Source organism: Setaria viridis, chromosome 8 (genome assembly GCF_005286985.2).
Source record: "Setaria viridis chromosome 8, Setaria_viridis_v4.0, whole genome shotgun sequence".
In the NCBI taxonomy this organism is placed as follows: Eukaryota; Viridiplantae; Streptophyta; class Magnoliopsida; order Poales; family Poaceae; genus Setaria; species Setaria viridis.
The window spans coordinates 20338180-20410268 of NC_048270.2; the positions used below are offsets into that span (position 1 = coordinate 20338180).

The following is a 72089-nucleotide window of genomic DNA, read 5'->3' on the forward strand; positions in this document are numbered from 1 at the left end:
AATCGACATAATGCTATGGTAACAGCACTAGGAATAGATCTAATCGGCAATATATAAAATAGATGAATTTAATAGCAGAATGTAAAGAAAGCCGAAACCACCGATTCCTAGCTGGATAACTGGTGATAAAACTAGAAAGACAGGTAAAACCTATGATTCTAGTAAATATCGATAACTAGTAAATAAATCTAAACGAAACAACAGCGATACGCCCGAAGTTAAAGCTTAGAATTTACTCGGTAAACGGAACTTACAAGATCGGCCGGAGATCAAGTTGATGCAGCCCTGCCAACCCGTACGAACTCGTGAAAAGAGAAAGTATTTGGCGAAGTCGCCTGCTTGAAAGTAAGTACGAGTAAAAAGTAGTTGGTTGTATTGATTTGTTTATGATTACAGATTTACAAAGGTAGCTATTTATAGCCCCGTATAGATGACTCCTTAACTGACTAGAATTCTATCCCTAATTCAAATAGAAAACGAATATTTACAAGCACGATTCGTGCTAGGTTGGTTATTATACGCTTCATGGGCTGATCTCCCCCTTATCCTTCTATTCCTTTCCAAGCCCATACAGGCCCAATTAACCCAACCTCGTAATCGGCCGATTCCTTATCGGCAAGAAGCAACCGATTGGGAACCCGGCACGTTCGATCCGAAGCGAGGCAGAAGTCATCGGCCGATCTTGTACTGTAGCACCATTCGGCCGATTCCCAACTGTGTTTTTCCAATTCCCTCTCTTCTTGGCGCCGATTTTACTAGTGAAGAAATCCGGCGTCAACACATGCCCCCCAGTTTCGGAGTAAAACATAGTCTTTTACTTCGAAATTCTTTACAACCTTTCCTCCGAAACGGCCACAATGAAAATATCCTTCCGTTTCGCGGTCTTCCAGCTGATGATTGCAATCTTTTCGAAACGGGCGCCCACGACAACCACTACTCCTGAAAAACTCAAAACGCCGACGCGGTAAAAATTCCATTTTTACCCCTCTTCAGGCGCCCTTTAAATAGCGGTTCACCCCGCACTTCATCTTCAAGCTCACGTCTTTCTTCCTCAGCGCGCGCGCCCTCTTCTTTCCTTAGCACCTTTCCCTTGTCGCCGAAGCTTCCTAGCACCATCCTCCTGTTGCTTCTTCTCCTCCCCTCCAATGGCGGCTCCTTCTGGCAGCTCTCGAGCGCGCGATGCTCCGGAAGTAGCACCTCCGGTGGTAGTGGCGACAGCAGTTGCTCCATCGACAGAAGAAGGAGCTTCATCGGAGATCCCAATGGCGATCCCCATCGCGGCCTCATCCTCCGCAGCTGCACCGGCGACCACGCCGACCACACGGAACTTCATCCCAGAGGTTATTACCGAATCCTTTTTCTATCGGCAATGCATTTACTTTAGATCTGTTTCTTACTTTTTTACACCCCCCTTTCCTTTTTAAGCGGTTAGGCATCGCATTACTATCCATCTTACGGGAAATCCCGGCCTTATTTGCCTCGGACCCATGGGGAATCCAGATCCAATAGAATTCATCAATCTAGAAACCCACAGAATCCCCTTCAAACATTCCACCATGGACCTGGATCACTGGTTGGGCACCTTTAGGTCTTGGCCGAATGAAACCCCAGGTTGGAGGGAGTGGTACCAACGGATAGCCGAGTCGAAGAGGGTCTCATGGGACGAGCTTAAAATCGGCCAGTGTATCAACCTGTCTTTATCCCAGATGGAGAGAAATGAACCGCTGGTAATAGCAGCTTCTTACTTTTGGTCTGATGCCCTCAACGCTTTCTTATTTGGGCATGGACCTATGACCCTCACACTGGCCGATGTGGTTCTGTTGACCGGCCTTGACATTTCCTCCCCGGACACACCTTTCCGCCTCTTAGCCGCAACGTCACATCGGCTGGACACAAGAGGAATCGGCGGGTGGAAAGGATTCATCAGATGCAATAAAAGAAATGGGTCTGTTGAGAATAGGGAGCACACGGCTTTCTTAATGATGTGGTTAGAAAAACACTTCTTTTGTGGAAGAGCAGCCGGCCCATCAACCAACACCCACGCTTTAGCCGAAGCACTATCCAGAGGGACCCCTGTTCCCCTTGGGAAACACTTGCTAGGGGCGGCGTACCACATGCTCCATCAAATCGGCATCAAACTATCCAAGGGAGAGCCGATTGGAAACCCAGGTGGTCCCTGGTGGTTCATCAACTTATGGCTGAATCTTTATATGAACCAGATCACTAAGCAGAATGTGGGTCACATGATGTTCCCTAACATTGAATCGGCAGAAGACCCTACTGCTCGTCGCCGATGCATGTCTTTTGGCGAAGCGGCGTCGGCCTTTCCAGGTTGCTCGTATTCTGCTACAAAAGTGGCCGAGTACTTCCGATGCTTCTACAACGGCTTCAATGAAGACGCCACCATCTGGTTTCCTTATCAGCGGGATGACCCAATCTTCGAACTCCCAACCTGCTTTGACTCAACCACTGGCCGATTCGACGAAGAACTCACCAATGAGTTAATCAAGCCAGGAATTCTGCCAGCCAACTTCTTCTCGGGGAAAGATGCCCCCTCGTACGAGTTCTACAACCCCTCTGTTACAGCACGTCAGTTCGGCATGGGTCAGCTGCCGATTCAGGTGTATTTTGCTGGCAGAGTCAAGTTCAGAGATGACCTCAAAACAGGCCTGGACTACAGTCGGGTACGAGACCGGATCCCGGACTCCAACACTATTGATCTGAACAACTGGATAGTAGCCCCCTTTGTTGTCCAGCCATTCAAACTTTGGTGGGCCGAATGGAAACAATTCCTCTTCTGTAATTCGGCATTGGCATATTGCAACCTCCTGGATCCAGCCAACATCGACCCGAATGCCGAGGTATTTTCCTTAGCTGATTTTTACTCCTTTTTTCGACGCGACTGAACACTAATATTTTACTATTTCTTCAGGCTGAGAATAGTACTCCTCCAACACATAGCCGAAGTGGTCGGCTAATAGAGGGTCATCATCCATACACCTCCTACCCTCTCATCGGCTATGACGCTCCATCCGTGGATGTGATTGCTGGCCGATCAAAACAAACTCAGAAGAGTGTCGCCAAGAAGACCAGCCGCCGAGTCCGAGCTCGTATAGAATCGGCGGGTCCTCCCATGCTCATATCGGCAGAGACTTCGGCTGCACTACCCCCTCAGGCCACCAGAGACATCGACACTCAAGTCGCCGCACAAGCTGGGGCAGCCGCCGCGTCATTGTTGTTGGAGGCCGTTCAGGTAAACTTATATTTTAATCCTCCCGATTGTTGTTTTGATATTAATCCTTCTTATCTTAGACTGCACAGAGTACTCCCGTGCACACACAACAATCGGCAGCAACTCAATCGGCCATCGACGCGCCCCCGCTTCCATCCGTTGGGGTACCACAACATTTCGCTGATTCCCCTCGTATTTGCACAATATGCTTACTCAACCTTCTGACACAGGTCATCGGTACGCCAAGCGCTCCTCAACCACTGGTTTTATCTCAGGGAGCTGGTCCAAGCACCGCGCCGATCATCGTGGAGTCTTCCTCTTCTGATGAACCTATGGTACAGGTCCCTGAGCAGGGCACAATGGCTTCCCAAGCGCAACTTGAAGAGATTCGCTTCAAAGTGGTAAGACATCTTTTAGCTTTATTTGACCGATTCGCTATCACCATCAGCCGATTTATCTTTTCTTCCTTATTATTTCCAGGAACAGGACACTCCTGACAACAACCTTCTCTCTTTCGCGGTTGCCCTTTCTGACGACGAGGAAGTCGCTTCCCGCCAAGTCGCCTTGAGTTCCATCCCTGACGACGTTCGAGCCAAACTTACTAGTATCCGATCCCTTCTTCAAGGGGACATCGGCCGATTAGTAGACGATGCCTCACCGATTCGGCAGCTTTTCGGTGACATCAGCGGACGAGTACCAGAAGAGGCGGAGGAAGCCTTGGCGCCGGCTGCATTCATCGAGTCCATGAGGATCCCAGTCTTCAGAGCCCTTCGTCACATGGCCGATCGCGCCAAGCTGGCCAAGACTCGTGAAGAGGAGGACGCGTTCAAACATCAAGCTCAAGAGGTGCACCAGCGTATCCATTTTCTGGAGGACTCCCGCCCAGGGATCGTCGGTGAGATAGACCGCCTCAAACGCCGGAGGGCAGAGCTTGCCAAGGAAATGGAACAAGTGACCAAGGCAATCAGTGCCGAAGAGAAAAGGCTCCAAGAACTCCCTTCTGTCATTGCCGATTTGAAACAGGAGAGGCAGCACTTGGCCCATGAGGCCCTAAAACTCCACCGCAGCGCATCAGAAGTCCCTGGATCGGCGAATGAAGACCAACGGGTCCTGGACTCTGTCGATCAGATCCGGCGTCGGGCGATCGCGGCTATCGATACCCTTCTGGGTAATCTGTAAAGGCACTGACTATTTGTACGAACCTTTAATAACTGCTTTGACCGTCCTTCGCGACACCTCCTTTATTTATTGCCTTTCCTATTTTCGACGGGACGCATCCTTACCAGATTTCCACGCCTCTTTTTCTTATAAGTACTGGCCTAGGCACTTCCTTCCGAGAGCACCAGCTTGGCTTCGGTTTTATTCTCTCACCCTTCTCATCGGCGCGACCTTCTGTCATGTCTTCGTCGGCTTCCTCCTCCTCTGTCAACCAGGTGAAACCTTGGCCTTGATTCCCCTTTCTCTTTTTAGCTCTTGGGAAGAGGATGCCCCTTTTTAATCTTTCTTTGTTTCAGCCTTGGTGTCTTAGCCCCGAGCTTGAACGCGCCATTGAGCTCATACATTCTGATGACCCATTGTCGTCAGAGGATAAGGACCTGATCAGGGCTCATCGTGACAAACTTCAAGAACACGTCACTACGGAGGCCCGTCTGGTCTTGGACTTCCTGGAGAGCAACGGTCGCCGGTGACCTCCAACTGACAGGAGTCATCCGCTTCCCCCGCGAGTTGCCCTTGAAGACATGGCAGCAGAGACGTCACGTCCGGCGGTGGACCGGAGCCACCCTCTCCCCCGTCAAGTTGAAGCGGAGGCTTCCATGAAGGAAATAGAAGAAGAGTACCTCCGTCTTATGATAGAGTTGGGTTGGACTGAGAAGGAATGTAAGAAAAAGGCTGGTGAGGCTTCAGAGATGGACGAAGAGTACATCCGCCGTATGATAGAATTAGGCCGGGCTGAGAGGGAGCGCAAAAAGAAGAATAATTAGTTATTGTATATTTTTGTTCTAAGGGCGACTTGTATCTTGTCGGCCGTGTAATCCATTGTCCGTACCGAATGAATACATCGGCCGATTTGGACGATTATGTGTTTGAACCGTTTTGTATCGGCTGTGTGCGATTGTATTACGGTCAATCCCTTATGCTCCGACCCATATACTAGGGTAGTATCTTTTTAAGTACCTTCCATTCAGAGCCCTAGTAAATTCTTCTCCCTCGATTGTTTCCAAAATATAAGCATTTCCTGGAGCACATCTGCCGATTTTATACGGCCCTTCCCATGTAGGGGACCACTTTCCGAACTTAGGATCTTTCGACCCAATCGGTAATACTAGCTTCCAAACCAAGTCCCCAGGGGAAAATTGTTTAACTCTGACCTTCTTATCATACCACCTGGCTACTTTCTTTTTGTTTTCCTCAATGCTTATTAAAGCTCTCAATCGCTGGCCAGCCAAGTCATCGAGTTCCCTCTTCATGAGCGATGAGTATTCATCGGCCGTTAACTGGTCCTGGAGCGAAATGCGCCTCGATCCCGCCCTGGATTCCCATGGTAGTACTGCATCGTGACCGTACACCAACTGATAAGGAGATAACTTGGTGGCCCCATGACAAGCCATCCTGTACGCCCATAAGGCCTCAGTCAAACATAGATGCCACTTCTTTGGCTGCTCTTCGATTTTCCTTTTGATTAACTTAATTATCCCTTTGTTGGATGATTCGGCCTGACCATTGGCTTGGGCGTAATACGGAGAAGAATTCAACAATTTGATCCCCATATCGGTTGTAAATTCCTCGAATTCCCCCGATGTGAACATTGTTCCTTGATCGGTCGTTATAGTCTGGGGGATGCCGAATCGGTAGACGATATGATCCCTTACGAAGTCGGCCATGATAGCTGATGTCACGGCTCTTAACAGAATTGCTTCCACCCATTTGGTAAAGTAATCAGTAGCCACCAGAATAAATTTGTGCCCTTTGCTTGATGGTGGGTAAATTTGGCCGATAAGGTCTATTCCCCATCCCCTGAACGGCCATGGCTTGATAATGGGATTCATGGCCGATGCGGGTGCACGTTGGACATTCCCAAACTTCTGACAATCCTAGCATCCCTTATAATATTTGAAACAGTCTTCGAGGATCGTTGGCCAGTAGTACCCATTATTCCTGATCATCCACTTCATCTTATGGGCCGACTGGTGTGCTCCACATACCCCTTCATGGATTTCTCCCATTAGAGTCTTGGCCTCCTCTGTTCCCAGGCATTTGAGTAGGACATCATCGATCGTTCGGTAGAACAGGTCGTCTTCGAGCAGTACGTATTTAGTAGCATGAAAACGTACTCGTCGTTCCACCTTTTTAGACGGATCTTTCAGGTAGTCGGCAATTTCTTTCTGCCAGTCATCGGCCGTGAGTTCTAGAGCCATAGCGCCTAGAATTGGCCGATATCCAGATGCATGCTGGGCGAGCTTGTTGGCACCCTCGTTGTGGTCCCTTGGGATGTGCTCGATTACTGCCGATCTAAATTCTTTTAAGAGCTGTAAGCAATCTTCGTAATAAATTCTTAATACGTCGTCCTTGCATTCGGACCTTTCGGTTAATTGATCCACAATAAGCATGGAATCCCCGAAGACTTCAACAGAATCGGCCTTGACTCCTCTTAATAGTTGTAGGCCCTTCAATACAGCTCGGTACTCCGCTTGATTGTTAGTAGCGGTGGCTTCTATCGGCAGAGAAAAATCATAGCTTGCCCCCCGAGGCGATATGAGAACGATGCTGATTCCTGATCCGACCCCACATGACGACCCATCAAAATATAAAGTCCAAGGTGCCGGCTCTACGAGGGTAATCTCCGGTCCGCAGTGTTGGGCGACGAAATCGGCGATGACCTGGCCCTTGACGGCTTTTGCCGATTCATACCGCAGGTCAAACTCTGACAAAGCTAAGATCCATTTGCCGATTCGTCCTTTCAAGATCGGTAGTGATAGCATGTATTTTACTACGTCGTCTTTGCATACGACCACGCATTTTGCCGACAGTAAATAGTGCCTGAGTTTGGTGCATGAGAACTAAAGACATAGGCACAACCGCTCCACTGGAGGATATCTTGTTTCAGCGTCCAGAAGTCTTCTACTGACATAATAAATTACCCGTTCCTTGCCTTCGAACACCTGGACTAGAGCCGACCCAATAGCCTTTTCATCGGCCGACAAGTATAATTTAAATGGCTTACCAGTCTGAGGAGGAACCAATACCGGTGGTGAAACCAAGTACTGCTTGATATCTTCCAATGCTTTGCGTTGCTCCCCCCCCCCCCCATATGAACTCCTGTTCAGGCTTCAACTTCAACAGTGGCGTGAACGCCTGAATCCGCCCGGATAGATTAGATATGAATCTCCTGATGAAATTCACCTTGCCGATTAAAGACTGCAACTCAGTTTTATTCTGCGGGGCCACGACTTTGTTTATAGCCGCTATGGTTTTCCGATTGATTTCTATTCCTCGTTCATGCACTATGAATCCTAAGAACTGTCCGGTGGATACGCCGAAAGCACATTTATTGGGGTTCATCTTAAGCCCATGTTTCTTGGTGCACTCTAGCACTCTTCGCAAATCGGCTAGATGCTCTTCATGTCCTTTGGACTTGACTACGACGTCGTCGATGAAGATTTCTAACAAAATGCCGATAAGTTTGTGAAATATGTAGTTCATGGCTCTCTGATACGTGGCGCCGACGTTCTTCAAGCCAAAAGTCATCACCACCCACTCGAATAGACCAAGGTGGCCCAGGCATCTGAAGGCCATTTTGGATATATCCTCTTCGACCATAAGTATCTGATTGTATCCACGGCAGTGTCGATCAGCACATCGGCCGTTGGCATGGGGTAACCATCCATCGGTGTGGCCTGATTAAGATTCCTGAAATCAACTCAAACATGTAGCTTTCCGTTCTTCTTGTACACTGGTACAATGTTGGAGATCCACTTGGCATAACGGCATTGCCAAATAAATTTTGCTTCGATTAGCCGAGTTATTTCAGCTTTTATGTCTGGTAGAATCTTAGGATTGCAGCGCCGTGCAGGCTGTTGGTACGGCCGATACCCTGGTTTTATGGGTAGCCGATGTTCAACAATAGATCGATCTAAACCGGGCATCTCATGATACTCCCAAGCAAAACAATCCTTAAATTCTCTTAACAAATTTGTCAATTTACATTTGTATTCTGGGTCTAAATTTGCACTAATATAAGTCGGCCTTGGTTTGGTACCATCGCCCAAGTCTATCATTTCTAGTGAATCGGCCGATGTGAACCCGTGCCCTAGCTTCCCATCTTCTCGGGCGAACTGATCCATCTATTCTGATTCTTCGGAGCCGACTGCTCGGATCGGCTGCAGGCCAAAATCGGTGACCTTCAGGAAATTGGTCTCCCATACTCTGCCGGATATGCACCTGACGGTTTCGCAGCTCCACTGCTGCGTGTCGGCTGCCGCGATGCTGTATGCGGAATCGGCGTTGACTACCTCGATGTTGTCGCTGACCCATTGTACAAGACATTGATGCATTGTTGGTGGGATGCAGCAATTTGCGTGTATCCAGTCCCGGCCGAGTAGCATGTTGTAGGATCCCTTGCCATTAATAATAAAGAAGGTGGTAGGAAGGGTCTTACTGCCGATGGTGAGGTCGACGCAGAGAGCGCCGCGAGCGTTTGACACGTCGCCTTCGAAGTCTTTGAGCATCATGTCTATCTTGGTCAAGTCATCATCGCTCTTCGCAAGCTTCCGGAGCATGGCATATGGCATGATATTGACCGCAGCTCCTCCATCTACCATTAATTTGGTGAGGGGGCGACCGTTGACATGCCCTTTGAGGAACAAAGCTTTCAGGTGTTGTCGTTTGTCATCCTCGGGCTTCTTGAACGTGGCCATCATTGGCTCCAAAGCCAACTGTGTCATCTGCTCTTCTACCACCGACATATCCTGTCGATCGGCCGGAGTCATGAATTCCATCGGCAGTATGAAAACCATGCCAATATCGGCTACCGATTCATCACCTGTCGATTCGTCGTCCCCTTTATCGTTTCTTTTGGGGCGCCATACCCGAGGCCTCCCTTCCTTCCTGTCCGTTGTGCTCTGTTGTTCTTTTTCCTGCTGTTCCCATTGGCGGAGACGTTGGATCCTTCGTTTTTGAGATTTGGTCAATCCGTCGGGACACCATCTGGGGTTTATTTGTTTGCCCCCTGACTTGGCGCGTTCCCACTCCGGTTCGCGCCCTAAAGGGTTCTCGTCTGTCACCCGAGCGTCGGCCATCTCTTCAAGCCGACTTTGAACGTTGGCCCTATTTTCTGACCGGTCATATCGATCAGTCCTGCCCCCCTGCCTGTCATAGCGTCTATCTTCCAACCGATCATATCGGTCACTTCTGCCTCCCAGCCGATCACGCACGGGAGGGCGCTGGTCATCTTGGTTGCGCCAATTCCTGCTGATCGGTTTTGGCCTTCCGTCTCTGGAGCGAGACCTGTTGAACGGTCGATTGCCACGATATGGACCGTTGCATTCTGGGCAATTAACGGCCGAAGGTAGCCTGAGGTTGTTTTCCCAACAGTGGATGAAGAACGGGCACCTCCAGTGATCTTCGTGCCGTCGCATCGCTTCTTCCCGGGATCTTGAGCGTTCATGCTGGCGCTGGTATTTCTGGAGCAGGAACTGGGAAGTAATGCGTGGCTCTTCCGATTCGCCATCGTCGTCCTCCATCCGCCGCTTCCCCTTGACATCTTCAGGCGTAGCTTGATTTCTGGGGTCGATGGCGCCACTCTTTTTAGCCGATTCGGACGTCAGCACCTTTGTTTGGAGTGAATTCTTCCCCGTATCAACCATGTTGGTGGGAAAGGGGTGCTGGTCGATCTTCATTGGTTTGGCCGATTTTGTCGACACTTCAAATTTAAGTCTGCCTTGCTCAATGGCTGACTGTATCTGCTGCCTGAAGATTTTGCACTCATTAGTATCATGGGATGTGGCGTTGTGCCACTTGCAATATTTCATCTTTTTTAGTTGTTCAGTAGAAGGTATTGTATGATAGGCAAGAGCTTGATCTGCCCTTCCTGGAGGAGAAGGTCAAAGATTTTATCGACCTTTGTCGTGTCAAAACCGAACGCCTCTGGCTCCTTTTTGCCAACCGGGCATGATATTGGCTTCTTTCCCTTGACCCATTCCGCAAGCCCGACCTCAACATCTTCCTCGTCCTCCATCTCTTCCAGGAATACCACTTTCTTCTGGAAATTCCTCCGTGGATCGAAAGAACGTACCTCCTGTCCAGACAATCGGTGGATGATTTGGCTTAAACTCTCGAACTCCTGTGAGGTGTATTTTTCTTTGATGTGGGGCAGGAGGCCTTGAAAAGCTATATCGGCCAGCTGCGCGTTGTTTAGAGCCAGGGAATAGCACTTGTTCCTAATTTCCCGAAACCTCTGTACATATGAGGATATCGGCTCGTCGCTTCTCTGCCTGAGGCTGGTCAAATCGGACAGCTTCATCTCATGCACCCCGGCGTAGAAGTATTTGTGGAACTGTCTTTCTAAATCGGCCCACGTGATAATCGAGTTTGGCGGCAATGTCGTGAACCACTGAAAGGCCGAACCAGACAAAGATGACGAGAACAACCGCACCCATAGAGCATCCTGCGTAGCTGCCTCTCCGCATTGGATGATGAATCTATTCACGTGCTCCACGGTTGAAGTATCATCCATCCCCGAGAACTTGGTGAAGTCAGGAACTTTATACCGATGGGGAAACGGCAGTAGGTCATATGTAGACGGGTATGGTGTCCTATAGGTGTAAGTTTGTACCTTCGGCTTTAAACCGAATTGTTCCTGAATCACTTCCGCAATACGTGCCGACCAATCTGGCTGTTGCTGGTGAACCGTTGGCTGACGTATTGGCACGTGCTGGTATACCGGAGGTGGAATAGCCTGATGCTGAGTGAAAGCAGGTGGCATCTGAGTGAAAGCCGGCTGTGAATTGAAAATCGGCTGTTTGAATGAGCCACTTGTTTCATCATACAGTATGAGCTCTGCTGTTTTATTCATCTCTGGTGCGACAGGCTGGTATGGTGGCACGGTCGGCCGAGTGGCCGCCTGGAAAGATGCCTGGAATGGTGGGCTTCCTTGACTAGCCGATTGATTTTGACCGGCCGTGACTGATGGCGCCCCCCAAGGTGATGGGCTAACCGGAGGGAACGGCGCAGAGGACAGTTGGATGGAGTTATACCCCATAGGAACTGAGCATGAGGAAGCACCTGAACCCCTGATAGAAAATTGGATCAGCTGAGAAACCGAATTCAAATAACTCTGGTTTGGTGGAATCGGCTGAGTATATGCCGGTCCCCTGTATCCCTGAGGTATCCCACCAGCGAAAGAGTTGACAATGGCGTTGTACACCGTATTTGAAAGTACCGGGGACTGATCAATGAAGGCGTGATAAACGGACTGTTGGACCATATTGGCCATCTTGTCTGAGTCCTCAGAGATTGTGATCTGGCGAGGAGCTGGAAACGGAGTCTTCTTGATAGTCTCCCCGCTTCTGGAGCGACTGAAAGACTGAAGGCAAGCTTTCTGGAACAGTGTCGTATGCTTATCTAGTTCTTCCTTCTGGTCATCCTTTAGATCTACTTCCGTCACCTCGATGACGTTATCTTCGGAGACTTCGGCAGCTTTCGACATGGCGGCGGTTGTATTGGTCCCACCGGGCATGCCAAAAGTGTGTTGGCGCTAGAAATCGGTCAACCGAATCCCCAGCGTCTGACACACGACCCGGGAGAATCTGCTTAACTCCTGTTCGGGTGATTGCCCTGGTGTGGTTCACGTGGCGTGCCAGCCAATCTGACCTGTTGATTGGCAAGGAAGAGTACGTGTCAGGTCCAAAAATCACGATCGGCTAAGTTCCCAATCTCGAGAGAGCTTATCAGCGAATCGGCCGATTTGCCGTAATAAAGAAATCGGCTATAAGGCAGCCGATCACTGTAGCCTTGTAGACAGAAAACTACTAGAGTAATCGACACAATGCTATGGTAACAACACTAGGAATAGATCTAATCGGCAATATATAAAATAGATGAATTTAATAGCAGAATGTAAAGAAAGCCGAAACCACCGATTCCTAGCTGGATAACTGGTGATAAAACTAGAAAGACAGGTAAAACCTATGATTCTAGTAAATATCGATAACTAGTGAATAAATCTAAACGAAACAACAGCGATACGCCCGAAGTTAAAGCTTAGAATTTACTCAGTAAACGGAACTTACAAGATCGGCCGGAGATCAAGTTGATGTAGCCCTGCCAACCCGTACGAACTCGTGAAAAGAGAAAGTATTTGGCGAAGTCGCCTGCTTGAAAGTAAGTACGAGGAAAAAGTAGTTGGTTGTATTGATTTGTTTATGATTACAGATTTACAAAGGTAGCTATTTATAGCCCCGTATAGATGACTCCTTAACTGACTAGAATTCTATCCCTAATTCAAATAGAAAACGAATATTTACAAGCACGATTCGTGCTAGGTTGGTTATTATACGCTTCATGGGCTGATCTCCCCCTTATCCTTCTATCCCTTTCCAAGCCCATACAGGCCCAATTAACCCAACCTCCTAATCGGTCGATTCCTTATCGGCAAGAGGCAACAGATTGGGAACCCAGCACGTTCGATCTGAAGCGAGGCAGAAGTCATCGGCCGATCTCGTACTGTAGCACCATTCGGCCGATTCCCAACTGTGTTTTTCCAATTCCCTCTCTTCTTGGCGCCGATTTTACTAGTGACGAAATCCGGCGTCAACACAAGTATAATATTAGAAGACATTTGTGGGTGGTTTGATGCCATATGATTATTACGTGGGACCCACATATGGAAATAATAAAATTCACCGCTTAACTTCTGCTGTATCCAATCATTCGATTTCCCCCGTACTCATCATCATCCAGCCAATCATTGCCTCTTCGTCCATCGGTGCCACCCGCATCTTGCCCCATCTTCGCCGTCGTCCAGGCACTGCGCATCTTGCCATCCTCGCCGTCGCTCAGCAAGCGCTCGTCCTTCCCTTGCCTAACCTCATTTCCGCTTTGAGGCCACAGCACCTCCGGCCGCTATGAGTAGAAGTGTGTCCTCCTCTTCCTCTCGTTTCCATCCACCTCCCTTCTATAATCCACTCCAAATCATTCCAATCAAGTGCAAAATCGAGCCCCCAATTGCTAGATGTGGAGGCCTTAGGGGGATGGACGTCATTGAGAGAGGGGTGTGAGGTCCCAACCTCTGCCCCTATTTGCGTTGCCTACCGACTGCCTCTGTGCCCCCCTGTCGCCATGCCCTCACTGCCACATGGCTCTACTTGGTTGACTGCAAAGAGGCACTCGGCTCCTTGTTTCCTTTCCCCTTCCTCCTATCTTCTTCACCCCTTAGGTCCAGGTGGCGGATAGGGTGTGTAGTCAGAGGGAGCAGTTGCCCGCTAGGGCGAGCGGTAGTAGTGTCTGGTGAGCGTGGGGAGGGTTGGCCACGCGAGCGACGGAGCACCAACAAGTGTGTTGTGTGGGCGGGACAAAAGAACAGGAGGAAAGGTTGGACGTTGAGTCAATTGCAGTAAAGTTTGGCCACTTTTTTGCAAAATCATCAAGAACTATTCCATTGATTGCGGGTTGATTACGAAAAAAGCTGAGGGATTTTTTTGCAAAATAACCACGATGGTTGGAAGAAACAACCGCACTTTAATATTAGATGGAGATTGCCCGTAGCAACGCACGGGCACGATCCTAATTCATTATCAAAGTTACAATCAGAATACATAACATATCTGAAAAGGACAGAACATTGGATAGCCAGATATTAGAACTCCTAAATGGTTAGACCTCCTAAGCACAAACATGAGTATCTAGGTTTGTCGAACGCCTTATAAAAACAATCTTTATCTTTACTTATTAATAAAGTGAGTAACGCTTCTGCCAGTTTGTTTGGTACATCAACTTAAATGATTAAGAATACTGTACAAAACCGGAGGTAAACACCCGCGTCCCTAATACTAAACCGTTGAAACTAGAAAAAAAAAGGAAAAAAAGGCAGGTCAAACCCACAACCTTTGGCCTCCCCATGAAAGCACGCTAGCACTTAGGCTACGGCTTGCTTGTGATTTAGAAGCACCATTCACATTCTTTTAACCAATCTAAACAGTTATCCAACAAGTCTGTACATATGGCTAGTTGTTTAGCAGCAGTAAAAATATTCCTAGCTTGCAAAAAAATATATGGGTGAATACATAACGTCAATTAATTTTAAATTATAGTTATCTATTTAGTTTTCAAACTTATACTCCCTCCATCCCAAATTATAAGTCGCTTTGACTTTTTTCATACATTCACTTTGCTATGTATATAGATATAACAATATGTCTAGATGCATAGCAAAGTGGATGTACCAAAAAAGTCAAAGGGACTTATAATTTGGGATGGAGGAAGTACCATTTATCGGCTTGAATATGTATGGGGAGCTAGTCCAACAGTACTGGAGTGGAAAAGCTACACATGATTAGAAATGTTACACACTGAGCAATGGTGGTGCGAGTGTAACATCCGTAGAAATCACCAACTAAAATCACCCGTTAAAAATTATTTTCAAAATCCTTTTACCGCTGAGCTCCCGAAATTCCAAAACCTTCCCGGCGATTTCGCCATCCCGGCACCCAAGCCGACAGCTATCATTTTATCCGTACCCGAAAATTTCGCAACGTGCCGTCATCAGACGCCGCGCGCGTGCTCCGACCGCGTGCCGCGAACGCCGCCGGTCTCCCTCTTTTCTTTCTCTTTTTCCCCTCCCCTTTTCTTTTTCTTGTTCCTTCTTCCCTTCTTCTTCTCCTTCTTTCTTCTTCCTCCTCCCTCCTCGCTCCTCATCCTTTCTTCCTCCCGGTTCCTGGCGCCACTCCTCCTGGCCGGCCCCAATGCCATTACTCCCCAGCACCCACCTCCTCTTGGCGCCACACCGCCGGCCGCCTTGGACCCGCACCCGGGCCACGTGCCGCCGCCCCGGCGCCGACCCCTCGCCCGCCGGCCCCTCCGCCCGGCGCGCCGCCGCCGGCCCCCTACCACTCCTCCAGTGCCGCCCGCCGCACGCCACCATTGCCGTGCCCCCCCCCCCCGAGACGCCCTCCCCCGGAACCTGAGCCCCTACCGCCGGCCCAGCCTACCTGGCCCCCACCTCCATGCCACACGCCGCCGGCCACCCGGTCCCTTACCGCCGGCCGCCCCTCGCCGGCCTATAAAAAGGGCCGCCCGCCCAGCTTCCCTTGCCACTCCACCACCACCCCAGCTCGCCACCGCCGCCCGCCTCCCACCGCCGCCTGTGCGCCACCACCTCCCGCCGCCGCCCGTGCTACTCCACCCGAACGCTGCCGCCAACCAACCACCGCCGGCCGCCCCTTCCCCACCTTCAAATTCGCATGGTAATGGGAAAAATGGAGCCCCCTCCCTTTCTTCCGCTGCCCCGGTCCTCGGCTCGCCGCCGGCCAGGACCGGCCGGCCTGCCGCCGCCGGTCAACCCCCATCTCCCTCTCCCTCTCCAAGTTCTTGGAGAAGGAGATAGGATTTCCTATATTCCCGATTTGACCTCCAAGTTTTCACAAATTACACATAGGTCCTTCCACCACTCTCATAACCCTTTTTGCGGATAAGCCCCTCCACCTCCAGAAATATTTACAAATAGGTCCTTAGTTTATCGCAAATCAGTCTTAAACTTCCTTTTTAAGCCCCTAATCCATGTTTAACTCGTCATTTCATGCGCCAAACTTCCTCCAATTAATCCCAGATTTTACATGTCATCCTCCAGAATACTTCCGCCGATCCATATCCAAATTTCCCAAAAATATTCCTTCTACCTATTCTCCGTTCGTGTTTTCTGTTCGGAGCTCAACGGATAAAAACCGATTTTCTTTTATTTATTTGTGTGTCCGTTTGTGTGTGCCGTAGATCGCGGATTAATCGAGGAGGAGCCCGAGGAGGAGTTTGACCGCGAGCCCGAGCCCAAGGACCAGCAGCACGAGCCGGAACTCCCGGAAGGCTTTGAAGACGGCAAGTCCAATCTCACCCTTTGATGCATACTTAATACCTAGTTTTTCAAACATAACCTATTGGCCTGTTTTATGAAATGCATTTTGTTTTATCGCAAGACATGGTTGGATAGCCACCCCTTGATTGTTATGAACTTTCCTTGTTGTCCTATGTTTATCTCTAAATATGACTCGCTCTGTTTGGATGATAATTACTGCTAGAATGCTTAGGAAACTACTACTCAACTTCAGTCATTATTACAATGGTTTATTTGGAGACTAAATGCGTGTGTGTGTGCAAAATGGGAAAATGGTTCTCTTGGTCCAAAGGCAAGGGATGTGTAGATGAGATGGATGGGTGTTTCTTGTGTGAAATGCCAGGATGTTGTGCTCGTACCTTAGTGGTTGAGCAATGCCGGGAGATGTCCATCTTATCATGGTTAAGGACCGAGTTGATGTGTCATCTTGCCTAATTCAACCATCGTGCAACCACTCGACTGTTGTATGGGCAATGGCTTAGCATAAATCCCACTAGCTGAACTGTTATTCTTCAGGGGTGCTGGTGAGCAACGGGAGTTCATGGAAAAGGAGTAAGATCTTGGTGACTTAGGTCCCGGTTACAGTCTCGTGGATGAGCCGTGAACCCCTTGGGTGCTTCCGTGAGGACTAGCCAGTCTTAGCTAAGGTGGGTAATAGCTTTGTTAGGATCCGCACTGGCACTAAGGTGATCGTGCTGTGGTACCCTACTTGTGGGAAAAGTGTACATCCTCTGCAGAGTTAAAACCTATCCAGGTAGCCGTGTCCACGGCATTGGACGAGTTACGGCTTGGTCACATAACTAGCACTTGGGAATGGATGGTCACGTGTGTGTCTGTGTGTGTGTTGGATTTTGGAAGTGTCCGGCAGTTGTGCCGTGAGCTATGGCGGATGGGGAGTCTGATAGCAATAAAACTTGGATCCTTTGTATAGGATCAACCCCACTCAATGTTTCGGTTACTAAAGAAAAGCTCTACAACAACTCATTTGAAAACGAGCCCATGCATGTGTTGGAAATTTACCTTTACCGCAAATGAACCCTAGCCTATCCTTGATATATCACATCCTGTGCATATACTTGCTTGTATTCCCCCCCCCCCCCCCCGTGGATGGGGTTGTACTTGTTGAGTACGTTCGTATTCACCCTTGCTTTGTTGCTACAGAGGAAGACCTGGATTTCATCGCCGAGGACTTTGAGTAGAGGTTGTGTCCGCACCCAACGCTGCTTGTGGTGTTGGTCTTTCCAAGATGCTGCTGCTGCCGTGTAGTCCCGAGTATTGTCTTTTGGCAGTCGCTTGGCTAGCCGCTTTTATTTATTTACTTATTATCGCTGCGTGACTTTCACGCCCACTCCCTCGAGAGTTGTACGGTAACTGAATTATCTATTGAATAAATGTGTTATCAGCCTCCTGGGATTGATATTTGTATCACATTTAGTCTCTACTTAAGTGGGGACGCTTCAGGTGATATCAGAGCCGTCGTTGGCTGTAGGACGCGACCTTAGGACCGGACTAGCCCTTTTGACCAAAATAAAAGACTTACAAAATTTCTGTCTACCTCTGCTCTATTACAAAACTAATTTGTGCCCCTGTTCTTTTCCAGATGGTCGAGGAAGGTTGGGTCAACAGCCACTGCCTGGAGGAGCCCGGTTTTTCCAGATTGTTGTTCGCCTGCATGGACCGCCTCGGAATCTATGAGCGTCCGGAGTACACCAGCAGGGAGTACAAGGATCGCGGAACCCCTCGATCTGAGATGATTATCTACATCGGGCGGAGTAGCCGCTACCCCGACATCCAGCCTTGGAATGTAACTACCACCGGCTTCCGACACAAGGATACTTATCAAGTGGCAGCCCGGAAGGCCCTCCGTTTCCTATGCTAGATCTACGAGAGGCACATCGGCCGCACTCCGATGAGGTTCTACTTGCCTGTCAAGAAGAACCGCCCAGTTTGGCTAGCCCGGGTGAGGACCTTGGAAAGACGTGGACAGCGCAAGGATGACTCCACCGTACTCCACATGGCTGCCTATCTTCTCACCTTGGATGAACTCTACGACGAGCAGGCTGCTAAGTTGAAGCAGCAGACTCATAGGGCCGAGGACGCAGTGGTTATGGTGAGGAGGCTTCAAGTAAAGTTAGCCGCCGCTGCGCAGCCGCCTAAAGCAATGAGGCCGTTGCCGTTGAGGCCCTCAAGGAGGCTGAGGACCGGCACTCCAAGGAACTGAAGGATGCCCACCTCACCATTCGTGCTAGAAGGAGGATGGTGGCCATCGAGGACGAAGAGGCCCCGATCCTTGAAGGAATTCCCATCGCCCTAGGATCCGGCAAGCGGAAGAGCCTGGATGCCACCCCAGCACCACCGCCTTCGGAAAGGAACTCCGAGGTGTCTGATGGAGAGGCGCCAGAACCCTGTCCAGCGGGCGGGACTCTAAAGGATGAAGTGCTAGCCCTCCTCATCCCGTTAGAAGACCACTCAGTCCAGGGAGAAGACTCGCCCCGCGAGTAGTATGCCCAGCTCAGAGTTGCCCAAGGGAATGAAGCCGTCATGGTTCGCAGTTTAGAGTTGTACCTCCTGCAGTTGTGTTGTTGTAACCGGTCGTGTAGTACATGTTTTGGCCTTACCCCAGCAGTGTTGTACCCCCCCCCCCCCCGTGGCAAAATAAATAAAATCGCGTGTGTTTGTTGTTTGTTAGTCTATGTGCTTGTCGACAGGAGGTGGATTCTGTCTCTTCGAAAATACGAAATAAAAACCTTAAAGATCACTAAAACCTAAATCCTACTCTCATAAAGTCTCACCCAATCTGCAGATGCCGCCCAAGCGTGCTACCAGGACCTCCCCAAGTCAGGACCATGCCACCCCTAGTACCGAGAGGCAGCCAGAAAGGCAAGAACTGCCTCCGGCAGTGCTTCCTGAGGAGCAGAAAGTGAGTCAGCCAGAAGAAAGGGGAGAAAGCCAAGTGGGAGCACAGCAGCCCTCGCCCCCACCAGTCATTGATCTATTTCAAGTGATGAACAACCAGACCCTTCTGCTGGAAGCTCTGGCCAACGCCGTCACCCGCCAGAGGCCCCGCGGGCAGAACATGAATGAGAAGTTGACAGACTTCCTCCGGACCAAGCCACCCACTTTTGGCGGGTCCATCAACCCTCTAGACACAGATGACTGGCTGCACGTCATCCAGAGGAAGCTGGAACCATTTGGTTGCGAGGGCAGGGACAAAGTCCTCTTGGCTGCCCACCAGCTCACTGGAACTGCCCTAGCTTGGTGGGAGAACTACTGCTCTGCCGCCCAAGATGCCTCCACTATCACCTGGGATGAGTTCATGACAGAATTCCGTCGCTACCATATTCCCGTAGCCACCATGAAGCGTAAGGTGGATGAGTTCCGTGAACTCCGCCAAGGCAACAGATCTGTGGAAGAGTACACCTTCCAGTTCATGGAGCTGGCCCGTTATGCTCCAGAGGAGGTGGACAAGGATGAGAAGAAGCAGGACATCTTCAAGAAAGGCTTGAACGCGGAACTGAGGACCCTGCTCACTCCCCAGATCTACCCCGACTTCAACACCTTGATGAACATGGCCATCTTGACTGAGAGGGCTAAGGCAAAAGAACGGAGGGACAACAAGCGTCGGTTCCTGGAGAGCAAGACGCACCAGCAGGACCGATTCTAGAAGCCAAGGAGCTTCGGTCACCCCCTGCCCAGATCTCAAACTCCCATGCATTACCGGACCCAGTCCCAAGCACCCGGTTCACACCAGACTGCTGCCCCATTCAAGAGCCAGAACCCGACCAAGGCCCCACAGAGCAGTGCCAGCCAAGTCACTGGCAACAGTAGGGCATGCTTCAATTGCCGAGAATCCGGGCATTTCATCACCAATTGCCCCTATGCTAACAAGCCAGCAGCATCAGCCTTCTCCAACTCGGTAGCTGGGCCCAGGGCAGCATTGTCAGGAGCCAACCGTGTGCCAGTCCGCAGCAACAACAACCCTAACAACAACAACAGCCAGCAGATGAGGCCACCCCAGCAATCATTTGGACGAGCCCGCGTAAACCACATCAGCGCGCAAGAGGCTCGCAAAGCTCAGGGCGTGGTACTTGGTGAGTTTTTAGTCAGCTCAGTCTTGGCAACAATACTTTTTGACTCTGGAGCATCACATTCCTTCATATCCTCAAGTTTTGTGGAAGAACATAATATACCCACAGTACTACTAAAGTTACCCCTACTAACCCGGACTCCTAGAGCTGACATTCGGTGTCAACTAGGTTGTTCCCGGGTAAGGATTAATTTAAGTGGGGTAGAATTTCTAGCGGATCTAGTAGTACTTAAGTCTAAGGGGATAGATGTGATTCTTGGAATGGACTGGTTGAGTCTGCATGACGGTCATATAGGGTGTGCTGATAAGGTAGTGCACCTGACCAATCGGGATGGTGTACAAGTGACCTGTCACACTCGAGGGAGTGGCCCAGACCCCATGGTGTTTAGCATGGAGACCAAGACCATAGAGGAAGTCCCGGTAGTAAGTGAATACCCAGATGTCTTTCCTGAGGAACTACCTGGTGTTGGAGGTATGCTCTAGAGGCAATCATAGAGATGATGATATTCCATTTGTATCCATGATTTGTATATTGTGTTCACTGAATATCCATTAAAGGCTACTTGAATTGATTTGCAATTATGTGAATTGTATGTGAAACTCTTTACTTGTATGGTTATTCTAAAGTTGTCCCTAGTCGGAGTTCATGTGAGGACACACATGAATATTAGACTAGCACATGTATTAGTTGATGACTATGTTTCACAAGTCATGGACATGGAGATGTTGAACTAATAATGTGGACACATGTGGAGACATGTGTTAGGACTGACCCAACACGAGAAGTAGTTCTCTCTTTAAACAACATATACGCTTTGTCCTTAGACTTGAGATTGTCGCATGTATTCTAGATGTGGATCGACCTACTTAGGGGCTATCAAACGCTACGCCGTAACAGGGTAGTTATAAAGGTAGCTTTCGGGTTTGTCAAGAAGCATGCTATGAGACATGGTCAATCAAGATGGGATTTGCCCCTCTCTGATTGAGAGTGATATCTCTGGACCCCTCGAGTGATCGGATCCGAAAATGCATGGCCATGCTACGTACGGTTAAGAGTTAACCTACAAAGGGATTCCGAATCACAGGATCGAGAAAGAGCGGTCGGCTTGAAGCAAGACCAAATATCGTGAGGCAAAGGGAATAGCATGTATATTATGTTGTGATGGTTCGTCTGATATGATCTTCGTGTGCGTATAGGAGTTGGCACGTCTTGCTAGAGGCCGCTACCGACTATTGGGCCGAGTAGGAGTACTCGGGCCATGTCTATACGTATCCGAACCCATAGGGTCACACACTTAAGGGGCTGGGAGCCCAATTCGGATCTGATCCGAGTTGGATTAGGTTTAGGAGTACTAATGGGCCTCGGATCCAGAGGCCCATCAGAAACCTCTATAAATAGAGGGGTGGGGGCGCCCTAGGGTTTACACCTTTTGGCGAAACACATCTGCCGCACCTCCCACGCCCTCGCCTGTTGCAACTCGCGGATCTAGCAGTCCGGCTTGTGACGCTTCCTCCCTGCACGTGTGGATACCTTGGAGGTGTTGCGCCTGCAGCACTTGGACGAGCCATCGACGAGCCGCCGACGAGCCGCGACGAGCCGACGACGAGCCGCGGCACCGGAGGCGATCTTGCTGCACGTGGGAGCTGCTGGACGTGACGTGATCGACTACGTATGACTACGTTGATCGACTACGTACGACTACGTGATCGTCTTGACTGCATCGACGCATATCTACATCTTCCGCACCAGTAGTGCGTCGAGTGGTAATCCCGTGATCCTTATACGGCAGTTCTTCCTGGTTATACGCGGTAGAAATTTTGATTTGCGCTAGCGTAGCCTACCTCGTATCCCAACACCTGGAATGCCCCCAGGTAGGGACATAGAGTTTGTAATTGACCTTGTCCCCGGAACCTTTCCTATAGCCAAGAGACCCTATAGGATGGCAGCCTCAGAGTTGGCCGAACTGAAGAAACAGTTGGGAGAATTGCAGCAGAGTGGCTTTATCAGGCCTAGCTCATCCCCGTGGGGAGCCCCCGTGCTTTTTGTCAAGAAGAAAGACGGGAGCATGAGGATGTGCGTGGATTACCGCGCACCGAATGAGGTCACCATTAAGAACAAGTACCCACTCCCCAGAATAGATGACCTATTCGACCAGCTGAAAGGAGCCAAATATTTCTCCAAGATAGGTCTAAGGTCAGGGTACCATCAGCTCAACATCAAGGAGAGCGACATCCCGAAGACGGCCTTTGTCACCCGTTATGGTCAATTTGAGTTCACCGTGATGTCTTTTGGATTGACCAATGCACTTTCTTATTTCATGAACCTCATAAACAAGGTGTTTATGGATGAGTTAGATAAGTTTATTGTAGTCTTTATTGACGACATACTTATTTACTCCAAGAGTGTTCAGGAACATGAACAACATATACGGGTAGTGTTAGAGAAATTGAGAGCCCACCGACTCTATGCTAAATTCAGCAAGTGCGAATTTTGGCTTGAGAAAGTGACATTTCTTGGTCATATCCTGACCGCAGAAGGAGTCGCGGTTGATCCAGAGAAAGTTGAAGCTGTCTCCAACTAGCAACAACCCACCAATGTTAGCGAGATCAAAAGCTTTCTGGGTTTAGCTGGGTATTACCGGAGATTTATTGAGGGATTTTTCAAGATAGCCCGGCCCATGACAGAGCTGCTCAGGAAGGATAAGAAGTTCAGCTGGACCGAGTCATGCGAGCGGAGCTTCCAAGAACTAAAGAAGAGGTTGACGATAGCCCCAGTATTGACCTTATCTGACATCCAGCGAGACTTCGTCATTTATTGTGATGCATCCCGACAAGGATTAGGATGTGTCCTCATGCAAGATGGGAAGGTTGTGGCATATGCTTCCTGCCAACTCAAGCCCTATGGGCAGAACTACCCAACCCATGACTTAGAGTTTGCAGCCGTAGTGCATGCTCTCAAGATTTGGAGGCCTTATCTGATTGGGAATAAGTGTGAGATCTACACCGACCATAAGAGCTTAAAGTACATCTTCACCGTTATGGTAGAAAGTGCCGAACCCCTTTGATGTGGTCAGAAGTAGGAGAACGCTCCCTAGTCGGACCAGCTTTCATCAAGGAAGCAGAAGACCGTGTGGCAGAAATCCGAGAAAAGCTGAAGGCCGCACAGTCCAGACAGAAGAGCTACTCGGACAAGAGGACACGGGAATTGTGCTTCAATGAGGGAGATTTTGTCTACTTCAAGGTCTCCCTGATTCGGGGTACTCGAAGGTTTCAAGTACAAGGAAAACTGGCACCTCGGTATATTGGACCTTACCAGGTGTTAAAAGAGTTGGAGCCATAGCTTACCGTATCCAACTGCTCGAGGAAATGTCGGATATACACCCGGTATTTCATGTCTCCCAGCTGAGAAAGTGTTTGAGAGTACCGGAGGAACAAGTACTGGTGGAAACAGTAGATTTGCAAAAGGACCTTCGGTATCAAGAAGTGCCCGTCAAAATTCTGGACACCGTCACCAGAAGGACAAGAAATACCGCAGTCCGGATTTGCAGAGTACAATGGAGTAGGCACGGCGAAGAAGAGGCCACGTGGGAACGCGAGGACGCGTTAAAGAAGGAATTTCCCCACCTTTTCAGGACTCAGTCGAATCTCAAGGATGAGATTCAATTTAAGTGGGGTAGGTTTGTAACATCCGCAGAAATCACCAACTAAAATCACCCGTTAAAAAATTGTTTTCAAAATCCTTTTACCGCTGAGCTCCCGGAATTCCAAAACCTTCCCGGTGATTTCGCCGTTCCGGCACCCAAGCAGACAGCTATCATTTTATCCGTACCCGAAATTCTCGCCGCGTGCCGTCTTCAGACGCCGCGCGCGTGCTCCGACCGCGTGCCACGAACGCCGCCGGTCTCCCTCTTTTCTTTCTCTTTTCCCCCTACCTTTTTCTTTTTCTTTTTCCTTCTTCCTTTCTTCTTCTCCTTCTTTCTTCTTCCTCCTCCCTCCTTCTCTATCGTCTTCCTTTCTTCCTCCCGATTCCTGGCGCCACTCCTCCTGGCCGGCCCCAACGCCATTACTCCCCGGCACCCACCTCCTCCTGGTACCACACCGCCGGCCGCCTTGGACCCGCACTCGGGCCACGTGCCGCCGCCCCGGCGCCGGACCCTCGCCCGTCGGCCCCGCCGGCCCCTCCGCCCTGTGCGCCGCCGCCGGCCCCCTACCTCTCATCCGGTGCCGCCCGCCGCACGCCACCATTGCCGTGCCCCCCCGAGACGCCTTCCCTCGGAAACCGAGCCCCTACCGCTGGCCCGGCCCCCACCTCCATGCCGCACGCCGCCGGCCGCCCGGTCCCCTACCGTCGGCCGCCCCTCGCCGGCCTATAAAAAGGGCCGCCCGCCCGGCCTCCCTTGCCACTCCACCACCACCCTAGCTCGCCACCGCCGCCCGTGCGCTATCGCCTCCCGCCGCCGCCCGTGCTCCTCCACCCGAACGCCGCCGCCACCCAACCACCGCCAGCCGCCCCTCCCCCACCTTCAAGTTCGCACGGTAATAGGCAAAATGGAGCCCCCTCCCTTCCCTCCGCCGCCCGGGCCCTCGGCTCGCCGCCGGCGAGGCCCGGCCGGCCGGCCGCCGCCGGTCAACCCCCATCTCCCTCTCCCTCTCCAAGTTCCTGGAGAAGGAGATAGGATTTCCTATATTCCCGATTTGACCTCCAAGTTTTCACAAATTACACATAGGTCCTTCCACCACTCTCATAACCCTTTTTGCGGATAAGCCCCTCCACCTCTAGAAATATTTATAAATAGGTCCCTAGTTTATCGCAAATCAGTCCTAAACTTCCTTTTTAAGCCCCTAATCCATGTTTAACTCGTCATTTCATGCGCCAAACTTCCTCCAATTAATCCAAGATTTTACCACGTCATCCTCCAGAATACTTCTGCTGATCCGTATCCAAATTTTCCAAAAATATTCCTTCTACCTATTTTCCGTTCGCGTTTTCTGTTCGGAGCTCAACGGATAAAAACCGATTTTCTTTTATTTATTTGTGTGTCCGTTTGTGTGTGTCGTAGATTGCGGATTAACCGAGGAGGAGTTTGACCGTGAGCTCGAGCCCGAGGACCAGCTGCACGAGCCGGAACTCTCGGAAGGCTTTGAAGACGGCAAGTCCAATCTCACCCTTTGATGCATACTTAATACCTAGTTTTTCAAACATAACCTATTGGCCTGTTTTATGAAATGCATTTTGTTTTATCGCAAGACATGGTTGGATAGCCACCCCTTGATTGTTATGACTTTTCCTTGTTGTCCTATGTTTATCTCTAAATATGACTCGCTCTGTTTGGATGATAATTACTGCTAGAATGCTTAGGAAACTACTACTCAACTTCAGTCATTATTACAATGGTTTATTTGGAGAATAAATGCGTGTGTGTGTGGAAAATGGGAAAATGGGTCTCTGGGTCCAAAGGCAAGGGATGTGTAGATGAGATGGATGGGTGTTTCTTGTGTGAATGCTAGGATGTTGTGCTCGTACCTTAGTGGTTGAGCAATGCCGGGAGATGTCCATCTTATCATGGTTAAGGACCGAGTTGATGTGTCATCTTGCCTAATTCAACCATCGTGCAACCACTCGACTGTTGTATGGGCAATGGCTTAGCATAAATCCCACTAGCTGAATTGTTAGTCTTCAGGGGTGCTGGTGAGCAACGGGAGCCCATGGAAAAGGAGTAAGATCTTGGTGACTTAGGTCCCGGTTACAGTCTCGTGGATGAGCCGTGAACCCCTTGGGTGCTTCCGTGAGGACTAGCTAGTCTTAGCTAAGGTGGGTAATGGCTTTGTTAGGATCCGCACCAGCACTAAGGTGATCGTGCTGCGGTACCCTACTTGTGGGAATAGTGTACAACCTCTGCAGAGTTAAAACCTATCCGGGTAGCCGTGTCCATAGCATTGGACGAGTTACGGCTTGGTCACATAACTAGCACTTGGGAATGGATGGTCACGTGTGTGTGTTGGATTTTGGAAGTGTCCGGTAGTTGTGCCGTCAGCTATGGCGGACGGGGAGTCCGATAGCAATAAAACTTGGATCCTTTGTATAGGATCAACCCCACTCAATGTTTCGATTACTAAAGAAAAGCTCTACGACAACTCATTTGAAAACGAGCCCATGCATGTGTTGGAAATTTAGCTTTACCGCAAATGAACCCTAGCCTATCCTTGATATATCCTGTGCATATACTTGCTTGTATTCCCCCCCCTGGATGGGGTTGGACTTGTTGAGTACGTTCGTACTCACCCTTTCTTCGTTGCTACAGAGGAAGACCCGGATTTCGTTGCCGAGGACTTTGAGTAGAGGTTGTGTCCGCACCCAACGCTACCTATGGTGTTGGCCTTTCCAAGATGCTGCTGCTGCCGTGTAGTCCCGAGTGCTGTCTTTTGACAGTCGCTTGGCTAGCCGCTGTTGTTTATTTACTTATTATCGCTGCGTGGCTTTCACGCCCACTCCCTCGGGAGTTGTACGGTAACTAAATTATCTATCGAATAAATGTGTTATTAGCCTCCTGGGACTGATATTTGTATCACATTTAGTCTCTATTTAAGTGGGGACGCTTCAGCGGGCTAGTCACGCGTTGCTTGCGTTGAGAAACTAATCCACGCTTACTAATGCATGTAAGTTTTGCTTAGGGTGCTTGTTTGGTCGGACCATATGTGATATATAGTCCTTGTTGACTCGGATCAGTGATCAAAATTAGGGACGTGTACAACATGTATGTCCAACAACTCTCTTGCTTAAATAGAAAAGGGGTAATGAGTTGTTGAGTAGAAGGGAACATGTTGATTAAAATTTTCTATTAATTTAGTAGCAAATAGACAAAAATATAGTAGCAGAGATAAAAAAAAACTTCACTTGGAAAACACAATTAAAAATTTCACCATAACAACATACGTACACTTTGCTAGTAGAAAATAAAGAGAGGTTCAACCTAAGCTGTTGGATTTCAACAAATATCGACATGATCTCTGAACTTTGTTTGTTTCTAGATCCCCAAAAGTCAACAAGCACCTTTGAGTCAGTCTTTACCACCAGCTTTGATACCCCAAGTTCTGTAGCTAGTTGATGCCATCTCTGCGAGCTTATGCCCAGCCACAAGCATTGAGGAAACATAATCTAACCATCTGATAACTGCCATCCTCGTTGCGAATCACAATGGCCCTCTAAGATCATTTGCCGAGAAAAGAGGCATCTGTATTGATCTTCACAAATCCCTGTGGAGATGGATACCATCTGATATTTGAATGTTGCTGGGAAGCTTTTTATCATGCTTTTTATCATCGGATGAACTCAGGTGGAAACAGGTGTCTAGTGCCTGGTCTATTATTTTCCTTCTACCATGAGGCTTTGATTTGAGGTTAATTGCATTAATTGCAATTACATTAACCCGAAGAGAACGATTGGTGTGGCCTGTGGATATGCACGAAGAGAACCTGAGGTCGTGTTTGGTTGAGCTGTGGTTTTTGGAAAGGTTGTTATGAGCTGTGAGCTATAGAAAAACAGCTGTGGGAAAAGTAGAAGGCCGTTTGGTTAGAGCAGCTGTGAAACTGTAGGTTGTGAGGGTCTATTTATATGCAAATTGCTCGTAACAAAATAATGTGTTTACTAATTCACTTATAAATGACTATTTTAGAAACGAAAAAATAATTTTTCTATATTTTTCATCCATCAAAATAATTACACATAAATAGAATAATACCCATCAAGAATCTTATACAATAATTATCCAGGTACTGATTGGGCTATTGGCCAATTCAACAAAGCAAATCAAGAATCTTATACAATAATTATCCAGGTACTGATTGGGCTATTGGCCAATTCAACAAAGCAATTGGTTCACGGTAGCTACTACTCGTACTCTCTCCTAGCAGCTAAAACATCAGCATCCCTCGGAACAAATTCTACTGCCATGTCGACTCAAATTCCCCATCCCAGGGGTTCACTTCTTGACAAGATCGGGGTTCACTTCTTGACAAGATCAGATGCTTGAGTCGGTTGAAATGTATTCAATACAACACATCATATTTCACTCCTGCACCACGCTCTTGCCGACGATACCCTTACCCTGGAAATGCTCCATCTTCATCATTGCCCCAGTGGACGTCACTATGGGTAATGCATAGTAGGAGGATCCTTTATGCCTCCTTCCTGTACCGGCACTAGTGTCAACCCTGAACCACCTTGCTACCCAGAGCAGCACTAGGGCCACAATAGCAGCCACGACGACGCTGTGCATAGACAGGGTGAGGTTCATGATGGCGACGGCCCTGAGCCTCGCCTCCTCCACCTCGCATCGCGTGGCGGGCACCATGGCGCCACCGGGGTCCAGGAGGTGGTGGCACCCCGTGGGCACACATGCGTCGACGTAGAGGCTAAGCCCGATTTGCGCCGCCTAGAGCCCGCCCACGGCGCCTGCGCAAGCGAGCCTCGCCTCGGTGATGAAGTGGGCCGCCGCTGCCACCGTGCCCCTCGGCGCGGAGGCAGAGAGTAATGAGGCGAGGGATGCCGTGGCGGCGAGGAGGAGGAGGAGGCGCGCGACGGGGTGCGGTGGGCGGCAATTGGCGGTCGAGTGGAGGCGCCTGGTGCGGGAGTTGGACAGGTGCGCCTGGTGTAGGAGTCTGACGGAAATAGAACGGTGAAAACGAATCGATATTTCATAATCAGTGGCAAGTGGATAATTTTTTGCCCCAAAAGCAGCTGAAAGCAAGGGTATGATGCTTTTAGTTTTGTACTAGAGCAAAAGCAGCTTTTGACTAAAACATCTGTGACTTTTAAGCTTTTTAGTTGACTTTTGGCTTTTGCAAAGCAAAAGTACGTGGGAAAGACTAACCAAATGATACCCTTCAGCGTCATACCCTTCAGTGGACGCTGACCTTGTCTTTTTTTTTCTTCTGAAACATGCAAATAACCCCTTCAGTTCTCATGTATTACTACAACAGCCAACATTCCCCAGGCCCTGCTGAACTGTCCAGGAAACTGGAAAGGGATCGGATCCCTTTCCCCTGGGCAACGCAAAGGCGGACGCATTCGAGCCCACGCGGCAACTCTCCATCCCATGGCGGCCGCTCGCCGCGCGTCGCGCCTTCCCTTCGCCGCCGCTCTCCTTGTGCTGCTCCTCGCGGGCGGCGCCGCGGCGGACGACGCCTCCAGCGACGACGATGCGGGGGCCCCGCGGACGCCCGGCTGCTCCAACAAGTTCCAGCTGGTAACCGCCCGCTCCCCGCCCGTTCTTCCTCGATTTGCTCTTGCTTCCTGAATCATTAGGTCGCTGCTGGCAGTAGCTGGTTATGGTTTGCAGAAGGGTCATAGGTTGCCGTTCGGTATGTTAGATCTGGCTGGTAGTTTGATCGTGACATGGTGACACCTGCGTAAGAGCTGGTCAATGGTTGTCTTAGGATTTAGTGAGCTTAATTGAGAACTGAATTGTGCTATGGACGGTGCCCCAGAGAATGCAATCTTGCTTTGTAGACAGTATTGCAGGAATACAGTGGTGAGGTGAAATGGGCCATGTTGGATAGTTGTTGCTTGGGCTAAAAGCATGGTGGCTTAAAATGTTCATATATATGTCAATTGGCATGCACATGTCCTTTTCAGTTTTAACTTGTTTCAGCTGCTCATATTTCGTAGTGAGAAACTTGCTACATATCATAGAAATACCTTACATACAATTTTACTTTATAGTTCACTGTGAAACAATCAAAACGTTCACAATGCTCTCAATCTACCATTTGTCTTTCAAACTCTTTTTTTCTTTAGGCGATAATGGCCCCGATCGTTTTCCCCCCAAATACCCAAAATACGGAAGTCTCTTTCTGATTCTCCAGCTTTTCTCCAGGTTAAGGTGAAGAATTGGGTGAACGGGACTGAAGGTGCAACTGTTGTTGGCCTAAGTGCAAGATTTGGAGCCTCCTTGCCTAGAGATATGCATGAAGCTCAAAAATCATTTGCTGTCCTTGCAAATCCATTTGACTGTTGCTCCAACTTGACATCAAAGGTTTCACTTTGACACCAACAGTAATACGCTTGTAAACAAACTTATTTGATTTTCAATGGACATGCTAGCAGCATAATCTAATAAAGAGAGCGTGTATGCTATTAGTATGCTCTAAGCTAGTCCTTGTCACTGCAGTTAACAAATTCTGTTGCTTTAGCAACACGTGGGGAATGTGCTTTCACTGCTAAAGCAAAGACTGCTCAGGCTGGTGGTGCAGTTGGTTTACTAGTTATCAATGACAATGAAGGTATATCTCTGTCCAATAGTAAGATATTCCAAATATACATGCAAGGTTCTTTTCCAGAAAGTAACCTGTCTCGTGTTTTTAGAGCTTTACAAGATGGTTTGCAGTGAGAATGACACTTCCATTAACGTGACAATGCCTGTTGTCATGATACCACAGTCAGCAGGAAAGAAGTTGAAGGACTTCCTAGATCATGGAGCAAGTGGTAAGTTATTCATAAATTATTCTTCTCTTGCAACGTGCATCGTAACTCCTTTTTCCTTTTATATTGCTGTTGTGGTGGTATTTATTTATATCATATTTAGACATGTTTGTTGCCATAGGAAATCAGATATATGTTTTTAACTGTCAAGAGAAAACCTGAGATATCATTTAATAATCATGCTACAAGGTAATACTCTTGACGATACAGCAATTTAGAATCACATAATGCTCAACATTCACAGTATTGTAGGAATTTTCAACATTTTCTTTTAGATAAGATAGTTATTCTGTAGTTCTATACTCTTGTTATTGGTATTGACTCTTGAATGTTTGTTTGTCTGCGTTGCTGCACTACTGTTTTAAAAATTTAATGTTTTGAAAAGTGCTAGACACTAGCTGGACAATGGGGTGGCACCTATTAGGCTAGCACTTTGTTGCTTATTAATCTTGGAGTAGTGTTAAATGTCTAGGTGGCCGATTTCAAGGGGGAAAAAAATAGTGACACAGAAGATCCCATCCCCCTTTACTAGGAAAAATCCCAACCCAAAAAGAATGATTTGAAATGTTGTATGACCAGACCATGTGTTGATTATAACCAACAACTGCCTTCACAACAATGTGTGTTACTTGGCTGCATTTGTGTGCCTCCATGCACAACGGTTGCATATGGGTCCCAGGCTCCCAAAAAAGCAGGCACTGGTGAGGTTCCTGCCCCGGCCAGGCTTTGGTGGGCCCCTTCTTAAAGCTAAGTCAGTGGGGACGTCCTTCCCCCTGATCGAGTTTTTTTACCGGTATCTTCTAGGATAGCCAGAAAATTACTCTTGAATTACTCTTGTATCACTCCTTTATGATGAAATAGATTCTCATTGTTTTTGTATTGTATTTACCAACCCTAGCAATTAATGAGTTTGCTGGATGAATGTGTTTGTGGGTATATTTATGATGCTATGGAGTGATTTCTTGTACTTTCAATATCAAGTGTTTCAATTAGGACTGCTCTTTGTGTTGGTTGCTGGTCCTGTAGAGATGGTGACTTGTCTATGTGCCTTTTGAGTTAATTATGCTACATCAGTTTATGCATAATAGTAAGGACAATTTTCTTTTTTATGCAGTGGAAGTTCAGTTGTATTCACCAAGTCGGCCAGTTGTGGAACTTTCAGCATGCTTCCTGTTGATAATGGCTGTAGGAACCATAGTCTGTGCTTCACTCTGGTCTGAATTTGTTGCATGTGAGCAGGTTGATGAACGTTATAATCAGCTGACCCGAAAGGTTTGGACTTTTGTGCCTTGCCTATGCTGACCTAAAGTGAATGGACTTCCATACTATTTCTATTTTTATGTGTATACTTGAACAAACCATGCCAATTTGCTTCAGCTGCGACATTTATAAGCTTAATATCAGAGGAACATTAATACAATATTGGGTGAAGTGGCTGGAACTCGCATGAGTAGATTGTATGCAACCATGCAAGGCACATTGCTGTGCTAGCAGCCAATGGATCTTGTCTACAACCTATGTGTCATGGTTAACTCTTGTTCTATCTTTTGGAAAAAATTCCCTGAACAATGGCATTATAATTCCCTATGATGTTATAACTTTGAATTTTGATGTGAAGTGCTTCACAAATTCTATAGCAGCTATATTTTGTCAATCATCAATGTGTTCCTTTTTTTATGAACCCCTGCATTTTTGCAGGTGAAAATACAAAAAACATATCTTGTTGTCAACCATGTATTTTCTGCCTATGAATGCTACTTCTTATAGTTGTTGTCTTAAGTTTGTATATAGTACTGTAGCTAAACAGTAGTCATTTATCTAAGCCATCACTGTCTATGCTCTCTGGTGACTAATTTATCCCTTTCATATTAAACAGGATGGACCTAACACGGGAACAAACTCTGGAGAAGATAAAGAGATCTTTGAGATCAGCGCCAAGGGTGCTATTGTTTTTATTATAATAGCTTCAGTTTTCCTCCTCCTCCTGTTCTACTTCATGTCCTCTTGGTTTGTTTGGGTCCTAATTGTATTATTCTGCATTGGTGGTATTGAGGTATTCCCTTTTTCAGGCATAGAAGTAGCTCTACCTTCTGTTAGAAGTTCAGCCGGAGCTTAATAGTGATTTGTTTCTCGCAGGGTATGCATGTTTGCTTGGTCACACTTCTAGCTAGGTATGAAATAACTAATTGTGATAACGCAATTCAGTCAATGCTCCATTCTCTATTTTTATATCCTTATATATATGCTTTCATCTACAGGATTTTCAAGGATTGTGGGCAAAAGACTGTACAACTCCCCTTTCTTGGGGAGGTCCTAACCTTATCTGTTGGAATTGTACCATTTTGTGTGGTGTTTGCAATTCTCTGGGCTGTGTATCGGCATGCTTCATTTGCTTGGATAGGCCAAGATATCCTCGTAAGATAAACTTACTGCTGTTCCTGTTCTGTTTTTTTTTTTCCTTTTTTGCTATGTTTCCCTGCTGGTGTTGCATGATAATTTTCCATACTTCTCTTCAGTAGCATGTGAATGTACTACAGTGTACCATCAAGCAAAAGTTCAGATCACATAGAATAACCTATTTTTCTCAGGCACCAGATTCGTAACTAACATATTGTGATTTCTAGTCCAATCCTAATTCAGTTCTTGAATTGTCAATTTGGTCAGACATGAAAAGATTTGCATGTATAATGTGCATAGTGCAATGAAGTGATTTTTTTAGAAATATTTGGTGTTCGAAGAACTTTGACATGCAAGAATGGGTCTGCATCTTTCTACAAAGTCCTCTGAAGCTACCATGTGCAATAACATAAGCATGATGTTACAGTTCTGATGTGAATGCATATAAATCAGTTCGACTGCTGGTTGCTAAGCTTATAGCATATGAAGTTTATAGCTTTCTTACATACATGGCCCACTGGACATGTACCTTTTGCAATGGTATACAACTCACTTTTAATTCAAATTTGGTATTAGAGCTGAAGGAAAATTTGTAGCAAGCTCCACCTTTGGTGGATTTTCCAATCCTCTGTGACTAAGAAATCCCAATATCATATTTAGATTAGAGATGGAGATGTAAAGCTAAATGTTTTCAGTATTATCTTTATTTCGCGCTGTTTGAATCGGGATGAGGTGCCAAAGTTTCAAAGCTTGATATCATGCATGTGTGAAAACTCAAAAGATTGTTATTTGAACTATTGGATAGTATGTCTAAAGAGGAGAAACTCGTTTATGTTTACGTTCATGGTTAGGCCATTTTTATATAAAAAAATCCGATGTTAAATTTATTGCTATTTACCATTTGAATTCTTGCATCTTTAGTTCTTTGTCCTTTGCAAAACCAACTACGGATTATTGACCATGTTTTTTGTTTATTTCTCCCAGGGTATCTGTTTGATGATAACTGTACTTCAGATGGCACGCTTACCAAATATCAGGGTATTTGCATGTGTATTAGCAGCAATTTGCTGATTGTTATCAAGTATTGATTTTACTGATCTTATCTCCATCAGAAATATCCAACACTATATTTTCGCAGGTTGCATCAGCACTTCTTAGTGCTGCATTTGTGTATGACATATTTTGGGTTTTCATTTCACCTCTTATATTCCATGAAAGCGTCATGATTGCAGTAAGTGTATTGTTGAGTTCTTTTAACAATCAAGCTTTTTCTAATTAATTGATAAAATTGTCTTGCGATCAGATGGGTAAGCCTTGTTCTTTTTAATCTCTGCTCTAAAACAGATGTTTACCTACCATGCCTGTTTTAATGTTTGACTATCAGCGAGGAAAAAACCATCTTTGAGACCACTTTAAAATCTTTGTAATATATCATTTGAACTAACATATAATAAGAAAATGTGATTGTCACATGTTTTATTGGACATAGTTAGGACCTGAGCTCAGAATGTCTTGTCAATGATTTGGTAGTCGATCTATTGCAGTGCAGTGCACAATGACACTTTGAAGGGGATGACCATTGCTTAGACAGGTTTGGGTCCCCTGCACTGAGGGTGAGGATGAGGGTTACAACGGTGGGTGTCCTAGATCAGGGGATCAGGGGAGTTCTAAGTTCGATGGGCTGAATGTCAAATGGAGATGGTCTTCGAGGCTTGAGGGCACCATTGCACAATGCGTCTTAAAACATACTTGAGTTGGAGATTAATACTTATTTGAGTTGCGGAACAGAATGGACTAATGCACCAGATTAATTCCCATGTTGTCAACACAATTTATTTTGCGATGGAGATACTAATTGGTAGCTGCCTTTAGTTCAACATGTACTACGATAAAAACAGCTAGCTATGGAAGTAGAATATGCACTTGACACTAGAAAAATATATGTTCTGATGATCTGTGTAAGCTTCTATGTTTGAGTGTCAAGTGTGCGTGCTTCCAACTATATATGTGTGGAAAACACAACTACACAGTTTATTGCTTATCCATTCATTGCTTTATCAACCTAATAATACCTATATGAGTGAACCAGCCATATTTTCTATACCTTCTACATCTTGTGTCTTCTAATTGTTCTCTATTTATGGTTGCTTTTAAAATTACTCAGGTTGCTCGTGGTGATAACACAGGGGAATCAATTCCGATGCTCCTAAGGATACCTCGCTTCTTTGATCCATGGGGTGGCTACGATATGATAGGCTTTGGTGATATTATTTTCCCTGGATTGCTTGTTGCATTCAGCTATAGGTATGTGATGTTGCAATATACATTATTGCCTTTCTTTTGATCCACTTGTTCCACTAAGGATTGCGCATATTTTAATCAAGCCACAACCAGACTGGCAGACTCTGATTAGGAAGAAACATGCCAGGCTTCCTTCCTTGCTAAATGCAGTGCTGATCGCTGTTGAGCTGAACATAGTCAGCCAGTCAAATAAATTTGCTTGATAAACTACCCCTTAGTTTTGAGGGGTTGCTGATATATATTCAGTTATTCACAATTAATGGATGACTTAGTGCAATTAATTTATTCATAATTGAATCAATTAGATTACTAGGTAAATGCCTACAAATTCTCATAGTGAACTGTATTGTTTTTCAATGTAGCAAAAAGAATACAATGACATGTAAACTTGGCTTTCTTCTTCTCTCTCCCTCTCTCAATCAAGTTTGATAATCTCACTGAGATAGTTGTAGTAGAGTTGTGTTCTAAGAAGGATCAAGTTCGATAATGAAAGTAGCACCGAGATAGTTCTAGTAGAGTTTTGTTGTAAGAATGTTATGGGCAATGATTTTGTAGAATTCTGTAAACAGAGTATGCTCTAAATCAATAAGAATCCAATATTCTATAAATTTGAAATTGCATTGGGCTGGATTTAGATGTTGTCCCTGTTGTTGTTCTGCCTTTCTTTATTTTATTTCCCTGTATAGGTTTTTCTTTTCCAGTTTTAGCATAGACAAGGTGGGCAATACTACTGTAATATGTTACACCTTGACACCTGTAGTGTGGGGGTCAGTGAGTGTTTGCCTTCTCTAAGGCTTGACATTTGCTTAGCAATTAGTCACCAAATGTGTAATGTCTACATATATTATTTTGTGTTCCTAGTTATTCCCAGAGCATTTAAAACTCATATTACTTCAATATATGCTGAACAGATTTGACAGGGCAAGCAAAAAGGGTATCTTAAATGGATATTTTCTGTGGCTGACTGGGGGATATGCTGTTGGTATGTGCTTGATTATTTTCTCATTTTTATTATTAGTTGAATGTTCTGTGATTACTGTGGTGTTGCTTATTATTTGTATAAAAATGCATTATAGTCAGGGTCCGGTCAAAAGAATGGATTCCAGTCAGTGTCTAAGAGTTTCAAAAAGGACATTTCAGGACTAGTCAAGGCGATTTTTTGTAGCCTTTTCATGGTAATTGGTATTGGAACCACTGGTGGAGCTTAGTGAATATCAAAGGGGGCCATGGCCACCCCTGGATTTTGAGATTTCTTCTTTGGAATAAACAGTGATTCTCAGGTTTAAACGTTGATTTCCTCTTTAGATTAGCACTGTTGGCCCCTCCTGGATCCCACCTGAAGCTCTGCCTGGAACAAACCATCCCCTCCAGCTCTAATGGAATACCATCTAGATTCAGTTAAGGAAATATTATCCATAGCTATAGCCCAATCGTAACCGGTCAGAAGTCTTCAATAATCTTTTGGAGAACATAAGATCCGAAACTAGGTCGTGAGTCGTCATTGGATGTTCCTTGTGGGCCCTTTGGTTCAGGACATTCTCTCTGCTTTTTTTTTCTGGCAGCATAAAAATGCCATTTGTTGCTGCACTGGGATCAGAAATTTGTTATCATATAAACTAGATAAGTTATTTTGTTGCGAACACGTGAAGAAGTGAGATATTAGTACCATTTATGACAATTTGCTTCCTATGCAGGCCTTTTCCTTACCTATCTTGCTCTTTTCCTGATGGACGGGCACGGCCAACCTGCGTTGCTGTACCTGGTTCCATGTACATTAGGTCAGTGTGGGTGCTCTTCCCTGGGTTGTCACCATCATGGTCTCGTCCTAACTCTCCAAACTGCAGTTACTGTGATTGATTCTTTATCGTTTCATGTACCAGGGCTTATTGTTCTCCTTGGTTGGGTAAGAGGTGACCTGCATGACTTGTGGAACTACGGAAAAGGTCGAACGGAAAACTTGGTCGATGAACCTTGAGAAGGATAGTAAAATCCTTACAACTGATACCGCAGTTCTGGTGACATCCATGGAGCTAATTTAATCGATGGATCTTCTGGGGTGGTATTAGAGATGCATACAATTATCTTGGCCGAAAAGTTTGTCTGTTTTCTTCTTTGTAGTATATAGTTTCGGAATGTATTATTCAGGGGCTAGGTACGATTGAACTGTCGATGCTCATTGTATAAAGACAAAATAGCTATTTTGGTCCCTCAACTTTGCTCCCAGGTTAACTTTGTCTCTCAACTCTCAAATTGGTCAACCAAGGCATTCAACTTTGAGTTTTGGGTCAAGCCCATCCTTGTGTTGATGTAGTGGCCAATAGTAGCATGAGATTAATGCAAAATGTCATTTTTGCCCTTGGTTTTCTTCCACTCAATTTTCACGTTAAGTGGTGAATTTGGTCCAAGTTCGAGCATTGATTGTTTTCATCACAGCTGGTTATTTGTTCGATTAAGTTTTGCCATTGTTTGTTTTCATCACAGCTGGTTATTTGTTCGATTAAGTTTTGGTTTCAAGGTATAGTTCAATCAAATTGCTTAACTTTTATAATAAAGAACACCTCAAGAAACAATCGGGTATGGGCCATATGCTTATTTTCAAACGTCAGTGGGCCAGTGAAAATACTATGTGTAATGTGCATAGATTGGACTGCCGTGAGGGGATGGGATTTCTCTTCATCTGGTCATACAAGAATCACGGATAGGAGAAGAGCAGATAGTATCTTCACTCTCCGCATCGAAATGCAAAACATCTTAACTAGCTGGTGAGCGATAACAGGGTAAGCAAGCCGAGTGGCGAGCGCAACACAAACAAGCTAGCACAAAGAAACCTCCTGTGCAGCCGTATCCACTCATAGTTCCATTTGTCTCCAATTAGTTGTAGAAAGGATCAAGCAGCATAAATACACAGGCCGTGAGTTTGCAAAGAATTGATGGGAAACAAGTTAAGGGCAAAATAACTTTTCGCATTAGTCTTGAAATGGACGACGGTGTTCACGTTACCTAATCAACTTTATAACGAGGGACACCAGAATAGTCCCAACTTGATCCTTTTTTTGTTAAACAACACTGCTAGCGCCCGGATATCCGATGGAAATTTTCTATCGGACGCTCCATTGCAACATCAAAACAAACACATTTGTAACATCGAAAATCTATAGTTGCAATATTAAAAAAATATGCGAAAAAATAACTACGTTGTTCGACTCCGGGATAGAAAATTCCCGCCGTAACATGAACACTATGTTTCATGCAATATTCATTGTGAAACATGCGGAAACAATAGTTGCACCATCAATGTTTAACTATTGAAACGTACGTCGAGGCGTCTAATTTTTTTAAAATTCCGGACATCCGTACTGTAGCATTAACGTTTGTTAAAAGAAAGAAATCACTGTAGGCGCATGGATCACGTGATCCACATTTTCCCCTCTTGTCCTGGTGAAACAAATGATAGAAGCGTGAATGGATTTGACCGGTAAAACAACTCGGACGACTCCGAATCCAAATATATATTATCCAATCCTCACTCTTCCCATTCTCATCCATATCCAATGGATAATTAATTTTATACTAGATACTATGTTTATCCAATGGATAAATTGTACCCTCCCCATACCCTACCCTCCCCATTTGAGGTGGGTGTGGATTTAGGTATGAATTATGGATACCCACCAACAGACCTAATTCGAGTCTATGGCACAGTGAATTTTACATTACACTAGGATTTTAACCGTGCGTTGCTACGGGCAAAACAATTCATCTATAAGCATCAAACATTATCGTGTGAAATATTTACTTCTACAAACTCAAACACATGTGAAATACCCCCAATGTGAAACAAAAAATGACTTTGCAATGAGTAATAATATAAGCATAACTACGCTTGGATACTCTTTACCTCAACTTGCAAAAGAATAATCATGTGACCAATTCCGAAACAATATATGGCAGCTAATCACCTTTACATCATATTCATTTCTAGCAAGCTCTAACGGCGACTTGAACAACCTTCAACATTGGATTCAGTAGGATAATAATCATGTGGAACAAGTACGAATATAGGTCATCCAAAGGCCACCCCCATCTATCCTATTTTTTTGTCTGTGATGTGCCAAAGATAATGTTTCACAATGCCCGGTAGTCTTATCGTCCAAGCATTCGCTTCGTGCGCCAAAAGATCGATGAAGAAGTTGCGCCGCATCGTAATAGCATCCTGTGCGTAAGATGAGTGCTTACTTCAAGTTTAGCTCTCGTGTGATGGGATTTATCGTATATTATAAAATTACAAAGGAACGTGCAACAAAGTATATTTACTCACTGTATAGATGTGCATGTTTCGAGGACTATCCCACCATGCCATGTACTGTAGAATAAGCCATCCATCTGAAAATCTTGGTACGATGAATCATCAGCTATATAAATATAGAAACATATATTTTAAGAAATAAAGGATATTAACAAATGCTGGTGTGTCAGAGCTGGTTACCCATCAGTGTCTTCCACAATCCCTTTCGTGCATTCAAATTCCCATTTGTGAACATCCTCCCATGAATCAGGTTTATGGCTATAGTATTTTTGCCTAGCAAATAACAACTGAAAAAAGAACAATAATGAGATAACATGGAGCAGATAAAAAAACAGTTCAAACCAAAGAGTTTCTATATATCTGGCTAGTTGTATGTGAGCCCGCACTGCTAAACAGAGTAAACTTGATCAAATTCAACATTAATAAATGGGTCCACGTACTTCTAATACATTCAGTTTTAAGTTTTAACAAGGGGTAACAATACATGTATAATAAGTTCTAGTTCTAGTGCAGAATCCTAATGAGAATAACTGTCAGCTACAAGTGTCAAACATGCTAATTGATGGTACTCACTCACCATAGTGAATGCTTTTCTGCAGCTTGCTAAGGCTACATGGCTTGATGAATTCAGTGTCACACAGTTTACCACTAACTTGAAAACCAAAGAAAGAAATACTTTCAGCCAGAATCTAAATGTTGTACGCATGATAAAGGTGCAATCCAATTTAAAAAAGTATACTTACATGTGGAAAACTTGTGTGGCCGGTCAAACATTTGTTGAACAAAGTTGCACATTATATTGCCTAACTAAAATTATTACTTTATTTAACAAATATCAGTACTTTGCCTAACTAATAATAGTACTTTGCCCAGAGCAACCGTACCGTACAATATACTCACCCTCAAACTCTTCTTAATCAATTAAACCACTCACATCTAACTTACAAAATAGCTGCTGCTACAAAAAAAACATTCATACTACTGTACTGCACTAAACGGGAAGCCATAGAAGAGCATGAGTAATTCACCAATTAAAAATGTTTAGGAGTTTCTGCAAAAACTAACTACCTCTCTGACACAAAACACATTCAACAGAGTTCACCCACATTTACCATGTGTGTTCACCCTTGTTCCAACCCATCAAGAACTCAAGTTTCTTCAAGTTAGTGGTATAGTTATCCAACTCAGTTCTGCAATCAAAGTTACATGAAGCAACTTCTGGAATCTCATAAGAAAGTTATGAAAAATTCTAAGCAAATTAGATCATGGACAAAAAATCTAACCATGAAGGATATGTCATCTAACCATATCCAAAAACAAGTCTTCACGCCTCATCTGCTAGCACCTAGCACCACACAAGAATTTGAATCAGTAGAAATAAAAACTAAATATTTGCTTCACTCAGTACTATCGTACCAATTTTGCTCAGCCAAAGCTATAATATATGAATTTCTCAACACTCATAAGAAATTTGAAATAAGAGAGAAACATACACCGAGGCAATTTATACCACTAAGAGACTATCATCTAATATAAAGAATAAGTCTTCAGACCCTATTCTCTATCACCAAATCATGTTCAAAGAAGGTAGCATATTGTTTTGAACATAGAAACTGGAAAAAGTTAGTTTAGGGCACATACCACATTGGGTTCAGGTGGGGCTTTGTGTGGGTTCAGGTGAGGCTTTTTGATGTTAAGTTTGGGTTCAGTGCATACTAAATTCGATCAGTTTTACTGGTAGGAAAAACTTAAATTGAAAAAAAAGACACCACCTCCAGTATGTATTGTGTCATACAAATTAACCTACCAAATTAGAGAGCGCACGCCTTACTATTTTCATCAATTATTGACAGTGCTTAGGGGTATGAATTGCATCTTGACCAAAAAGTTGTTTACATGATGCCCTCTATAGCACCTGCAGTTAGGTTGCAAGTAGGCAATTAAGCTTTCCAGGTTGAGTAGAACTGAACATCACGTGGCATGCATTATTTGGGATGAAAAACAAAAATCATCCCGTGCAATCATATTGACTGTAAAAATCATCCCAAGCTAAAACATTTAATTTGTGCATTTTAGAGCAAACTCGTATTAAAACATAAGAATGATGTTCTAATATAAAATCTACATAGACTTTTCATGGTAAACCAAGCCTTCGATGCTGTCTAGAACCAAAACTCTGTGCATGAAAAATTCACTCTGAAAAAAACTCAAAACAAAAGGGAAAGGGGCAAACATGCAAAATTAAAGGGGAAACAAAAGAAAAGAGATGACCTGTGCGTTACCTCCATAGGGCTCTACTGATTTCCACTCCCTACTGCATCATATCAAAAACACCATAAAACTAATCAAGCCCACAAACTGGCTGTCAATTTGTGCAAGGGGCGGAGCCAAAATCACCACATGAAGCAAATATCGATGAAAAATGGGAAGACGACCTCACATCTATCTTCTCCTGCCTCTCCTCCAAATGTGAACCTCCCCTAGATCAGACACATAGAAATCAAAGCAAATGGGTGCGATTCTCTAGATAGAGAGGGGGGAGGGGAACAACGGGGAACGAGGTTGAGATGCCGATGAGGTGGCACTCGACAACAATGAGGCGTTGGAGCTGGTCCACCTACCCATGAAGCATCTGCTGCTGTACTCGCGACCATCGCGGGGATCGAGCTTGCCCGGCAATGAAACACGTCTCAATGAGAGGGCTCCGACCGCGGCCTTCAAGGGGACGAGCTCCATGCAAAATCACTCAATCAAAAAGATGGTGTGGCGAGGGGCTATCTACCAAAACCACGCCAGGGTGGGATTGGAGGCGACGGCGGCCCCGGGCTAGGGTTGGAGGTGACGGCGGTGCTAGTGTAGGGTTGGAGGTGACGGTGGCCCCGGGCTGGGGTTGAGGCGACGGCGGTGCTAGTGTGGGGTTGGAGACGACGGCAGTGCTCGTTGAAGAAGATGGCGGGGCAGGTTCGAGGAGATGGGGGGGGGGGGTTGGATGTGATTGTGGTGGCAGCGGTAGCCTAGGAGACGAGGATATTGCGATCTCTCGTTAGGCAATCAGGGAGACGTCTCAAGCTCTCGTCCAAACCTGGGATCTATCGGAGGGACTATCGGAGGACACGGACGGCTGGGAGGGATCCCAAGGATCAACGGCAATCGCGATGCGCGCGGTGGGACGACGGCTCAGCGGACGGCAGCGCATGGGTCATCAGCAGACCGATCGAGCAGAAGTCCCCCGACGAATTTTTTTTGCCTCTTTGGTTTTTTTAGGAGTATATAGATATACAGAAAAGATGGTGGTTTTGACCCACGCGTGATCTGGTGGCAAGCACCGCCGGTCAGTACAAGCAGCCAGAGAGGATGTGATGGCACTCACCATCGAGTTAATCTTCTTAGGCCATGGTGGTTTGATCCGGTTTGTTTCCAAACCAGGCCTGAAATTGGAATGACTCTTCGATTTGGCCTGGTCCGGAAAGGAAACTGGCTCGGCTTGGTCTTCTCCTACCCTCCATAGCTCAGAACGAACCCCCACCTCCTTCCCTCCGAAACGAAGCCATGACTCCACGATGCGAGATGTTGGTAGTGTGCGAGGCGATGAGGTGGTGGCGCGAGGTGACGTCGTGGTGAAGCAGCACAGTCCCGACGGTGGTCGTCTCCCATCTAGTGTCAACTCTCTCCGCCGCCTTCTCAGTAGTAAGCACTGCCATCTCTTCCTTCCCCTCTCACGTCCTCGCATTCTTGTTCTTGAGGAGATTGGGAAGAACAAGCTGGAGCACCGCCCGCCATCCCTTCTTGCTCTTCTTGCTCGCTAACTCGTTTCCTGTTGAGCGGATCTGCTAGGCCACCGAATCTGGACTCTGCCATTGTGGCGATTGGATCTCGAGTTGATAGCTTTGGTCCGGTGGGGGCCTTGGTTCAATTGGTGTCACGCGTCGGGGATTCGCGTGGGTCCCGCGGGTGCCACCTGCATGATTTCTCCGGATGCAGGTACGGAGCGTGCACTATCGGAGGTGTTGTGCCTCGAGGTAGGCCTTGGCTTATAAATTAGGCTGAAATTATTGATTCAATTCCTTGGTGATAGGAACCCGCTAGGGTTGATTTCCGATCTTTTGATGAGAGGGCGTGGGATAACTCGATTAGTGGATGGAGAAGATGTTCATGGCTCGACTACAGCCTTCCAAGGATGTTGCAAGCAATCGAAAACTAGCAAGAATAAGTATAACAAATACTGAATTTACTAGATGTAGATGAAGGTTTCAAACTCAATCTCAATAATGGTGGGGTTCCGAAGACAAGAAGATGGGCGGCTGATCCAGCACACGCGCTTAAAAGCAAGTAGCAAAAGCTAAACTTAATCTAAAGAAAACCCAAATATTCTTGGTGGTGGCTAAGGGGTATATGAAGGTGGGAGCATGACCACCAGGGTGTTGGGGTCGTGCTCCAACCCTAGGATGTGTCCCTAATGGACCCAACTTGATACACGACCCATTGGGCCAAAATAAGGTGACATAGCACCTTTGGATAGAAAACTTCTCGGTCGTAATTCGGTCATTGTGGCCATCTCAGAACAGATATGGACTTGAGTCTAGCTCCATATGAAAATAGACTTCATAAGGTTCCATGAAGTACTTGAATGCTCCAATCCAAGTCCGTATGCGACCGTGGTGACCATCACAAGTTGTTGCTATCCTAAAGTCCGAATCCAGCCTGTGCGAATCCTTTTCCCTTTCAGTCTTCTCCTTGGCTCCTAACCAAAACAAGAGCGCATGTCTCTCCATAATCTAAATATGATGGAAAGGAACTCAAGAATGAACTCACTTGATGATTAAGTTGATGAACACGAACGCGAGTAGTAGGACCAGAAACTGGTACTTGTGTCAGCATGGATGTATCGTTGATGGTGATGTCCTCATCATCCTCCCCTTCTTGCATTTGAGTCGTCCTCAACTCAAGCTCTTCTTCTTCCAAATATGGCTTCAAAATCTACAATGTTAAATGTGGGACTAACCTAAAAATCTGCAGGCAGATCGAGCTTATATGCATTATCATTAACTTTCTGTAAGACTTTAAATGGTCCATCAGCCCTAGGCATCAATTTAGGCATTCTCAATTCAGGAAACCTATCCTTTCTCAAGTGCAACCAAACTAAATCTTCAGGTTCAAAAATTAGTTCCTTTCTACCTTTATCACCAGTAAACTTATATTTAGCATTCATACGCTCTATGTTTTCTTTAGTTATTTCATGGAGTTTTATCATCAATTCAGCATGCTTAGTAGCATCAAAATTTAGTTTTTCAGAAGATGGCAAAGACATCAAATCAATAGGAGCACGAGGCAAAACCATAAACAATCTGAAATGGGCACATCTTTGTAGTAGAATGCAGTGAGCGATTATAAGCAAAAAATTCAATATGAGGCAAACAATCTTCCCACATCTTAATGTTCTTCTTTTAAAACAGCCCTTAACATAGTAGACAAAGTTCTATTTACAACTTCAATTTGACCATCAGTTTGGGAATGACATGTAGTAGAAAACAAAAGCTTAGTTCTTAGTTTTCCCCATAAAGTCTTCCAAAAATGACTAATAAATGTAGCATCACGATCAGAAACAATTGTGTTGGGCACACCATGCAAACGAACAATTTCTCGAAAGAACAAATCAGCAATATGAGTAGCATCATTAGTTTTATGACATGGTATGAAATGTGCCATCTTAGAAAATCTATCAACTACCACAAACACACTATCACGTCCCTTCCAAATCCTTGGCAAACCCAACACAAAATCCACAGAAATATCTTTCCAAGGAGCGCTAGGATTAGGTAGAGGCAAATACAAACCGTGTGGATTTAACCGTGACTTAGCCTTTTGACATGTCGTGCAACGAGCAACAAATCTCTCCTCATCTCTTCTCATCTTTGGCCAAAAGAAATGACCAGCAAGTATGTCCTCCATTTTCTTTGCTCCAAAATACCCCATCAAGCCACCTCCATGCGCTTCCTGCAGCAACAACAAATGAATGGAGCTAGCTGGAATGCATAGCTTGTTAGCTCTAAATACAAACCCATCCCTAACGATGAATTTGTTCCATCCTTTCCCATCTTTACAATGCAGCAACACATCTTTAAAATCAGCATCATGAACATATTGGTCTTTAATTGTTTCTAATCCAACGATTTTGTAGTCAAGTTGATTCAGCAAGGTATATCTCCTAGACAAAGCATCAACAATAACATTCTCTTTCCCTTTCTTGTGGTTAATAACATAAGGAAAAGATTCAATAAATTCAGCCCACTTAGCATGTCTATGGTTCAATTTTCCTTGACTACGAATATGCTTTAAAGATTCATGATCAGAATGAATAACAAATTCCTTGGGCCACAAGTAATGCTGCCATGTTTCTAATGTGCAAACAAGAGCATACAATTCCTTATCATAAGTAGAATAATTCAGAACAAGCTCGCTTAATTTTTCACTAAAGTATGCAACAGGTTTGCCTTCTTGTAACAAAACACCACCCAATCCAATTCCACTAGCATCACATTCAAGCTCAAAAGTCTTATTAAAATCAGGAAGTTGGAGGAGGGGTGCATGTGTCAACTTATCTTTCAACATGTCAAAGGAGTTCACTTGTACTTTGCCCCAACTAAAAGGCACTCCCTTCTTCGTAAGCTCATTCGATGGGGCAGCAATGGTGCTGAAGTCCTTCACAAAACAGCGATAGAAACCAGCAAGTCCTAGGAAACTTCGCACTTGTGTAATAGTCTTTGGTATAGGCCATCCCTGTATAGCTTCTATCTTTACTTGATCAACCTCAATTCCCTGTGGAGTCACAACATAGCCAAGAAAAGACATTTGATTGGTGCAAAAGGTACACTTCTCAAGGTTACCAAATAAACGCGCATCTCGTAAAGCATTAAAAATAGCATGTAAGTGATCAAGATGTTTATCCATAGATTTGCTGTAAATCAATATATCATCAAAGTAGACTATAATAAATTTTCCAATGAAAGCATGCAAAACCTCGTTCATTAATCTTATGAAACTACTAGGTACATTAGTTAATCCAAAAGGCATGACTAACCACTCATATAAACAAAATTTATTTTTGAAAGCAGTTTTCCATTCATCTCCCAATTTTATAAGAATCTGGTGGTACCCACTACGCAAATCAACTTTGGAAAACACAATAGCACTGCTCAATTCATAAAGCATATCATCCAAACATGGAATAGGGTGTTGATACCGAATGGTGATATTATTAATAGCTCTACAATCAACACACATACACCATGTTCTATCTTTCTTAGGTACTAAAATAACCGAAACAACACAAGGACTAGGGACTCACACACATAACCTTTGTTGAGTAGTTCTTGCACTTGTCACTGAATTTCTTTCATTTCCTCCAGATTTGTCCTGTATGGCGCACAGCTTGGCAAAGATGCACTAGGAATTAGATCAATTTGATGCTTAATCCCTCGTAGTGGTGGCAGCCCCGCTGGTATCTCACTTGGAAACACATCAGAATACTCCTGCAAAATGTTAGCAACAGCAGGGGGCAAAGAATGCTGCATATCGTGAATTGAAATCAAAGCATCCTTGCATACCAAAGCATAGGCAATAGAAGTGGAAGCAACCAATTCATTAATATTAGATTTAGTAGCAAGCAAGCAATGTCCTTTCAATCTTATCTCATCTTTCTTACTACTAATAGATTTGGTATTTTTATTGCTATCAGTTTTAGTTTTTGTAGCTTTAGCAACATCATCACAGACAATAGTTTCAGGCGACATAGGAAGCAAAACAATTTTCTTGTCATGGTGTACGATAGAATACTGATTTGATCTACCATTATGCATACAATCCATACCAAATTGCCATGGTCTACCTAGCAAAATATGACAAGCTTCCATAGGCACAACATCACATTCAACAATGCCATGATATGATCCAACCGAAAAATTAATTCGCACCAGTCTCGTTACCTTAACCTTACCACTATTGTTGAGCCATCAAATGAGATATGGATGTGGGTGTGGTTTGGTTGTAAATGCAAGCTTCTCCACCATATTGCTGCTAGCCAAGTTATTGCAGCTACCTCCATCAATGATCAAATAGCATGAACGCTCTTTAATGACACACTTTGTTTGAAACAGTGTATGCCGCTGATTTTGCTCCACCTTCTCCATTTGTGCACTAAGCACACGTTGCACAATGAGGCTCTCATAATGATCTGCATCCTCAGCACCAATCTGCTGTACTAATTGTTCCTTACTACCTGCATGGTCAGCAGCAAGGAAAGCGAGTGTATCTTCATCAAAATCACTAGCAGAGGAATACCCACCATCTTCTTTGACGACCAAAACACGCTTGCTAGGACAGTCACGTTGCACATGTCCAAAGCCCTTGCATTGATGGCACTGAACATCTCTTGTTCTACCCGTGGATGCAACCGAAGAGGTACTAGTGGTTGGTTTCTGGGCAGTCTTGGTTGCTGAATTTGTGGGAGGAGCACGTTTCTTGTTGATGGACGTAGGTGGTGGTGCCGGCCAACTCGAGGAGGGAGAGGGTGCAGGTGCACATCCGGTCAAAGAGGTAGTCGTGCGTGGCTGCCATGATGTAGATTTTCCTGCAGAACTATTAGTCTTGGTACTAGCACGTCGCCCCTGCATTTCCCTTTCAGCTTTACAAGCAAGATGAAACAAACGAGTTATGTTAGTATAATCTTTAGAAGCAAGGATGTCCTGAATTTCATGGTTTAAACCATCCAAAAATCTAGCCATAGCATAATCCTCATCCTCCTCTAAGTTACAACGCAGCATACCCATTTGTAAGTCCTGACAATATTCTTCTACACTTTTAGCACCCTGTCTCAATTGTTGCAACCTATTTAAAAGATCACGTGCATAGTAAGAAGGAACAAATCTAGCTCGCATGACCCATTTCAAAGCATCCCATGTTTGTGGCATATTATTAGGATTTTTCTTTCCATGTTCTATCCACCAAACAGAAGCAAAATCAAAGAACTCACTAGTAGCAGCCCTAACACGTGTATTTTTAGGAAATTCATGACATGCAAACTTTTGATCAACAGCAATTTCCCAAGTAATGTATGCATCAGGATCATATTTACCATCAAATTGATGTATCACAAATTTTATCTTACTGAAAGCATCATCATTATTATGTACCTCACGTCATCGGTAACCACCCATACCTCTTCGATTATTGCATAGCCGTCGGCGATCATGAGCATCTTGGTCATCTTGTTCAGTATCGGCATCCTAATTGTCCTCGACACGCTCATCCTTCTTGTTATCTCCATCATGCCCATTTGTGGTTTTGACATGCATCTCATCAAAGCGCCTCAAAACAAGCGACCGTCGTCTCCAGCCCTATAAGCTTGGTGTTGGTGGCAAGCTGCATGGCCTCCAACTGCCCAATCTTCTCAATCGTCACCTGCAAATCATCATCAAGCCCTTCCACGTGCCCCTTCACTAGCTTTTCAAAATGTTGTATGATGCCCTTGGTGCGGAGAGAATGTGGCATATTCTGACTATCCTCTGATCCTGTCATGGTTAGATTAACAAAGGCAACAGGAAAACAGGTGAAGAAATAAAAACCCTACAGCTATTAGGAGATAGCTACTGCAAGGTGCTCACTATCAACCCGTTACACAAGCTCTTCCCAATTCTTACCTTGCTCAATAGGGGGGACGACAACCAACAAGTCTGCAACTATGGAATGAAGTGTATCGGTGCCGCAACAATAAGACCTGTCAAGTTGTAGTTGAAATATGTGGAGCTGTAGGTGGGTTGAAGCAAGGAAGTACTAGCACCACGTTGGTCACAAAAGCAAGCTGAATAATCATTCAATGGTGGTATTGTGCGGGTCTTAGCCTAGACCGTGCTAGAAATGCGAGCCTGGACACAAAGGAAGTCACAACACACCACCGGAAAACAATAGACATGCACAATGAATAGCCCCTTTTCTACCTATTTATTTCTTTTCTTTTTTTCTTTTTTCTTTTTTTAGGGGAACCTCAAAACTGATTATCTGAACAAAAAGACTTCACAAGAGTTACATACCACTCTCTCTCTCTCTCTCTCTCTCTCTCTCTCTGGAGTAAGCCGAGTTAATATGGATATGCAGGACGTGGAGAAATTGAGTATAGGTATGCCTTCTGCTACACAAATATGTACTCAAATTCAGACTCAAACTAGCAACAAGGCAGCTATTAATTTGGACTCAAACCGATTCTAACTCGAACTTTAACACCACGTGGGATTCGGTCTCCAACAACTCAGGATTAAACCGAGCAAATAGGGATATGAGAAACTACTCCGTGATTAATATGGATATGTTTGGACTCAAACTGATTCTAACTCGAACTTTAACACAATGTGGGATTCGGTCTCCAACAACTCAGGATTAAACCGAGCAAATAGGGATATGAGAAACTACTCCGTGATTAATATGGATATGAAGAACAACACGCAACATGGCCAAACAACCAACTTGGACTTGAGCTACTAACCGATTCCAACTCAGTCTTTAACAACCCTAGCACAAGGACGCGCACGGTTAGCCAAGTCCACATAGGACTTGAACTCCAAACTGCACTCATATTTGGCCAACAGAGAGATCAAAAGAACTAAAACTCTAAGGAACTAAAACTAAGACTAGCAACTCGACACAACCAATGCAACCGAAAGCTCAACAAACCCTAACTAAGCAGTGCTAGCAAAGGCTCATAGGGTTTATAGGATTGTGGGAAAACTAATCTACTAATTTTTTTTGGCTTTTTCTAGACTATGGGAAAATAAAACAACGAAGGATTGGAAGTCTCTCACCGATAAACCTTGCTCTGATTATCAACTGATAGGAACCCACTAGGGTTGATTCCCGATCTTTCAATGAGAGGGTGTGGGATAACTCGATTGGTGGATGGAGATGATGTTCAGAGCCCGGCTAGAGCCTTCCAAGGACGCTGCGCCTTAGCAACCGATACACCACCTCCAATGGCTACCACGATCTTGTCCTGCTTGTCCTGCAAGCAATCAAAGAACTAGCTAGAACAAGTATAACAAATACTGAATTTACTAGATAAAGATGAAGGTTTCAAACTCAGTCTCAATAACTCAGTCTAAACAAAACCCAACTATTCTTGGTGACGGCTAAGGGGCATATGAAGGTGGAAGGATGACCACCAGGATGTTGGGGTCATGCTCCAACCCTAGGATGTGTCCCTAATGGACCTAACTTAATACATGGCCCATTGGGCCAAACTAAGGCGAGGCACCACCTTTGACAGAAAACCTCTTGGTTAAATTTCGTCATTGGAGCCATCTCAAAATAGATATAGACTTCAGTGTGGAGCCATATGAAAATAGAGTTCATAAGGATTCCATGAAGTACTTGAATGCCTCAATCCGAGTCCATATGCAACCGTGGTGACCATCACTAGTTGGTGTTGTCCTACAGTCCGAATCCAGCCTGCACGAATCCTTTTCCTTTTGATCTTCTCCCTGGTTCCTAACCAAAACAAGAGTGCACATGTCTTCATGGTCTACATATGATGGATAGGAACTCAAGAGTGAACTTACTTGATGATTAAGTTGACGCGCACGGGCGCGAGTAATAGGACCAGAAACTGGTACTTATGTCATTGTGGATGTATCGTTGATGGTGATGTCCTCATCATGCAGGGCAATCGTCTTACTTTCTAGTCTATAGATCAGAAGCTGTCATCCCCGCTGTCAAGTGGAAATCTCTAGTAGTCGAGTACTACGATGAGGCCATAGCAAAAGAAACAAAACCTCTAGACTTAGACAGCCTCCAAGAAGCTCTCTATGCAGCACTCGTCCATTCTGTAAGGTACCTTGAGGGAATCCGCCACTACCATAATCGCAACATCAAAAAACGTTCGTTCAATATAGGTGATATGGTCCTCAGGCGCATCCAAGATACCAAGGGGATGCACAAGCTATACTCACCATGGGAGGGTCCTTTCATCATCTCCAGGGTTAGTGGACCTGGGTCGTATAGGCTCGACATCGATAGCTTGTGGAACATCGAGCAACATTGTCGATTTTATCCTTATTTTACATATTTATGTAAATTGGCCATCAAACTTAGTTGTAAAATTACAATTTAATAAAGCAGATATTTTTTGTTGTAAAATGACTACTTATTTCTGCTTGATTACGACTTGCAAAGCAAGATCGCAGAGAAAAATTGCCCAACTTGCAGCTTGTAATCACGAGTCTCTACAAAGCTATGTAGCTTTTAGGGCAAAATTGCATACGTGCGGCTTGTAGTAACAAGTCTACAAAGAAATTCATGAGTTATTCAACTCCTTGGACAAGTCTGTCTCTCGACGGCCTTCAGAAAAGAAGTCGTCAGTAATTCGGGAGTTATTTAGACTACCCAAATTGTTCTCTGCTAGACAAGGTTGTCTAGTCGTGGCTTGTAATAACAAGTTTGCAGTTCTAGGTTTACAAGAGCACAACATCAGAACAACCTAGAGAGGTTGCAAAGATAGGCTCGAGTCAGAGAAATCGTGAAGAGTCTACTCACCTAAGAGTCCGACTATCCAGATGCCTTAAGTACTCGTACTCCGCAGATTGGAGTCACATCCTAAAGTACTCTACATGGTGTATCTAAAGAAACTCATCAAAGTAGCCTTGTGTGCAGACACTTACATCTATTTTACAAGTAATCATCAGGGTAGTTCATAAGATGCACTGAAGCAAACAAGTCAAAAGCAATAAAAAATTGCAACAGAACTTAGAAATATTTACATTTCATTCATATCATGTTTATATTACAAGGAACTGATGTTCACTTTTTACAACGACTACTCAAGGTCTAAATGACTAGCTACATCCTTTGTGATAGGGCCCATCTCTTGCATGTACTGCTAGAACTGCTCCTCAGAGCAGTCCACTACTATCCCTTCTGCAATAGGAGCTAGGTCCACCTGTAGATAAAAGGACTTAACAAAGGCTAGTAGCTGCTTCAAGATTGACTCTGCTATCTTCTAGACGTAGTCAGTGAACTTTGTTGGCACCTCCTTGAGTATCTCAGATAGAGGGCAGGGCCCTACACCTTTGGTTGGGGGCTCCACCATGTTTGCAATGGGCTAAGCTGCTTCGGATAGCTCCTTCAAAGCAAGCGTCGTATCCTCCACCTCGGCCTCACGCTCCTGGACGGTCTCCATGGTGTTGACCAAGTTGACCTCCCCATCCGCGCGCATCTTCTTCTCCTTTTCCAAATGATGTTCCGAGTTCTCATATAGTGCAGACAACTTGTCGTGCTGGTCGTCACCTGGTAGTAGAAGTTCTACCAGTCAATAGCTCAGCCTTGGAGATCCTCCTTTGTTTTCTCGAGCACTGTAGGAATAATTCCAAGGAAATTCAGCATTACATAGTGGAATTAGTACTAGAAGACCAAGAGGGAAGGAAAATTACCTCATAGTTGATGCTTTAGAGCTTGTTGTGCCTCCGGAGATGGTCCTTCTCCTCCTCGAAGTGCTGGACGCTGTTTCGGTACTCGGCGGCTTAACCGTCATACTTCATCAGTAGTCGGGAGGAGTACTCCCACTCCTTGGCAAGGTTCTGGGTGAGTGCCTCAGCACAAAATATTGTGTCCCCGTAGCCCTAGAACATCTGAGACTTCCAATGGGAGCACTTGATTACATCCTGCACAATAAAGCAAGTACTCGTGTCAAGATAAGGGTACCGATTTCAAGTTATGGAATCAATGGGATCAAAATCTTACCGCTGCGTATTTGCCTACACGGCGGTACATCTCCATCATCCTGACCTCCATCTCTATGTCAAGTAGTAGGTCATTGATTAATTGAATATCTTCAAGATTAACCCCTGCCACCACAACTTACAGTCCCTCCATGGCCTTGGTCTCTACCTCTAGCTCGGAAGCTACAAGAGTAGCCACGATGCTAGGTAGTCGCTAATGCGGCCTCTGGCACTGGTGGTTTGGGGGCTGGTACTACAATGTTAGTCAAGCAACTTATTATTTCATGCATCAATGCAGCTACAAGAGATATGACACCTGGGTTATTGGCTGGCGTAGGATTTTCTTCTGGCAGCAGAATTGTTGGCGCCTGGACGATGTCCTAGACCGAGCGGGTACTGCCATGAGTCATAGGCTTCAGGCTTGGACCTCCAAGCTCCACGCTAGAGGATTTCTTGCAAAAGACGAGTTGTCAGAAACATAGAACAAGTCAATAACGAACTACAATTAGTACTTGAATGAAATACACATACTTTGAGGATCTCCTCAGCTTCAGAGAGGCTCCCTTGACAAGCGCATTGGCTTGATGGTTGGAGATGACTTCTTTGATGCGGCTTGTTGGGTTGCTATGCAATCCTCACCAGCCTTCATCGCCACCTCTATCTCTCGAGTAGTCCTTGCGCTGGCAGGATCCACCCTAGCAACAAGGGGTTCTGGATCATCGGGCAGCGGCGGTGCTAGGGCTACAGTGCAGAAGTTGAAAGAGAAGATGCCATAGGTAAAATGGAAGGGATGTTTTCCTTCATTATTTATAACCGCAGCATAGTAACAGTAGCGAGATTTAGGGAATATTCTGGTTTAATGGCCCGATGATTTCACACCTGATCGGCTGTTTTCATTATTTTTAAAAGAGATAAGGTTACTATTGTGGATGGTCAGGTTGACTAAAGGTTGACCCTTATACCCACCAAACTAGTCGTGTAGCGGCTCAGGGGCTATGTGCCATGTGCCCATTGACTAAAAAGTTTTTTCTCCAGGTTTTAAGGAAAAAGAGATGCAAATTACAAATTGACCATTAGCCTGATTCTTCAATTCAACCTACGGCTAGGGGGCTACTCCATATAGAGTGCGACTTTCGTTGCACTTCCATATATAAATTCAGAGATGAAGATTAAAGACCAAGTTAAATGAGGCTTGAGCACATTCTAGTCGCATGGCAGTGCTCAAGTACAATTGAAGACTCAACCCGATGGAGTACTCAAAGAGCACCAAAACTAGTCGGAGAAGCCTGCAAAAGTACTCAGCACTGTAGCATTTGACTAAAAAGTACTTGAGGGCTTGTCGTACATACATCTATGAGCCCACCAGAAGGTTTGGACTGTCCTAGATACAGGGCTTGACACTGAGACATGTCAGACATGGTGGCACGATAGAGACTAGTCAAGGATTAGGAAAACTACTCATGGCAATTAGAGTAGAACTCACCTAGTCGAATGCGACTAGTATTCTTGTAAACAACTGACCTGTAACCCTACCCCCAGCAATATAAGGTGAGGCAAGGACCCCTTCCAAAATAATTCAATCCAACCAACACACAGGATGTAGGGTATTATGCAATCTATCGGCCCGAACCTGTCTAAATTGTGTGTTTGAGTTCACCTTCGAGATCCTGATCTCAGCAAGCCCTATGCACTAAACACTACCTTGGGCACCTACCTCGGTAGATTATCGGGTCTAAACACCGACACCTTGTCCAAATTCAAACCAAGCATCCTTTTGCCAACAAAGGATAAAACATGTTTGTCCGGCCTATTCTTTTTTCCTAAACTGTAAAATACGTTCTCATCTCACCAAGAAACGCAAGTGTCTCTACTACTCCGGTAAGATGTGACTGAAAAAATCTGATCACATACAAAATATATTCGAGTAAAATTCGGTTTCTTAATGAATTCTTATTTTTACCCTAAAATCAACGTGGCAACCGTCCACATTCCAGCGATGGTTGTTTTGGGAGACTTGCCCGGCAAAGTAGCGGCTTTGTTATAAATTCGATGGCCTCCACTTCTTCTTTACCCGACGTCAAGCACAGGACAACCCTTCTGCATCTTCTCCTCTCAGTGCAAGAAAACCCTTCTGCATCTCCTGCTTTCAGTGCAAGTATAGTGCTATCTCCCTAGTCTCTGTATCAATTTGTACATGCATTCGACCTTGCCCCCTCTTTGATCAAACTAAATTCTATTTACATTTCAAGATCATCGACATGGATGCTCCAACTCCACCGCTAGAAGTCACTATCACCAAGGCCGTGCTATCCACCTTGGTGTCTAGAATGATGTTGCCGACCAGGTGGTGGCAGCTTATGTCACCAAGCAGCACCAACAGGCTCCTTGGCTCACTACATCGGTCTGTATCGGCGCTTCGTTGGGCCATCACAACATTAGGATGGAGCACAAGACCTCCTCCAAGCTTGTCTTCATCATGCTTCCATCCTCCCAAGATGTTGACCACCTTCACGGTCACACCTGGCAGTGGTGGAAAGAGGTCCTCATCTTTCGCCGCGTCAGTCGCTTCAACATCTTTGTGGGTGACTGGGAGTCCCTAGGCAACCCTAGGGGGATTATGTAGATCGTTTTTTATTGCAATGATGTCGATCGTTTATCTCTGCATGTTCTAGTACTTGCAAATTAAGTTTAGTTCTTTGTTTCTCTACCGGAATTCATTGAAATTTCAATGTTATTCACTTGGAAAAGACTGTTACATTATTAGAGATGGACGCGCCTCTTGCCATTTTCCATCCCCCGACTCCTGATGTGAACCTTCGGCTTTCCCTTGGCAACTACGAGCCATTAATATACCGGTACCCTCCTCCTATGCTAACTAACCCCTCCATTTCCTTGCCTCCACTCTCTTCCTCCAGAAAACTACCATGGCTTCTTCTTCGATTACTTCTTATCTTCCTTCCAACTACTCCTCCGATGAGGATGGTGGTCCTATCAAAGATTGTGGGCCACCGTATGATGAGTCTGACCCCTCATATGAGCCCTCTGTTGTACCTGAGTCTCCCAGGTACTCCTACAATGAGGAGACCGAGTACGAGAAGGATGACAATGATGATACCTACGATGAGGAGACCTCGGATGAGGAGGACGAGGAAGTGGTGGTGGAGGCGGCCAATGAGGAAGCGATGGTGGTGGACAACCACATGGAATGGAAGGCCAAGAAGAAGAAGCGGGTGGAGGTGGCTGTGGAGTGGGTGGCAGAAGCGGCGTTGACAGAGGTTGTGGTGGAGGAGAGGGCCAAGAAGTAGGCTGCCAAGAAGAGAAAAGAGGAGGAGAGGGCCAAGAAGCAGGCTGCTAGAAGGGGAAGTGGGGAGGAGGAGGTGGACTCGGAGATGGACAAGAAGAGGAGGTGAGTGGACTTTGACATCGACACTAGTCCCACCAATGCTGATCCCACGGCTCCCGCCATTGTCGGTCCCACGCCAGAGTCATCGGGGAACTCCTCAGAGGTGTCATTGTTGATTACTCCAATTTGGGGTTTTCTTTTGCATGTACATATGTGTTCTTTTGGATGGAAAGATCAATGGACCATTTCCTTTTGGATGGAAATATTGATCCCCTATTTTTCATGCTTTGTGAATCTAGTAGGAAAATCCCCTATTTTCTAGTTCGAAGATCAATCCCTTGTTTTCCTACTCTGTTTGCTCTATGATGGGACATCGGCAAGAATCTGTTCATCTTCCTTGGTGCTTTGGTTTTCCCTAGTCATGATGCTGCATCATAGCCTACCATGCCATGTCTTGTCATGTGATTTTTTTTCTTATCCTATGACACCGCATTGCGGCAAAAAAGTCAATGTTTCCTATTGAATGTTAATGAACAGACTCTCTTGTACGGTGTACTAGCAACAGCGGCTATCTTGTCTTATGTGTTTCGAAACAAATGACTATCTTCCCTCATCTATTTTTTGAGTGGTTGAAAATCAATATGTGACAAAAAGTTTAGTCCATCCTATTTACTTTACCAACAATGGATCATACGTCCGTACCTCGCCAGGAATCGTTATTTGTGATCATTGTGTCGATGATGTATTGTCACTTTGCCAATTGAATTGCATGATTTCATTTTGTTATTTCCAAGAATTCCAAGCTTTTCCTAGCAAGATTAATTAGATCATTTATCTTTGCTATGCTGTTCTCCTAATCACATAGCTCAAGAGGCCAAGATGGATCGAATTTTATGTTTCATTTAATGTGATTGTAGTTGGAATAGTGCATTGGTTTTTTTGAAGGTTAAATATCAAGAGATGAACATTAACAAATAATGTAATTCTAGCTCTCTCTCAAAACCAAGGAAATCCTTACTCGCCTTGCCAAAATTCAAACCATTTTTCAACAAAGGATCGAACATTTTGGTTCGTCCTATTCACCTTTCCTCTAACGGATCATACATCTATACATGAGTTTTCCAAACATTGTAACAAATTCTAATTTGTACCCAAGGATGAACGTGGCAACCATCCATATTACAACACCGTGTAATGTCACATCCTCCACGTGAACATAGCCGGTCATCCTTGGTTCCAGTGTAGGCATGGTTACTTGAAACCAATTTATGTTATTCCCTCATTTAATTCCCAATGTGTCATTCTCCTACTCGTATGCCCCTAGAAACCAAGATGGATCAAATTTCATATTTCATTTAATGAGAATGTAGTTGGAATAGTGCATCCATTTTTTGAGAGATTGAATATTGTGGTAGAACCACCCAAGTTAATCCGGCTAAAGTGTACTCAACCTCGCCTCAAATGCGAATGGTCACTTTAATCAAATTAAAATGGTAGTCTATCGGGTTTCACCCGATAAACCACTTGTCTCGGATCGAAACAAAGCATACTCACATGAAGGCAAGTCCAGAGATTACAACAATCCAGATAAATTATTACAGGTCTCAAATTAAGTTATTACAAGCCGATAGTTCAAAAGCATAAAAGTAGTGTTCAGAGTTCAAAAGAAGCGGAAAACAACAAGAGGTCTAACATCGATACAAAATACCATGGTGAAGCCTGCCATGATATTAATCACCACGTTCCTCGACAACCGAGGATGGGTTCCACTCGACCATCCAACCCGGAGGGAGTTGGGTCAGCCAAGTCAAATTGGCTACCATTTCCTCAAAAACAACATTACCTGAAAACATAGCGACAAGCAAGGCTGAGTATACTAATACTCAACAAGACTTACCCGACATGTGGTGACTACTCCACCAACTTCTAGACACATAAGGCTTTTTTGACGGAGGGGTTTGTTTTGCCAAAAGCATCTAAGGTAGATCCTTACTTTCAAGTTTTAGCGGCAAATTCTAGTTGATTATCAATTCTAAGTAAGCACTTATTCTAAGCAAGCATGGTGATCAAGAAAATTAATTCAAGCATTAGTATTTATCATCATATTTGTTTCACTTCTTACTCAGTGTAGCATAGTGATTAAGCAGTCTCAAACTATGAGAGCTAGACGATTTGAATCAAGTTTCTTAACCTTGCAAGGTGAACCTAAACCCACAACACATGCGTACTACACCGGGTCCACACATGTTAGCCGTCCCCATCAATCCCCAGGCATGTGGACAGGACCCACTTCCCTTGCATACAAGGCCCCACGGTCCCGGAACGTCCCCGTACCGTGACTGCACTTGTACCCACATGATGCATTAGGGGAACTCCATTCTAGAGAGAGCGGGGATAAAGCCATGCCCCAGTTCAATCAGGTACTAGGCTTCCCCATCCCATACTAGATATGAGTTTAGTACTTTCAAATACTTGACCACAATCACTGATACGGTTCGACCTTAACACATTCATCTATTATACAAGAGGGGCAATCCACCAATTTAGAACCAATTGCCCAGCCCCGCCCGTCAACCTTATGATTTCAACATAAGTAAACAAGCAACTCCTATTACTCGCGAGTGATAGGAAATCGAAGACTTTTACCATGTCCCTATTTAGCACTACAACTACTCGACTTATCATGCTAGTATTCAAGCATAGGTACTTAGATTCATGCAACTAAGGTTTCAAGCAATGCCTAGCAACTTAATGCACAAACATAAGCATCATAGGTATTGCATAAACTTTAAAATCAGGGTTATGCTCCGGGGCTTGCCTTCCTGTATTAGGTTAGTCTGAAGGTCGTTTGAAGCTTGACTGGGGTCCTGCTCAACCACAATCTTGTGCACCTCCGCAGATGGCTCCTTCTCAGTTGCTAGGAGTAGTTCGTAGGTTCTGTCGGCGATATTCGCTTCAACAGGAGATGCATATGCAATAATTCAAGTTTCCATTTGGAAAGTTATCCTGTTTCTAAATTTTAAACTAACTCAAAACTTAGCATTTAAGCGTTTACTATTCTACCCTTTCTAATTAAATATTTTCATTAACCATTTATCTAGCTATTAAACTTCAATAACTATTTCTGGAAGAATCTGATAAGATATGGTTCTAAAATTTTTACAAAAGCTTGATAATCACACTAGTAATCTACTGTAAAAAATTTGGGATGCATTTGACTTTTACAGAATTTATTAAAAATAAAATAGTACCCTATGGAAGAATATAAAGATCTATTTTTAACTCAAGCTCCAGGGACGATCTAACTCTAAAATTTTTAGAGAAGGTTTAAAAATCCTAACAGGGGCTACTCTAAATTTTCCAGGATTGATTTAGCATGAAAACTATTTATCACATTTTAAGTATATTAAACCACATGCATTTATTTAAGCAAGTTAAAACACATAACTCATAGAATCCAATATTTTCCTAGTTAGAAATGTGCAACATGAGTCTAACAAAATTGATTTTGCATTTTTAGCATTTTTCTACATTTCTCTACACATTTTCAAAGTTTCAGCCATTTTATTCATTTAAAAACAGAAAAGGTTATATGCGTCTCTTGAGTAAGCCCGTGGACCTTTTGAAAACTTACAACAATACCCCTACACTTTGTGCTAAGCACCCTGAAAAGAAAAAGGGGATTGCAAAATGGTCCTGGGGCTCTGCCGGTGGCTTGCTGGCATGATTCTGGCGAGCCGCGGCAGTGAGGGGGCAAGTGAAGGGTACGGGTGTGGTCAGAGGCTCACCGTGGGTTGGTGCGCTATGGAGCTTCCGGGCAAAGGGTGACCGGAGGCAGCTGGTTGCGGTGAAGCAGTGGCCGCGGCAGAGGAGCTTCTGCTCTGGCGATGACGGTGATGGAGGAAACTAGGGAATGGCTCGGGAAGCTCGAGTGAGGCGCGTGTGGTTCTAGGGAGGAGGCTCTGGCGAGGGTCGGAAAGGTGAGCTCAACAGCGGGGTGCGGTGACAGAGCTCTAGAGCTTTGGCAGAGGGGGAGTGGTTGTGGGGCAGTGCCAGCGAGGGGCGGGGAGCGCCTTTTATAGCGGCGGAGGGGTGTGGTGGAGATAAGGATGCCGTGGGAAGCTCCGGTGGTGATTGGGGAGCATGGAGCCAGCTGGGCATGGGCAAAGCAGACGCAATGCGTGGAGGTTGGGTGAGGAGGCGCATGCACATGGGCAAGCGGCGGGGACTGGCCGGCTTGGATTCTTCACGTGGAGCATCTGGTTTGCCTTGCGCGGTGAGTGGGTGAGACGGCGTGCTTGTCTGGTCACATCATCGGCGGGCATTGGCCGGCGATGATGGCCTGTGGTAGGCAATGACATTGCGGCCGCGGTGGCGAGCCTAAGCGATGAACCCTAGGGCGCCCCCACCCCTCTATTTATAGGGGTTCCTGACGAGCCTCTAGGTTCGAGGCCCATTTGTACTCCTAAACCTAGTCCAGTTCAGATCATATCCGAATTGGGCTTCCAGCCCTTTAAGTGTGTGACCCTATAGGTTCATATGTGTATAGACATGGACTCTATTTCAGATTGCATGGCACTCTGCCATGTTTCAGAGTCTAGGTCCATCATTGCTTCTGCATATGTCGCAGGCTCATCATTGTCCAACAATAATATTTCCCGCATTTCGCGGAGCCTTGCTGACCTTCGTGGTTGTGGCGGTGCTTCTCTTGCCATTGGTATCTCAACTTGTTTTGCTATGTTAGCATCACTTATTGATTCTTGCCCGATTGGCTCATCCCGAACTTCTTCAAGATGCACTATCTTTCCACTCTTCTCCCCTTTGAGAAACTCTTTCTTTAGGAAAAATACCGTTTCGAGTGACAAACACTTTGCCCTCTGATCGGTTGTAGAAATAGTATCCTAAAGTTTCCTTTGGATATCCCATGAAAATGCACTTATCCAACTTGGGTGTAATCTTGTCCGACTGAAGTCGCTTGACAAATACTTCACATCCCCAAATCTTTAGAAAAGACAAACTGGGAGTCTTTCTAGTCCACATCTCATATGGTGTCTTAAGTACAGATTTAGACGGTACCCTATTAAGTGTGAAAGCTGCTGTTTCTAGAGCGTATCTCCAAAATGATAAAGGTAGGTCCGACTGGCTCATCATTGATTGAACCATGACCAACAAAGTTTGGTTACATCGCTCGGATACACTGTTTCTCTGAGGTGTTCCAGGTGGCGTAAGTTGTGGAACAATTTCGCAACTCTTTAGATGATTGCTAAACTCGTGGCTCAAATACTCGCCTCCACGATCAGATCGTAAGACCTTAATTTTCTTGTCATGCTGATTTTCAACTTCATTCTGAAATTCCTTGAACTTTTCAAATGTTTCAGACTTGTGCCTCATCAAGTAGACATAGCCATATCTACTAAATCATCAGTGAAAGTTATGAAGAATTGGAATCCTCCTCTAGCTGTCGTGCTTATTGGTCCGCATACATCAGTATGTACGAGTTCCAACAAGTCTACTGCTCTCTCAGGAAAACCTGTGAAAGGTGCCTTGGTCATCTTGCCTAGCAAGCAAGTCTCACATGTCTCGTATGATTCAAAATCAAACGAAGTTAGAAGTCCATCAGAATGGAGCTTCTTCATGCGCTTTTCACTTATATGACCCAAACGACAATGCCACATGTAGCTAGGACTCAAATATTAGGCTGAGGCCTTTTAGCACTTATGTTACAGACAGGTGAATCATCAAGATTTAAAACAAACAATCGATTCACAATGGGTGCAAAAGCCATAAACATATCATTCTTAGAGATCACACAACCATTATTTTCACTCGGAAAAGAATAACCATCCTTCATCAAGCATGAAGGAAACATAATGTTTTGACTTAAACTAGGAACAAAATAAAAATTATTCAACTCCATAATAAATCCTGATGGGAGGTAGGGTTGCGTCGACCCGACGGTCAACGCAGCAACTCTTGCATTATTGCCCACGCGGAAATCAACTGCTCCTCTTTCCACGCTTCTACTTCTTATCAATCCCTGCATCGAATTGCAAATATGAGCAACCGATCCGGTATCAAATACCCAAGAATTAATAATTGTATCAGCGAGAAATATGTTGTCTTAACATTAACAACAAGCATACCTGAGGTGGAAGTACTCTTACTTCCGCCATTCTTCAACGAAGCTAGGTACCGCTTCCAATTTCTCTTCCAATGACCAAGTTCATGACAATAAAAGCACTCTTTGTCTGGAGTAGGTTCAGATCCAGCTTTAACCATGGGCGTTGGGTTTGGCTTGGCAACCTTGCCCTTCTTCTTCCAAGAATTGCCCTTCTTCTTAAAGCTAGGCTTGTTCTGTATAGCCATCACATGGCTGCTACTAGCACTTTTCTTAATGTCAGCCTCTCCTATTTTAAGCATGCCACATAGTTCATTCAGACCATTCTCCGTCCCATGAATATGGTACTTCAAGATGAAGTTCCCATAGCTAGATGGAAGAGATGAAAGAATGAAATCAGTGGCCAACTCTTGGCCCAATGGGAAGCCTAGCTTCTCCAACCGTTGAGTGTAACTAACCATTTTTATTACATGTGGTCCTACTGTTGCGCCTTCTGCTAGCTTGCTCTCCATAAAGGCCTTAGACACATTGAACCTTTCAGTCCTGGCCTATGTCTGGAATATGTCTCTAAGTGCCACGATCATATCATGCGCCTCATGGTTTGTTTTGAACTGCATCTGCAGCTCGGATTCCATGCAAGCAAGCATAAGACAGCTTACTTCAAGGTTAGCATCACATGCTTTCTTGTAAGCATTCTTAACAGCAACAGGTGCATCATCAGCAGGTTCTTCTAGTAACGGGTTGTCTAGAACATCTTCTTTTTTCTCAGCCCTGAGAACAATTCTCAGGTTACGGATCCAATCCGAGTAGTTTGTTCCATTCAACTTGTCCTTCTCAAGGACCGAACGCAAAACAAACTATGTGTTGCTAGGTGCCATTTAATCTACAACAAAAGTAATGCAAAATACACTAATACAAACATATCCATGATAGAGTAAATCACATTAAACTATTTAACAGAATCTACTCCCACTAAAATCAATATCCCTCTATTGATACTTAGTGATTCAGGATCCACAACTAACAAGTCTACTAGTGAGCTTTAGTATCACCGCTAGCAAACAAGGTAGATTGGTAAGCAACTTCTAGCTAATCATATCACATATGACTCCTGTTGTTGGGTGACATCTCCATGTCTTGGTGCCCAACCTTTATGCCCCAAGGTCCTTAACCGTTAAGGTTACCTTGTTAAGCAAACCAACCATTATGCGTGTAAGTGTCCGACACAAACCTGTCTAGTCAAGGAAAACTAGTGGCACCGTAATTTCATAGACCCACCACCAATTGTACAAGACATGGGACGGTGCAAGTTTTAGTTGGGAGGGCATACTAACTTAAAATTTGTGAGGGATCATTGTACTTCTAACATCACATCATGCAGGAAATAAAACATAAAGAATAACATGCACACAGTTGTGACACAGTATGGCCCATTTTCTTATGGTGATCTCCATCTCCTCAGAACCTGTTTACCATGGTGCCATCTACAACAAAATAATAATGCAAAATACTAAGACAAACATAACCATGATAGGGCAAATCACATTAAACTATTTAACATAATCTACTCCCACTAAAATTAATATCCCTCTATTGATACTTAGTGTTTCAGGATCCACAACTAATAAGTCTACTAGTGAGCTTTAGCATCACCGCTAGCAGGCAAGGTAGATCGGTAAGCAAACTTCTTGCTAATCATATCACATATGACTCCTATTGTTGGGTGACATCTCCATGTCTCGACGCCCAACCTTGATGCCCCAAGGTCCTTAATCGTTAAGATGACCTTGTTAAGCAAACCAACCCTTATGCGTGTAATTATCCCATACAAACCCGTCTAGTCAAGGAAAACTAGTGGCACCCTAATTTCATAGACCCACCACCAATTGTACAAGATATGGGATGATGCAAGTTTTAGTTGGGAGGGCACACTAACTTAAAATTTGCGAGGGATCGTCTACTTCTAACATCACGGCATGTAGGAGTAAAACAAAAACAGAATAGCATGCACACAGTTGTGACACAGTATGGCCCGATTTCTATTGGCGATCTCCATCTCCATAGAACCTGTTCACCATGATGATCTCCATCTCCATGATCCATGTGCGCCATCCTTTCAGTGATGCATCCTCCAAGAACTAGTACACGCTATTACATCCAATAGCTAGTAAAGAAGATTACATAGTTGCTTGGATCATCATAGATTGGCACGCAGGCCATTAAATACATTAAGGTGACAATATATATGGCTCCAGCCATATTGCCGTAGCGTGACACGCAGGTCACGAATCAGTTACACACATGCATCACATACACAGGGGCCATACCGGTCACAAAATCCTGCAAAACAGAGTTACGCGTTCTAACATTCCAAACTAAACGTCCCGAAACTCCATCTTTCAAGCCGAATTTGGGAAACCTAATTTCGTTGAAATAGACAAAGTCCATCGTAATCATGTGTAACTTTTTTCTATAGATCAATTTTCATATAAAATTTGCCTCGATCTGAGATCGTACCAAAAAGTTACGGCTGTTTTACCTAAGCACACGCATACGACAAAAATTTCGACCTGATAGTAGATCCAATCTACTATTGCGCATCACATGCACTTGGCGTATGAACCTGGGTTTCGATTCGATCAATCATATTGATCTTCGCTCGCTACAACTGGCATTACGTGTATCACTTAACTCCGATGGTGGAAATCCGACCGGTAGGAGTATGTCATTACACGACCATTGCAGCAAGAACACGAAACCAGGTCATAGATCAATCTGAAAACTCGCATATGTCCATATGCACACATCCCAAATCCATAACAAAACAGCTACAGCTCTGATACCACTATTGGGATACGAGGTAGGCTACGCTAGCGTAAACCAGAAAAACTGCCGTATATGGATCACGAGATTACCACTCAACGCACAGGTGCGGAAGTTGTAGAATCGCGTTGGGGCACCGAAGTCGATCAGCGTAGTCGAACACGTCGATGTCGAGCAGCTCCTCAGATGCTCGTCCACGTACAGTGAGGTCCTCCTCGTGCCGCGGCTCGTCGTCGGCTCGTCGTGGCTCGTCGGCGGCTCGTCCAAGTGTTGCAAGTGCAACACCTCCAAGGTATCCACATGTGCAAGGAGGAAGCGTCGCAAGCCGGACTACTAGGTCCGCGAGTTGCAACGAGGCGAGGGCGTGGGAGGCGCAGCATCTGTGTTTTGACCAAAGGGATGAACCCTAGGGCGCCCCCACCTCTCTATTTATAGGGGTTCCTGACGAGCCTGTAGGTCCGAGGCCCATTAGTACTCCTAAAGCTGATCGAATTCAGATCATATCCGAATTGGGCTTCCAGCCCCTTAAGTGTGTGACCCTATAGGTTCATATGCACATAGACATGGCCCGTGTACTCCTACTCGGCCAATAGTTAGTAGCGGTCTCTAGCAAGACGTGCAAACTCCTATACCCACACGAAGATCATATCAAACGAACCATCACAACATCACGTGTTGGAGGTATGCCCTAGAGGCAATCATAGAGATGATGATATTCCATTTGTATCCATGATTTATATTGTGTTCCTTGAATATCCATTAAAGGCTACTTGAATTGATTTGCAATTATATGAATTGTGTGTAAAACTCTTTACTTGTATGGTTATTCTAAAGTTGTCCCTAGTTGGAGTTTATGTGAGGACACACATGAATATTAGACTAGCACATGTATTAGTTGATGACTATGTTTCACAAGTCATGGACATAGAGATGTTGAACTAATAATGTGGACACATGTGAAGACATGTGCTAGGACTGACCCAACACGAGAAGTAGTTCTCTCTTTAAACAACATATACGTTTTGTCCTTAGACCTGAGATTGTCTCATGTATTCAAGATGTGGATCAACCTACTTAGGGGCTATCAAACGCTATGCCATAACAGGGTAGTTATAAAGGTAGCTTTCGGGTTTGTAAAGAAGCATGCTATGAGACATGGTCAATCAAGATGGGATTTGCCCCTCTCTGATTGAGAGTGATATCTCTGGGCCCCTCGAGTGATCGGATCCGAAAATGCATGGCCATGCTACGTACGGTTAAGAGTTAACCTACAAAGGGATTCCGAATCACAGGATCGAGAAAGAGCGTCGGCTTGAAGCTAGACCAAATATCGTGAGGCAAAGGGAATAGCATGTATATAATGTTGTGATGGTTCGTCTCATATGATCTTCGTATGCATATAGGAGTTGACACGTCTTGCTAGAGGCCGCTACCGACTATTGGGCCGAGTAGGAGTACTCGGGCCATGTCTATACGTATCCGAACCCATAGGGTCACACACTTAAGGGGCTGGAAGCCTAATTCGGATGTGATCCGAGTTGGATTAGGTTTATAAGTACTAATGGGCCTCGAACCCAGAGGCCCGTTAGGAACCTCTATAAATAGAGGGATGGGGGCGCCCTAGGGTTTACACCTTTTTGGCGAAACACATCTGCCGCGCCTCCCACGCCCTCGCCTGTTGCAACTCACGGATCTTGTTCGGCTTGTGACGCGTCCTCCCTACACGTGAGGATACCTTGGAGGTGTTACGCCTGCAGCACTTGGACGAGCCGCTGACGAGCCACGACGAGCCGCCGACGAGCCATGATGAGCCGCGGCACGAGGGAGATCTTGCTGCACATGGACGAGCTGCTGAGGAGCTGCTGGACGTCGACGTGATCGACTACGTACGACTATGCTGATCGACTTTGCTGCATCTACGCGAATCTACATCTTCCGCACCAGTACTTCGAGTGGTAATCCCGTGATCCTTATACGCCAGTTTTCCTGGTTTACGTGGTAGAAAATTTTGATTTGCGCTAGTGTAGCCGACCTCGTATCCCAACAGTGGTATTAGAGCCGTAGCTGTTTAGTTTTGGATTTAGGATGTGTATATATGGAGATATGTGAGTTTTCAGTTTGATCTATGTCTTGATTTCGTGTTCTTGCTGCAATGGTTGTGTAACGACATACTCCTACCGGTCGGGTTTCCGCCATCGGAGTTAAGTGATACACGTAATTCCAGTTGTAGTGAGCGAAGATCAATGTGATTGGTCGAATCGAAATCCAGGTTCATACGCTAGGCGCATGAGATGTGCAATAGTAGATGGGATCTACTACCGGGGTCAGGATTTTGCCGTGTGCGTATGCTTCGATAAATCAGCCGTAACTTTTCGGTACGATCTCGGATCGGGGCGAATTTTGTATGAAAATTGATCTACAAAAAAAGTTACACATGAAATTCAACACCTTCACCATTTTCAGCGATATTAGATTTTCCAAATTCGGCTTGAAAGATGGAGTTTCGGGCCTCCGAAGTTTGGAACGTTAGGACGCTTAACTCTGTTTTGCAGGATGTATGTATCTTGTGATCAGTATGGCCCCTTTATGTATGTGATGTATATGTGTAACCCATTCGTGACCTGCGTGTCGCGCGTACGGCAACACGGTAGGAGCCATATGTGTTGTCACTTTAATGTATTTAATGGTCTGCGTACCAATCTGTGATGATCCAAGCAACTATGTAATCTTCATTACTAGCTTTTTACTAGCTATTAGGCGTAATAGAATGTTCTAGTTCTTGGAGGACTCATCACCAGGAGGATGGCGCACATGGAACATGGAGATGAAGATCACCATGGTGAACAGGTTCTATGGAGATGGAGATCACCATAAGAAAATGGGCCATACTGTGTCACAACTGTGTGAATGCTATTCTGTTTATGTTTTACTTTCTGCATGCTGTGATGTTAGAAATAGAACGATCCCTCACAAAGTTTAAGTTAGTATGCCCTCCCAACTAAAACTTGCACCGTCCCATGTCTTGTACAATTAGTGGTGGGTCTATGAAATTAGGGTGCCACTAGTTTTCCTTGATTAGACGGGTTTGTGTCGGACACTTGCACGCATAAGGGTTGGTTTGCTTAACAAGGTTATCTTAACGGTTAAGGACCTTGGGGCATAAAGGTTGGGCGCCGAGACATGGCGATGTCACCCAACAATAGGAGTCATATGTGATATGATTAGCTAGAAGTTGCTTACCAATCTACCTTGTTTGCTAGCGGTGATGCTAAAGCTCACTAGTAGACTTGTTAGTTGTGGATCCTGAATCACTAAGTATCAATAGAGGGATATTGATTTTAGTGGGAGTAGATTCTGTTAAAATAGTTTAATGTGATTTGCTCTATCATGGATACGTTCGTCTTAGTGTATTTTGCATTACTTTTGTTGTAGATTAAATGGCACCTAGTAGCACTACATCGTTTGCTTTGCGTTCGGTCCTTGAGAAGGACAAGTTGAATGGAACAAATTACTCGGATTGGATCCAAAACCTGAGAATTGTTCTCAGGGCTGAGAAAAAGGAAGATGTTCTAGACAACCCACTACCAGAAGAACCTGCTGATGATGCACCTGCTGCTGCTAAGAATGATTACAAGAAAGCATGTGATGCTAACCTCGAAGTAAGCTGCCTTATGCTTGCTTGCATGGAACCCGAGCTGCAGATGCAGTTCGAAACAAACCATGAGGCGCACAATATGATCATGGCGCTTAGAGACATGTTCCAAACACAAGCCAGGACTAAAAGGTTCAATGTGTCTAAGGCCTTTGTGGAGAGCAAGCTAGCAGAAGGTGCAGCAGTAGTACCACACGTAATCAAGATGGTTGGTTACACTCATCGGTTGGAGAAGCTGGGCTTCCCACTAGGCCAAGAGTTGGCCACTGATTTCATTCTTTCATCTCTTCCGCCTAGCTATGGGAACTTCATCTCGAACTACCATATGCATGGGACGGAGAAGGGTTTGAATGAGCTGTGTGGCATGCTTAAAACAGCAGAGGCTGACATCAAGAAAAGCGCTAGTAGCAGCCATGTGATGGCTATACAAAACAAGCCTTGCTTTAAGAAGAAAGGCAATTCTTGGAATAAGAAGGGCAAAGCTGGAACGTCCAGGCCAAACCCAGCGCCCAAGGTTAAAGCTAGACCTGGACCTGCTCCAGACAAAGAGTGCTTTTACTGTCATGAACTTGGTCACTGGAAGAGAAATTGCAAGCAGTACCTAGATTCGTTGAAGAATGGCGGAAGTAAGAGTACTTCCACCTCAGGTACGCTTGTTATTAATGTTATAGACAACATATTTCTTGCTGATACAATTATTAATTCTTGGGTATTTGATACCGGATCGGTTGCTCATATTTGCAATTCGATGTAGGGAATGATAAGAAGTAGAAGCGTGGAAAGAGGAGAAGTTGATTTCCACATGGGCAATAATGCAAGAGTTGCTGCGTTGACCGTCAGGACCATGCAACTCCACCTCCCGTCAGGATTTATTATGGAGTTGAATAATTGTTATTTTGTTCCTAGTTTAAGTCAAAACATTTTGTCTCCTTCATGCTTGATGAAGGATGGTTATTCATTTGCGAGTGAAAACAATGGTTATGTGATCTCTAAGAATGATATGTTTATGGCTTTTGCACCCATTGTGAATGGATTATTTGTTTTAAATCCTGTCTGTAACGTAAGTGCTAAGAGGCCTCGGCCTAATGATTTGAGTCCTACCTACTTGTGGCATTGTCGTTTGGGTCATATAAGTGAAAAGCGCATGAAGAAGCTCCATTCTGATAGACTTCTGACTTCGTTTGATTTTGAATCATACGAGACATGTGAGGCTTGCTTGCTAGGCAAGATGACCAAGACGCCTTTCACAGGATTTCCTGAGAGAGCAGTAGACTTGTTGGAACTCGTACATAGCGATGTATGCGGACCAATGAGCATGACGGCTAGAGGAGGATTCCAATACTTCATAACTATCACTGATGATTTTAGTAGATATGGCTATGTGTACTTGATGAGGCACAAGTCTGAAGCCTTTGAAAAGTTCAAGGAATTTCAGAATGAAGTTGAAAATCAGCGTGGCAAGAAAATTAAGGCCTTACGATCTGATCGTGGAGGCGAGTATTTGAGCCACGAGTTTAGCAATCATCTAAAGAGTTGCAGAATTGTTCCACAACTTACGCCGCCTGAAACACCTCAGAGAAACGGTGTATCCGAGCGACATAATCGAACTTTGTTAGAAATGGTTCGATCAATGATGAGCCAGTTAGACCTACCATTGTCATTTTTGGGATACGCTTTAGAAACAGCAGCTTTCACACTTAATAGGGTACCATCTAAATCCGTAGTTAAGACACCATATGAGATGTGGACTGGAAAGGTTCTTATTTTGTCTTTTCTAAAGATTTGGGGATGTGAAGTGTTTGTCAAGAGACTTCAGTCGGACAAGATCACACCCAAGTCGGATAAGTGCATTTTCGTGGGATATCCAAAGGAAACTTTGGGATATTATTTCTACAACCGGTCAGAGGGCAAAGTGTTTGTCGCTCGGAACGTGGTTTTCCTAGAAAAAGAGTTTCTCAAAGGAGAAAAGAGTGGAAAGACAGTGCATATTGAAGAAGTTCAAGATGAGCCGATTGGGCAAGAATAAATGAGTGATGCTAACGTAGCAGAACAAGTTGAGATACCCATGGCAAGAGAAGCACCGCCACAACCACGAAGGTCGGCAAGGCTCCGCGAAATGCGGGAAATATTATTGTTGGACAATGATGAGCTTGCGATATATGTAGAAGCAATGATGGACCCAGACTCCGAGAAATAGCAGAGTGCCATACAGTCCGAAATAGAGTCCATGAGAGGCAATCAAGTTTGGAACTTGGTTGACCCGCCTGATGGTGTTAAAGCCATAGAGTGCAAGTGGATCTATAAGAAGAAAAAGGACATGGATGGATATGTTCACATCTATAAAGCACGACTTGTCGCAAAAGGTTTTTGACAAGTTCAAGGAGTTAACTACGACGAGACTTTCTCGCCCGTAGTGATGCTTAAGTCCATTCGGATTATTCTAGCTATAGCTGCATATTTCGATTATGAGATATGGCAGATGGATGTCAAGACA

General features: G+C 45.1%; 1 protein-coding gene and 1 pseudogene across 1 annotated transcript; one reads left to right on the plus strand and one right to left on the minus strand.

Moving 5' to 3' along the window:
- Window positions 1-28484: 28484 nt before the first annotated feature.
- Window positions 28485-29311, minus strand: LOC117834358 (uncharacterized; annotated as a pseudogene).
- Window positions 29312-29443: 132 nt separating this feature from the next.
- Window positions 29444-37951, plus strand: LOC117833381 (signal peptide peptidase-like 2). The gene is made up of 14 exons (XM_034712848.2): window positions 29444-29663; window positions 30294-30452; window positions 30588-30699; window positions 30782-30901; window positions 32013-32170; window positions 32775-32951; window positions 33035-33069; window positions 33157-33313; window positions 34280-34333; window positions 34434-34526; window positions 35460-35599; window positions 36508-36578; window positions 37291-37374; window positions 37477-37951. Exons 1-14 carry the CDS (start codon window positions 29514-29516, stop codon window positions 37569-37571), a joined length of 1605 nt encoding a protein of 534 aa, XP_034568739.1. The 5' UTR covers window positions 29444-29513; the 3' UTR covers window positions 37572-37951.
- The last annotated feature ends 34138 nt before the right edge of the window (window positions 37952-72089 follow it).

Coding starts and splice junctions, on each gene's coding strand:
- LOC117833381 (XM_034712848.2), top strand. CDS start 29,514: ATGGCGGCCGCTCGCCGCGCGTCGCGCCTTCCCTTCGCCGCCGCTCTC. Junction 33,070..33,156: donor TTGGTCACACTTCTAGCTAG/GTATGAAATAAC, acceptor TTTCATCTACAG/GATTTTCAAGGATTGTGGGC. Junction 35,600..36,507: donor CTTGTTGCATTCAGCTATAG/GTATGTGATGTT, acceptor TATGCTGAACAG/ATTTGACAGGGCAAGCAAAA.